The sequence below is a fragment of the Lissotriton vulgaris genome, chromosome 3_2 (genome assembly GCF_964263255.1).
Source record: "Lissotriton vulgaris chromosome 3_2, aLisVul1.2, whole genome shotgun sequence".
Classification (NCBI taxonomy): Eukaryota; Metazoa; Chordata; class Amphibia; order Caudata; family Salamandridae; genus Lissotriton; species Lissotriton vulgaris.
The window spans coordinates 319054916-319127004 of NC_141690.1; positions in this window are offsets into that span (position 1 = coordinate 319054916).

The window sequence follows — 72089 nt, forward strand, 5'->3', positions numbered from 1 at the left end:
AATTCCACGTAGAAAGTGTTTTGGCAGCACATATCCCTCTCTGACCTCAGGGAGGATGAATTCATAAACTTCTAGACACAGGAGAGAGTCTAACATTTAATTGCTGTGTAAGATTTGACCAAATCTCCAGCAACCAATTACATGGACCAATAACATTTACCCACATGTGAAACCTATGCCTGTGCTCCACATGCTGCATTCGGTTTGTTACAGAACACAACAGCCAGATTGACAGGAGTCTCACAGGGAGAATTTTCTGCCTTCCTCCCTTCTGTTCTGGATGCTATAATCAATCTCAACCTTCAGTATCTCCTCTTTCTCAAAACTGAACAACAACAACTGGAAGCCAAGCAAGGATTTCCTACCATTGCTGGATCCCACATGTACTTGGTGCAATTGGTTGCACACATGTTCAATTGGTGCCCCCTGTTGCACCCTTCCACCTCTTCAGAAACACACATAATCAATGTACAGGCCATAGTGGATCCTCAGGGGATGTTTCTCAATGTGTTGGCCAAATATCTAGGGAGTGCAAATAATGACTTAATCTTCCACCACAGTAAATCAATCAATCATACATTTATGTTGTGCAGCAAATCAACCCTAGGAGTCTCAAGGCATTGGATCTGTTACCGTTGCATGGAGGTTAGGTCATCAAACATCCAGCTCTATAGTTATCTTCTGAATTGCTGGAGTGATGGTGAAGTCCTGAGGTTCAGGGAGAGGTTGCTCAGGGTGTTGGCAGCCAGGCTTGAGAAGGAGTGTCCTCCACTGTTGGCTTAGTGAATTTGCGGTGTGTCTACTAGAGAGGTGAATGCTGAGTGAAGGTGTCTGGTCGGTTGGTGGAAGTTCAGGCATTTGTTAATGTATTTCCTTTGTTGTACCGGGCCTTTTGCATGGGTCAGCATCATGAATTAGTATCCCTTCTGAATTGGGAGCTAGTGTCGTTTCTTGAGATGGGGTGTGATGTGAGTCCTTCTGGGGAGGTCAGTATAATTCTTATTGCTGAGTTCTGTATTGTCTTAACTCTTTCAAGAGGCATGCGGTGATTCCTACGTAGAGAGTGTTTCCATAGCTCAATCTGCTGGTGATGAGGGCTAGTGTGATGGTCCGTCTGGTGTTTACTGGGAGCCCCCTGAAGATCTTGCATAGCATGCAAAGGATGAGGAGACATGTGGCTGAGTTTGCATTGACTCTTCATTGATAGGTTGCATTCCAGGGCCAAGTCTGCAGGTGTGGTCTGTTGGGGCTCTGAGCAGGCCAATATCTGTAGGCCACCATTTGTCATTCCATAGGAAGGGGTTGTTTCCAAAGATGAGGACCTCCATCTTGTCCGTATTGAGTTTAAGACAGATGTCTTTTATGGAGTCCACGTTGTTCATCATGCATCTGTGAAAGTTGGCTTTGTTTGTGGAGGGGTCTTCAGATATAGAGAGGGTGAGCTGGATGTTGTCATTGTAGGAGATAATGTTAAGTCTGTACGATCTGAAGGTGTCGGCTAGGAGGGTCGTGTAAGTGTTAAAGATGGTGGGGCTGAGGGACAATCCTTGGTGGATTTGCAGATGATCTTCTTGTGCTCCGAGTTGAACAGCGAGAGGCAGAACTCTGCCAGTGGAGTACAAGGCGATTGATTTGAAGACGTTTCATTGGATCCCGATGTGGTGGAGTCTGTTAATCAGTATGTGATTGGAGATTGGGTCAAATGCAGATGACTTCTGACATTTCTCCATGGTCTAGGAGAACTCTGCTGTCGTCAGTGGCTGCAATTAGGGTTGTCTCGTGGAGTGGTTGGTTCGAAATTCGAATTGGGAGGGGTCCAGGAGGTTGTGGTCTTCTCGGATTTGGGTAAGTTGCTGTGTTGATTGCTTTCTCAAACACTTAAGCTGGATAGGGGAGCAGCAAGATGGGTTGGTAGTTCTTCAGATTGGCTGGGTTGGCAGATATTGTTTCCAGGTGTGGTTTCAGTTTAGCTTGTTTCTATCCTCTGTGAAAGAAAACTTGGTGATGGTGTGTTCAGGACCTTCCTGAGCTCGTCACTGATTGTCTTGAATCCATGGTTGAAGACCTGGTGGGGGCAGGGGTCCATTGGTGCTCCAGAGTGCAGAGAGTTCATGATAGCGATGGTGTCTTGCATGGTGAGGGGATTCCAGTGAGTACGCATGTCTTCAATATTTGTGTTCGTGGGTGTAAGACAGTTGATGCTTTTGATGGCGGAGGGTTGGAGTTCAAAGTTCTAGTAGATAGCCTAGATCTTGTTGTCGAAAAAGTCAGCTAGTTTGTTGTACAGTTCCTGTGAGGGCATAATGCCTTTCTCTGTGGCTGTGAGGCTGGGAAATTCCCTCACAATGGGGAAGATTTCCTTGCTGCGGTTAATGCAAGCCTCAATGAGGTCTGCAATGGTGTTCTTCTTGGTGTCTTTCAGTAGGAGGTAGTACTGGTTCAGAGCGGTTATAATGGCGGTGTGGTCTTCCATCTGTTTACTGACAAGTTATCGGCAGATGCATTTGTTGAGTGCATTACTTTGTGGTACCAGCTTGCTTTTTAGAATGATCTTTTGGCCTTGCTATGTTTGTCTATTAGGCTTGTGTCAAGTGCACATAGTGGGAATAACTTACGCCATCATGTAGAGAATGATGTTCCATTGTGCCATTCCTTCACTAATCCTGCATATATTAGAAGCGAAATAACAACTGTGAGAAGTATTGTGTTATCTCAGACTGTGTAAATGGACAGAATGACATAATCTGCACTGATTAATCAATACACAATAATCAATACACAAATCACATGGTACACAACTAAAGTTAATATGAGTACAAAGGGTGAAACTTAGCTAAGGGTGAAATGAGCATATGCTAAATGGTGTACATAGACTTGATATTAGTTTAAGTACAAATAAAATAATGGGTTTTTAACAGATCGTGTGTTCTTAAGTAAATGTGTCACACATTGCAGTTAACTTGTATGTTGACCAATGTATCTGGAGCAATACTGGAAGAAGCAGTTATAAAGACCTATTTGTGTCATGCAGCGTAGGTGTATGTCGAATTCATGAGTAATTATAATTTCCTGGTATATATGTGATACCAACAGTACAAATTCACATATGTCTAAGCCATTCCTAAAGTGTAGGTCCAAACATACACATAGTTATCAACCAACATTGACATACTTTATCAAAGTGAGAGATGACCAGCATCTGAGACAATCAATATAAAACTCACAAGTCTATCAATATGATGTCAAACATGTCATACAACAGTAGCAACCATGCAATAAAATGCAACAAGGGTAAAGTATCACAGTGTACTCAGAATCCCAATTTCTATACTCTCGTGCCACTCCAATGATGGCATTTTCAAGGCATATGAGTACTGAATCACCTACAAGTCAAAATCACATACATACATGTTAAATGTTGTGTGGAGGACTATAGAGGAAAGTTACTTGTATCAACACCAGTTTATCCCCTATAAAAATGGCCTGCAGTGCCATGCCTGTGTGTCAATCTAAGATCACTGTGAGACGTAGCCCTACAAAAACCATTAGCGGTTGGTTGATCACAAAATATATAATTATCCATGTCACATTTTGGAAATTTACTACATGTACGAAGCAAATAGCCATGCTAAATTAAGTAAATAGTGCAAAGGCTGTGCTAATGCCATGTAGGGTATCAACAACATCAGAGATGTCAAAAGGTCAAATTTATGTGTGAGTGTCAAACACATTGGCACTGTCACAACCTACCTAGAGCTGAATTTATGCCAGAGTTTCTGATCAGTAGGTTGTCTCTTTGGAGATATAGTGAATGCAAGTAACATAGAGAGGTCAAGAACATTTCAATATACTTATCATAGTAATCCTCTGCCTAAACATGAAATGTTGAAGCATTCAAAGTATCAGGATATGGTCAATATTTGGAATGACACATAGAACTTGTAGACACATGTGTAACCCAGTAGTTAACAGTATTCAACACATATTGTTTTAAACTGTAAGAAATTTGTATGATTTTACCACCATACTTAACACACATGGACAGTTATGTAACTATGTGCATAATCATTTAATGTTGTACTTTTGTACTTTCAGATGATCAAGGATATGGGTTGATGCCATGGGTCATTCCTTATTCACTCATGCCCAGGTGGAGGATGGAAAAAGGTATAATATTACACAACAACAAATCAAGGAATGTAGTAGAGAGGACTTTTGGAGTCCTAAAGTCCAGGTTCCGATGCTTAGGTCTGTCAGGGAAGAAAGTTGTAGTCCACCTCTATGGTTCGCAAAACTATTCTTGCCTGTGCTATATTGCACATCTGTGTAAAAACAAATATGGCTGTGTTAGGCAGCAGCATAGTGTGTTTCATATGGTACTCAGTGATCGATGGAACACAAACCTCCAAATGTATCAGTACATGAGGTGAACCCTTCATTGTAGTGTGTCCCACCACTGGACTAGCATGCAGAATGGCAGCTCTTTGCAGGAGCAAATATTGTTGCCGATACCGTCACAGATCATGAGAGACAGTTGTCATAGACAAAGGCCTAGTCCCAGGTAAAGATGTGAAAATGTCATATGTAAGGGAAGTTTACATGTATAGTTTGAGATCAACTGATCACTAGTCACGCCAGCCCTGGATGCCGACATACTCTGGGACAACTCAGCTGCCTCTAGATCAACACCAGATCGCTCTTTGAAACATGCTACTGAAATCTGGGACAACATCTCCAACCTCACCCCAATTTGACATTCATCATGGAGACCTGGCTCACCCTCACAATTGGCCCCAAACATCACCACAGCAACATCCAGTGGCTACTAGATGAAATACCACAACCGCATCAACAGACACAGAGGTGGCATTGCCATCGTACACAAGGAAGCAATCACAGGCACCAGCACAGATGACAAGATCATCCCAATCATGGAATACATAAAGTTCCAGCTCCACACAGAAAACATAAGCACCATCAAAATCCCCCTCCCTTATAAACTACCAGTTTAGGGTCAACCCTTGCTGGGAGGTGCAGCGTTGTGCTCCCACCCCTGTTCCTGTTTAATAGTACTCCCGTGAGTCATTGAGCTGACGAGCTCGTGGATGAAGCACCTGCATGCCTCTGAGAGGTACCTGACCTGAGAAAGATGTTGGCAGCCTACTCAGCAAACCCCACAGTTTGAAAGAATGTAATCTCTACTGATGACGGTTAAAGAACCAGAAACACATGTCTAGAGATCAGCACTATCTGTGCCAACTGTGGCGAAACACTCGAACACTTTTGAAGCAAATAAGTAACTGAAACTGCATTTACCATAATGCCAGGGGCAACCCTTGCTGGGAGGTGAAGCGGTGTGCTCCCACCCCCATTCCTGTTTAATTGTACTCCCGTGAGTCATTGAGCTGACGAGCTCGTGGATGAAGCACCTACATGCCTGTGAGAGGTACCTGACCTGAGAAAGATGTTGGCAGCGTACTCAGCAAACCCCACAATTTGAAAAACTGTAATCTCTACTGATGATGGTTAAAGAACCAGAACACATGTCTAGAGATCAGCACTATCTGCGCCAACTGTGGCGAAACACTCGAACACTTTTGAAGCAAACAAGAAACTGATATTGCATTTACCATAATGCCAGGGGCGACCCTTGCTGGGAAGTGAAGCAGTGTGCTCCCACCCCTGTTCCTGTTTAATAGTACTCTTGTGAGTCTTTGAGCTGACGAGCTTGTGGATGAAGCACCTGCATGCCTCTGAGAGGTCCCCTCACGAGAAAGATGTTAGCAGCCTACTCAGCAAACCCCACAATTTGAAAGACTGTAATCTCTACTGATGACGGTTAAAGAACCAGAAACACATGTCTAGAGATCAGCGCTATCTGCGCCAACTGTGGTGAAACACTCAAACACTCTTGAAGCAAACAAGTAACTGAAACTGCATTTGCCATAATGCCAGGGGCAACCCTTGCTGGGAGGTGAAGCAGTGTGCTCCCACCCCTGTTCCTGTTTAATAGTACTCTCGTGAGTCTTTGAGCTGACGACCTTGTGGATGAAGCACCTACATGCCTGTGAGAGGTACCTGACCTGAGAAAGATGTTGGCAGCCTACTCAGCAAACCCCACAATTTGAAATACTGTAATCTCTACTGATGATGGTTAAAGAACCAGAAACACGTGTCTAGAGATCAGCACTATCTGTTCCAACTGTGGCGAAGCACTCGAACACTCTTGAAGCAAACAAGAAACTGAAATAGCATTTACCATAATGACAGGGGCGACCCTTGCTGGGAAGTGAAGCAGTGTGCTCCCACCCCTGTTCCTTATAAACTACCAGGACCATGAACCAGCCTCAGCGATGCAATCAGATAAAGCCACATCTTGTCTCTCACCTGTCTGGACCACTCTTTCATACATTTCACCCTTGCCGGACCTCTCAGCACCGTCCCCAACCACAAAAGCACTCCCTACCACTGCTGGACCAAGGTCACTCAGTAACCAACAATGGACTGATAACCTCAGCACCACACAGTCCAACAACGCCACCAACCTGTCCCAGACAGCAGAGAATGCCTGGATCACCAGCACCGCCAACTGAGTCGCTCCCACCAAACCAGCCTAAACACACAGACACATCAATTGAGCCAGCTGGTATACCCCGGAACTCAGCACATCGAAGTGCAAGGGTAAACAACTGGGAAAAAGATGGTGCACCAGCAGGAACCAGATCAACTGAGACACCTACAAATCAGCCCTCCATGACTATCACCGCTGCAAAAAAAAGGCTCTGACCCACCAGATTGAGACCAACACCAACCGAACCAAGGAATTCTTTGCCACCGTCAGGGATTTCTCAGTGATGCCCTAGTCAACCGCTTCCACAACAATATAGAGACCATCCACACAAAGTTCAATCCCCAGCCCTCCGACCTCTTCAACAGCCTATCAACCTCCACTGCCGACCACCCACTAACCACTCAGGAACAACAACCACTCTTATATATTCAATCCACTCTGGAGCACCCACCTACCCATGCCCCTTCCAGCTTCTCAATCTTGAAAGAGAAGAGTTCAGCAACCAACTCACCACCATCCTCAATACCGCCATAACCACAGCGACCTTTCCCAAAGCATGGAAACACGTGGAGGTCAGACCCCCTTCTCAATAATCATTTGTCAGACCCCATCAAGCTCCAGTACTACTGACTCATCTCCCTGCTCCAGTTCTCTGCCATCAACCTCCCACTCACTGAACACCTGGAGAGAAACAGCCTACTGGAGCCTTCCCAATTTAGGCTTCAGAACCAACCACAGCACTGAGACAGCCCTGATCACCGCAACAGATTACATCTGCACCATACTTAACAGAGGAGAATCAACCACACTTATGGTTCTGGTACACTTCCCAGCTGTTGACATCATCTCCCACCACGCTCGGTCGATGCCAGATAGGAATCACAGGCGCTCAGATGGATGGCATACTTTCTCATGGGATGCACCCAGAAAGTTAAACCCCTCCTCACCTCCCAACCCAAGCACACCATCTGAGGCTTACCCAAGGATTATCTCTCAGTCTAACCCTCTTCAATATCTGCATGAATCAACTCACAGACATCCCCAGATAGCATGATATCAACATGATTGCCTATGCCAAAGATACCCAGCTCATCCTTTTGCTCTTTTGTTAAAGACTAACTTCCACAACTGTATGAATAACATCACTGCCTGAATGAAGAACACCTGCTTGAATGTTAACACGGACAAAACTAAAGTTCTGATGTTCGGCAGACACACTGATCTCTAGATTTGCCTCTGGTGGCCTGCGAAGCTAGGACCCACCCCATGCTAAAAGACCACACCTGCAACCATGGCATCGTCCTGGACAGTGAACTCTCCATGAAACGCAAGTACAACGCTGTTTCCTCAGCCTTCTTCCACATCCTCTGCAAAGTCTTCACGTGGGTTCCCATCAGCACCAGGAAAACAATGATGCAGGCCATCATCACCAGCGGAGTAGACAACAGGAATACACTCTCTGCAGGCACTTTCGTCAAACTCACGCATAGACTCCAGGTGATCCAGAACACAGCTGCCAAACTGATCCCTAACCTGCCCAAGAGGAAACACATCACCCATCACCTGAAGGACCGCCACTGACTTTGAGTCCAGAAGAGATGCCAGTTCAAGCTTCTGACCCACACCAACAATGCCCTACACAACCAAGGACCTCCACACATGGACCAGCACCTGTATTTCCAAGGCTCACCAGGAATATTTGCTCTGCAATCTTTACCTGTCCTTGCTGCTCTGGGTAACACTCTTATTCCCAACTCACTGCCGACGCCTGGAACACACTTCCCTTTCACCTTGGCATCACACCCTCACTGACCCTCTTCAGGAAGGGACTCAAAACTAGTCTCTTTGACTGATACCTGCACACAGCACCTGGATACCCTCTAGGGTGATAAACCTCTCAATAGAAGTACTACTTGATTGGCCAACATATGACCCCTTTCAGCAGCAGATTGATGTGAATACCACTTATGGTCATAGTTGACAAATTCATATTTATCAAGCTTTGTACAGCAATGCAAGGAGGCTGTTGCAGAATACAACACCAGATGAAGTAGCAATATGTTGCATTAATCAGAGAGCTTAGACAAGGAAGCTACACAAATGTATGTGTACATACATAATCTCACTGGATATGCAGGGTATGAAATTACCTCTGCATATTAAGAGTACTACACCCCTGCCCTGATGGTAGAATTGCCTCATTGTGTGCCTCACCAACGATAGTATTTACCCGAAGGGGAATGGGGAATATACATGTGTGCCATGACATTTGAGATGTCATCAGTGATGTCAAGAGTGATGTCACTGACCATGTCATGAGTGAAGTAATATGTGATGCCATAAGCAGTGCATTGCAGACGCGCAAGTTATAGTTAGCTAAACTAACTATAACGGGGGAATTTCAAAAGTTTTGTATGAGTATAACGACCAGCTAACTATAACCAGTGTGAAACCTATGTTTTTTTCAGTGAATTTCAAAGGCTTTTAAAATGCTAATTCCTAACTATAACGCGTGTGAAACCTATGGTTTTTTCATTAGTAATGGAACCCCAGATCTAAGCTCTGTACAGGGCTCCGCTTTGGGCTGTTGCACAATAGATTTCCAATGCTGGGGATAGGGGTTGGGTGTAAGAATTTTTGTGAAATCTTAGTATAGATTTAGATCTTTAACATAGGGTTAGGTAGCTCTTGTTTAACTGATATTCCCAATTGAGTGACTCATTCAGACCTATGCCAAGGTAATCAAAGTTTTTTACCCATTCAAGGGGTTTGTGTATAATCTTGATCACCCTTAGACCTCCCCGTACTTTCCCAAACACCATGTATTTTGTGTTAGAGGTCTTAAGTTCCAATCTCCTGTCCCTACAAAATTCAAAAAATCTATCCAATAAAATTTGCAGACCCATCGGTGTTTTAGATATTAATAGGGAGTCATCAGCAAAAAGCAGGATAGGGACTTTCTCACCGTTCAAGGAGGGTGCATTATTCCTACAACCCATTAAACAAATCACCACATCATTAATGAACAGAGAAAACAACGTGGGGGCAGGACCACACCCCTGTCTCACTCCTTGAACTATTGGTATCTTCTCTGTTAGTTCGCCATTTTTCCCCCCTCTAACCTGGGCGTAATTGTCCATGTGGAGTTTGGCTATCACTAATACCAAGTCAGCTGGGGCACCTAGGTCGAGCATAGTCTTCCATAACAAGTCACACAGTACTAGATCAAATGCAGCTCGCAGATCCACAAATGCTACGTAGAGCTTCTCTTTCCTGAGTAGCACATATTTCCATGTTAATAAGGTGAATCTGAAAGCTTGGTCACACATGCTTATTTTGGAACAAAAACCTGCCTTGTAAGTTGACAATATCCTGTGATCGTCCATCCAGCCTTGAAGTTTATCTAAAATTTGCCTACTAAAAATCTTTTGTAGATTGTCTATCAGGCTGATGCATCTATAATTGGAGGGGATAGCAGCATTGCCCTTTTCGTAGATGGTAATTATCTCCACTCCCCTCCAAGATTTTGGTATATCCCCGCCAGCCACTATGCAATTAGGCAAGAGAATTATGCACAGGGCCCATATCATGGGTTCTGATTAGTACAAATCACCCGGTATCAAATCAGGGCCAGGAGCTTTACCTGCCTTTAATCTACTTATTGCTGACAGTATCTTCTAGGATGAAAGCCAATGCTGTGTTGTTCGCATTCGCCAAAGGGCCAATAATTACTGAGTTTTGTTCGGCCATTGGTTGTAACTTGTGATAGGGCGGTCGGAACCACCGGCTAGACCGCCATCGCCTCACCACCAGAGCAGTTCATGGACTTCCAAACTTGTAATATGGCCCTAAGTAGGGGGGACAGGCATCAATCTTTTTCTGTACCCGGGCCTCCTATGCAAAGTATGGCATTCCTGAGTAAGGAAAAAACACAGTGTCCCTCATGGGCTTTTGAAATACCTTTTTTTTTAAGTAACTCTTGCTATCTGAATTTTGCACAGAAACCAAGTAATGGGCAGATTTTTTAAGGTAAAAATGTAGGTATTGTTCATTGGTTTCAGGAATTTGAGGCAGTAGATTTCATAAACTGACATGAGCACCGTACATTGACAACAACATCCATGTTATATCCCCTGGACATGTTAAAAAGTAATTTCACTGCACACTCAGCTTTATTCATTTTGAACTAACTGAACATGCAGCAATGCCCCTGAGAACTAAAAAGGGATGGCCCACTGTAAAAATAAATCATTTTATTCACCAAACTCTGTAAAGTACACTTAATGTGGATATCTTTCACTAATAGTTTTTTATTTTTTTTCGTTTCCAAACCATAATTATGATTCAATTCTTAGATCCAACAATTAGTAGTAATTTGCTACTTCCATTTAATTAATAAAACATAGTGCAAAAATTTCATTTTAGCACATTTAAGGTCTTGTTTAAACCTTCCATATGAGAATATGTGCCAATATCATCTGAAAAAGTCAATTGAAATTTAATATGAGCCAAGCAACATAAGAGAAAATATGTCTCCGCATAAGTAAATATAGTTCTCTATAATTATTCTCCATTTAAATGGTAGCATTTGTCTTCAAAACTACTAACTTCTGTGTTCAATCACGCCTACTAACTCAAGCAGGATGTTATGTCACTCACATTCAATTGCAATTTCACAGTTAGACTGAACACATTCAGCAAGCTTGCTAATTACCCTTACCCAATGGATGAACTCATACAGCCTTTGTTAACACCTTGGCTGCTGTGCATTTTCCCCTCCTGTGCTGACCTTCATTGAATACTATTGTTTCATGACGAGCTCAGCTCGTCATCAGCACAGCTCAATTGTGCCTCATGACGAGCTGAGCTCGTCATGAGCATCGAAGGCGTTAAACACTCTTCCAAGAATCTTGATTTTTATCAATCCGACCTGATGTATTTCACCCAAATTGTAACTGCTCTGATGCCTCTCACACAAAGTACTCTGCAAACCTGTTAAAGCCTGTTATCCTGTATAAACAAAAACATCTTACCTTTCAATGAGAATCAACATAGTGCCATAAGAAACATCGGTAATCCAGTTCAACCCAAGGGGTATTATAAATCTAGAAGGCTTATATATCAGCATTTGTGTTGGCAAAGATGGGTAACTATTGCTCCTGGCATTAGTGATTTATCAACTATTTCACAAATCCTGAATCTTAGTTCACAAACGCTTTTGTGATTCTCCACAAAATGATTTACCAGATTGTACTTTGGTTGCTTTGTAAGTTCCCCATCTTCGCAGGAGGATCCAACATCCACTTCAGCCACACCACCTAGCTGGCACCTCTCTGCCGCACCGCCAATCAACGCATGCTGAGGGCCGCCTGGTTCACCACCGAACTCCAAGAAGCCAGACGGTCATGCAGACACTTGGAGAAAACCTGGAGAAACCAGAAAACCACAAAAGCATGGAACAACCGCAAGAGCGCCGTCAAATGCTACCACCAGCGTATAAGGGACACCAAAAGGACCTTCATCAGCGACAAAGTCAAGACCAATGCATCCAACGTCAAGGAACTGTTCAACGCCATTCAGCAGTTCACAAAACCTACCTGCGAATCTTCCGGCATCACACCCTCCCAAGAACTCTGCGACAAACTCAGCTTCTACTTCCACCTGAAGATCAAGGCCCTCTATGACAACTTCAGTGAGCCAGCAGGAATCAGCACCACACCTCCTACCATCACTGAAGAGCCGACCATCACCTCCAGGACCCCCGCCTCCATCGAGCTCATCTCCTCAACCATGAAGAAGACGCACTAAGGAGCCCCAACCGACACCTGCCCCCTCACATCTTCTACAGGGCCGTCACTGTCATCGCACCCAAACTAGAATGAACAATAAACTCCTCCCTTAAATTCGACATCTGCCCAGATGACTGGAAGCGTGCAGAGGTGAAACCCCTCCTCAAGAAATCAACGGCCGACCAACCGACTTGTAGAATTACCGGCCCATCTCTCTCCTCCCTTTTGCAGTCAAAGTCTCCGAAAGACGTGTGAACACCCAGTGAACGCCTTCATCGAAGAAAACTGCATCCTAGACCCTTCCCAGTCTGGCTTCCGCAGCAACCACAGCACAGAGACCACCCTCCTCGCAGCACCGACGACATCAGCATAGATGCTGTACCAGGGACACACTGCGGCCCTCATCCTCAAAGACCTCTCCGCAGCCTTCAACACCATCTCACATTGCACGCTTGCCGCCAGACTCCACAACGCAGGAATACAGAGATTCATCCTCGACTGGATCCAATCCTTCCTCTCCAGCAGAACCCGGAGGATCAGACTCCCCCTGTAACTTTCCGACCCCACTGCCATCATCTGCGCAGTACCCCAAGGATCTTCAATAAGCCCAACGCTCTTCAACATCTACATGGCCCCCAAAGCCGCCATTGTATGACAGCACGGGCTCAGCATCGTATCCTATGCCGACGGCACCCAACTCATCCGCTCCCTCACCAAGAACCCAGAAAGCCCAATACTCAGATTCCACGAAGGAATGGGAAACGTTGCAGCCTGGATGAAGGACATCTGCCTGAAGCTCCACTCAGAAAAGACTGATGTCCTCATCCTCGGGCCCTGCGTCTCCACCTTGGACAACACCTGGTGGCCTTCCGCCCTCTGGAGCCCACCCACCCGACTGACCACGCTCAGAATCTCAGCATCAATGCAGTTGCCACCACCAGTTTCAACTGCCTCCGCATCCCCCATAAGACCTTCAAATGGATCCCCCCGACTGCAGAAAGACTGTCACCCATGCACTCAATACCAGTAGACTGGCAACACCCTCTACGCCGGAATCAACAAGACTCTTCTACGCAAGCTCCAAACCATCCAGAATGCCGCAGACAGGCTCGTCCTTGGGACACCGTGCCACGAACATATGACCCAACACCTACGAAGCCTCCACTGGCTCCCCGACGAGAAGAGGGTCACCTTCAAACTCCTCATCCACACTTACAAATCCCTCAACAACATCAGACCCAAATACCTCAATGAGCAAGTATGTCTCCACGTACCCAAGAGAAACCTCTTCTCCCCTAACCTCACCCTGGCAGAGGTCCCCCGCATCTGCAGAAGCAGAGCCGGTGGGAGAGCTTTCTCCTACATTGCAGCGAAAGCCTGGAACGAGCTCCCAGTCAACATCAGAAGCTACCCTGCTCCACACACGTTCAGGAAGGACCTCAAGACCTGGCTCTGACCCAGGAGCTGCCCCCCCCCCAGCACCTTGATACCCTCACAGGTGAGTAGCACGCTTTATAAGGCACTGATTGATTGATTGAGTATTGTCAATTTGTGTTGACTTACTTGATGTTCTGGTTTGTGGAAGTTTGTCTACCATAACAATTGCCATATGAACATTTTCTTAAGTTTATCACATTGTATGTATCACAATTAAAGGTCGTTTTTTAAGTGCTTGTAATTGCTTCATCCTACAGTGTTTACCCATGTAGACCAGTTACATTTTTAGATGACATCATTGCACCATATTTTCCAATAAATACATAGAATTGCAGCTCTTGATTATAATATGATACAGTGTTCCATAGTCTATCAAACGGTGGATTTCAAAGTTCTGACCCAGGTCATATTCTTGAGTCTCTTGGGTGCACACCATCAAACTTTAAAATATCACAAGGATGTTTCAGGTTAATGGAGTTTCTGTTGAAGGGTAAAATAGTATCTGCACAAAAAATAAATCATACAGATTTAGTAGTATATTTTGGTTGAACTACATGGTCTATGTCTAGCTCATCATTTAAATCACTAAAGTACAAATTCATTAATGAACCGTCTCAAAACCATCCCGCAACAACAAGTCAAAAGTGTGTAGTTATTCAGTTTGTTTAGCCCCCAGTTTGCGAAGAATAACTTACGTAGCCGTTGAGCACCCATGTGTGTACATTTTCTCCAGAGCACTCCACTATATGTGAATGGGGTAGTGCAAAGCTTCCCAAACCGGGATTTCAGGTACTTTGTTCAGCAGGCCTACTCTGGCCTTGTCCATGTTTCTGGACCATACTCAATCACGGTTATTCTGAAATTGTGACTTTGTCCAGACCCAGCATGACCGGATAGCTGCAGTTGGCGCTTTGTGTTTTTTAGCACTATTTTTACTTAAAACGTTATTGTTTTCGGAAAGTATTCCATACAGTGCAAGCTTGGCTGGGAAACAGCCTTTACCCTGCAGACTTTACCCTGTATGGCATTACCCCGCAGGTGGAACCACGCAGGTGACATTACCATGTAAGTCTTTACCATGCAGTATTTTATTATGAATATGCCTTTACCACACATTTGTCTTGGTAAGTATATAGGAAACTATTTTGGTGAGTTTAGAATGTAATTTTACATTTTTATTGCAAATATATATTCATAAACTATTTGTTAAGGATTTAGATGGGTGGATAACATTTTTCAAACTAAGGTATATTAGTGTATTAATACTCAGGTATTATTGTAATTAATGATAACAAAAATAACAATGATTACAATTATAAGGAAATGTATCTAGGGACAGGACGCAAGGGACATAGGGATTCTGGGAAGGGAACTATATTAATACCCAGGTATTTCTTTCAATATTTGAGTATTCAATTTATTAAGAGGACAATTAAAGGAGTATTTAAAATGTAAAGCTTGAAAAAAAAATTATGAACAAGATGAAAGGGATATAGGATTTTTTGGTGGGGAAGTGTATTCATGCCCAGGTATTGACTTTAATACTTGAATATTCATTTAGTTATTTAAAATAAATTTAACTTTAAAAATGTGTTTTTTGTACCTAAGCAAATTATTTTTAGGAACAGGATGCAAGGGATATAGGGGTATTGGGTGGGGAAGTGTCTAAATACCCTGGTATTATATGGAAGGAGTTTCAAAAAGTTAAAATAAAAAATATATATATAATACGTTAGTAAAAATTAATCTAATTATTTAATGTTAAAACAACCCAATTACATATATATTTGAAATGTCAAAAAGAAAAATAAACACAACACTTGTTTCATTACATTTTTTAATTCAAAATAGCTTTACAATTAATTAAAAATACAGTCAATTTTAAAAAATATGACAAAATTAAATGACATCTCACAAAACAGTATAAAACATTTTAAAAGTTACATTCCCACGGGTGACAGTTTCAAGTCAAGTCAGTCAAGGAAAGCTTTATTCGACTGCTATGTTAACAATCATAAAAGCACATACATTTACAGTCATATCACATAATTACAATCATCAGAATAAAATATATCAAGAATCCAGTTAAAGCTTTACACACCATTAATAAAAAACACCCATCTATAAAGCAACATATGCCTTAACATTTATAGTTCATCCATTCTAATAGACTTCTTTTGATAAAGTACATTCTTTAAGAAAATATAAATTACAGAGCACAACCAATGATATGTCTTATTATCTGACTTAGTTGTCAGCACGGTTTTAATAAACCCAAACGCAAATACAGTACAGATAGGTAAAAAACAACAAATGGCAGTAGCAATTTATTAGACAAATGGAAGATCCATTGGAGTCCTGATGTAGATGACGCAAAGTGCAAGATGGAGCAGCAGACAGCCCACACGTGTTTTGGCGCGTTAATAAAACTTTTTGAAGGCTCGTATTTGTTTTACAACAGTAACTCAAAATATTCTTCTGAGAGACCCAGTGGAGTTTTACTCAGGTTCTCAAATGATCTAGAAACAATCTGTGTGACCCCAGCGATCCTTTTTACATATAATGCATCCAAAGTTATAATATTCAAATTAGACAGCGGCCCATGTTCTGGAGTTCAAATAGTAGCCAGAATGTCAAACGTGGTTTTATCAAACTTTAAGACGTCTGCTGCAGTTCAGGGCAAACAACTGGTTGAATGAATGAATAAGTGGCAGGCCGTATGAATCGAGGATGCCACTTTTGGAGAACGTGACGCACAAAGTAGGATAAAGATGTTCGGGTCTCCCACTTTCATATGATGAGACCTTTGGAATTTCAACTATGAGTCTTCAAGTTTATACTTTTAAATTCAAAACAAGTAAATGTATTTCTTCAGTACATCATATGTTTGCCCTGAACTGCAGCGGATGTCTTAACGTTGGATAACACCACGTCTAGTGTTCAACACATGACACTCTGTCTACTATTTGAACTCCTACTTGTAGTGCACCAGAGCACGGGCCGCTGTCTAATTTGAATTTTATCACTTTGGATGCATTATATCATATGTAAAGAGGATCGCTGGTGTCGCTCAGATTGTTTCTAGTTCATTTGAGATCCCGAGAAAAACTCCATGCGGTCTCTCAGAAGAATATTTCAAGTTACTGTTGTAAAACAAATACAAGCATTGAAAAAGTCGTATTAACATGAGGAAACATGTGTCGGCTGCCTGCTGTTCCATCTTGTACTTTGAGTCATCTACATCAAGACTCCAATGGATCTTCCATTTGTATACTAAATTGCTACTGACATTTGTTTTTTTTTACCTACCTGTAAATTTAGAAAATTTTAAATTTAAATAAGTTTATTAAAACATGCTGACTACTAATTCAGATAATAAGACCTAATCTTGGCTGTGCTCTGTAATTCATATTTGCTTGCAATATATATGGGAAAGAGAATTCATTTCTGTACATAGGACAGACACCGATAAATGGCACAGTGTCATACATAGAGCATACCTATAAACTTTGTATTGCTAGAATATTGGGGTAAGACAGAGACGGAGGTGCTGACTTTTCTGTAACCACTGCCATTCCTGTTTACGTAAATTACTTTCTTTAAGAACATAGCCACACACCAGGCAGAATGTTCCTCCTCTAAATACTGTAATTTAGGCAGTGCAGGGCGGCATTGCGGCAACCCATAACGATTTAAAAGTGATAAAATCCACGCTTTCCTTAAGAGTTTATAAAATTTGCAAAAAAAGACTAAATGGATAGTAGATTGGGCAGATTGATTGTCAAACGGACATGATTGTAGTTTACGTGACTAATCGTTCACACTTGGAAAAGTCACAAATCTGTGGACAATATCAAATCTGAACCTGGTTAGTAATTGCCTATCATAGCCACCTGGAAAAAATGTGTGAAAAGGTTCCATATGTGAAGTATTGACAGTTAGCTGATGATGGCTTACACTTGGCTTTAAGATATCTCCTGCCATTCTTATTCTGGCCAACAGGTGAAGACCTTCCTTCCTTAGGGTCTTCCTGCTTCTTGTCCGCATGAACCCGGCATCTGTACAATATTCTAGGTGTCCTAGGTCGCTCAAAAAATTATGCACAAAACTCACCCATGGGATCTTTAAGGCCCCCTCCAGTTTAAGGCAGTCTTGTAAAATCTCCCTCTTTAGCGTAGTCTGCTCATTTTTCCAGATCCTATGCCACAGGATAACAGGTTCCAATTTTAAAAGGTCAAAGATATACGATAGGCCCAACTCGTCGTGGCAGGCATATGAAGATGTACTGGCTGGGACTGATAAAATGTATCTTAAGAAAGAGTTTTCTACAGTTTGCAATGTGTGGGTGTTGGTATAGCCCAAAACACCATACCCATACTTTGCGGTGGTTATGCATTTAGCTTTATATAGTTGAATAAGTTCACCTGACGGTTTCCTGCCTAACTTCTTCGAAAAAGAAGCCAGCGCCACTGTTGTCCTTATAAATGCCAGTTTTTCACAGTTACCGCTGGGGCCCATTAATCACTTTGGTCGAATAGGATCCCAAGGTAGGTAAAACTCTTAGTCTGCACCAACTTCTGCCTATCCACAAACATGCCTTTAATCTCCTACTCCTACGACCACAGGACATAGTAAATGTCTTGGAGATATTAATAGCAAGGCCAAGGTCCTTCATAAAATTAATAAAAGTATCTAAAAACCTCTGGAGAGCATTTTGAGTTCTTGACATTAAAACTGCGTCATCCGTGTAAAGGACAGCAGGTATGGGTCGTCCATTCACTGAACGAAAGTCTTGATTATTCTTAAGCAATGCCGTGCCCAGATCATTAATTTACAAATTAAAAAGAAAGAGGCCATCACCCAACCCTGTCTGACCCCCCCTCCTGATGGGAAAAGATGTGGTGCGCTCACCACACAATCCGAAGTGCACGCTGGCCGTTGCATCACTATACAGGGGTCTAATGTAAAGGTCCAACCCCGCAGCCTCGAGAACCTCCCACAGCCTATCATGCATTACAGAATCGAAGGCCGCGGTGAGGTCCACGAACACCAGGAACAAACTTCCCTTCTTTGCTCTTGTGTATTTCCCCACAAGAATGGCCAGGTTCAAGCTCTGTTTGGTTGTCCGCAACCCCTTTATAAAGTCGTACTGATAAAACAGCACTTTCTTCACCCCAAGCTTCAATGCATTCTAATAAAACGCATCCAATTACCTTGATAATGGAGTCCAATAATGAGATGGGTCTATAACACCTAGGCTCGTTTCAGACCCCTTTTTAAAGATTGGGAAAATGATGGATTCCCTCCAGGTCCTGGGCATTGGAGCCGTACAGCTCGCATTTATGACTTGTGTTACAATGGGCCCCAATAGGGCAATATTAGACTTAAACAGATCCACTGGGACTCCATCCGGGCCAGAGGCTTTGCCGCCCTGGCTCACAGACAGAGCACATTCTACTTCCTCCAAAGTGAACTTGAAATCTTCAAAAACATTGTCAACCGCTGGCGTATTACTTTCTGTTAATATGGAATTGTCCTGCCCATTGTAAACTCCAGAGAAGTGATCAATCCACAATTCCTCCGGAATAGCTATTTCTATAAAAAGGTCCGCCCAGAGGTTGTAAAAATGGCGTTTTCACTGCCCTCCAAAAAGCGGCACTGTCTTTCCTCTGAGCCGCACTATGGGGGGCTCCCAAGCTTCAGTTCTCAAAGGCGATTTTCTTTCCTTAAGGGCCAGCCTATAATCAGTTCTTGCCTGCTTAACCTTATTTGAACTTCTAGGCTCCCTATGTAACTCATTCTTTAGGTTGGTATATGCTTTTGTGCAAACTGTATCAAACCACCCCTGTTTTTTAACTTTATTACGAAGTTGTACATGTAATAACTCCCTCACCCCAGCAGCTATATCCTGGAAGGACAATAGGATCTGATCATGGAAGGCTGACTCACTCAAGCATGTGTCAACTGCACTGTGTCAATTTTCTATTTCTAAAGCGAATGCACGAGTACGCATTCGAAAATCACATAGAGGTGAACATCAATAAAACAAAACCCTGGCAATCAATGTCAAACGATGGTCCCACTCCTGGTTCTTGGAAAAAAACAATTGCGAACACCCCTGCTTATAAATATCTAGGGGTGATCATTGACAGGGGTGGCCAATTCACCAACCAACTGGAGGCTATCAAGAGGAAGGGATGGCAACAGCGACAACGTTAAGGCAACTAAAAACAATGCTTACAGGCCCTAATATTTCCCCTCAGCTCTGGTAGTGCAAGCCAAAATTCCACCTTCTATTACCTACGGCAGCAAAACTCTGAGGGGCAGAGACGCCAAACTGCTGAATACTACCATGGCCAAAGCGTATAGAGTTATGTTAAACCTTCCGACATATGTCCCCCTGCACAGATTTGACTTGAGTTTGGCCTAACTAAACAACTTTTTGCAAGGCAAGGTTCCTGTATAAAGTGTTGGCACAACATTAAGATCTCTTCCACGAATACACTGAACCATCAGCTCTGGCAAGCACTGTGTAGCACATCCATCTCATTGGTTAAAAATACTTAGAGGATTCATTCGCCACTACTAGATTAGTCGACCTATGGGAAACACAAATTACCCATTCGCTCTTCCAACATGTAGTAAATAAGGTAATCAAGAAGATCTCTCTTGCTGACGACAAAGCTGCCTTTGCCCGCAGGAGCCACGCTTGGATGACACTGAGTGGCTATAAACTACTTGGGCCACAGGCATACTTCAAATTGGGGTACTCAAGGAAGACCAAAGAACAATTTTTAAAATATTGTCTAGAAATCCCGACAGCGACACTGAACCGTGCTCCCTGGCAGAGAGAGAAGTATGGAAACTCATGTATGCCATCCTGGAATGGGACTGAGGACATGGAACATCTAATATGCCCCTGCACCAAATTAAAAGAGGAAAGGGTAGGACTACTCAAAGCACATTTTAATGAAGGAGGGATTCGAACTCAGAGACAGGATGTGATTGCATGCTTCGACCCCAACGACCCGCAGCTAAATGGGAAGCTTTTAAAATTCCTATTACTAGTAGAATCTAAGCAAGGATTCGCTGCACCCCTTGCAAACGCATAAAGTACATAAGTATTTTAGCCTACGCAATTGTAATCCGTGAGCATAAATATTGGAACTTTTTCAGAATAAACCGAACAAGGGAGCTTTTTTACACCGGAGACTTTTTTTTAGCTTTTTAGTAAGGCATTCAACTTGTTCTAACATACATGACTTTTAATAATGTGTATTTTTGTAATGGTTTAAATTTATCAAAAATGATAAAAAAATGACTTACTTACATACCTATTTCTAAAGCGGCCTACAATGTACGTGGTTGAGCATCTCTTTCGACAATTGGTTGAACGTCGCAGCACTAATCAGACTGAGGGAGAGCTGCGGTCAGGTAAGATAAACAAATTATTTTTATAGGTAGAGAGGCAGCTATGTTTACTGTAAGGATAGGGATAGAGGAGGGGGTTAATAAGTGTATAATGTAATATTAGGTATAGTTTGTAACAGTTTAACACAAAATTTAAATCTCATACTGGTTGTTCTATTATGCTCGCATCGCAATAGTTCGTTTTAATGTTAAAAAACAAATAAAAAGCAAAACAAATAAAATTGAGCTTTTTAATGATTTTTTAATTTTGAAAACAACATTTTCAGGTTTATTTTTTCGTGTTGCGTTTTTTTCTAAAACTTGGATTACAGACGAGGAACTAGCTGGACCACGTGTAGTGAGAATACTTGGACTACATCAGCAGTTTATTTTGGGAGCTGACTTTTTTGAAAGAAGGGAAGACTGTATCCAGAGTCTTGAAGAAAACATGGAGGACATTTAGAACTACGTGGAATCCATTTTGAAAAGGCATATTTTTAAAATGTGCTGGAACAACAGAGCAAAGGGGTTGTTTGAGGAAAAGGTATGAATTTTGAAAGAAAAATGGATTTTTGCTCATTTTGAAAAATAAATATATCTTTTTCCAGGGAAAAAACCTGTGTTTTGGATTTGGCAGTCAGAATTGTATAATTGGAGTACATGTGATTGTTGGGAACTGGGGAACTTAATAAGTTCCCAAGAGTTGAAGAAAGAAGACACCTTCAGGTAGGAAAAATATATATATTTTTTCAAAACGTGCATATTTTAGAAATGAAAGAGTTAGGCAAAAATGAACAAGTAATGAGAAGGAGTATAAGAAAAATTTTAAATTGTAAAATAAAGGCAACGTTTACAGTCTGTGTGGTTTGTACACTCAGACTTTCTGGCATTCTTGGTAGCTGATTAGACACCCCAGCTGGTTGATCGGGCCTGGCACTCTGTTTTCCACTCGTCCAGTCTGTTCCTAGCTTGAGACATGGCTCTGCAGAAAGCTAGCGCACAATAGAGTGGGAGCGCTGCCTACATCTTGACAACAGTGGGGAGAATGTCTACCGGACCAGCGCTGCGAAAAATGCCACCTCTCATATGGGGAAACCCATCTTAAAACTCCTGCAATCTGGCAAAGCAACGAATATTCTGTTTGCTGCCTCTGAGGTGGCGTTTGCTGACACCTTGCTTAATGCAGTCCAACCTGGCTGCAAAGTAAAGAGAGAAAACAGCAAAGAGGGTTTAATGGCCCAGGACACTCTCAGGGTAAATAAATGGTAGAGACAGCAAACAGACAGATTGATAGCTGCTTGTCGAGACGTTACAACAAGTTAGCATCAATATAGAGGTTACTCACAGTGCTACCACTTGCAAACTGGATGTCTGTGTTACAATTTCGGAAAGTTTTAAATATATCAAATGCACAGTGTGGTAACCTAAGCTGCATTTAACTTAGGGGTCTTGTCCCAAGCAGCTGGATAAGATACATCTGGCCCTGATGGGGTAGAGCCTCCACTGAATGAGGACGCAATAATCACGAACAATAGTCACATTTACATTTATAAAGCGCAATGGTAACACTATGTCCAGTGTGTCCCTGCGCTGCAGTAACGTTGCCCATGATTCTGCTACCCTCCTCTGCCGTCCTACTTATCGCCAGGGAACAAGATGAACAGATACGGAATCAGACTACAGACATATTCAATGATACAGACAGCATACCTTCCTTCATCAGCTTTACTACAGAATATAGTTTCTACAGCTCCAGATCCTGTAAATGCTCCAGAGGATGTATGCACTGAAATGAGTCTTTCCCCAGGCAGGAAGAAACATAGCGCTAAACATTCTAAAACTGTCAAATGCCTTAAAAGAATTTTGAATGTCAGAGCAGATTACAATATCATTTTGCCTCTGTTACAATCTCAAATGGGGGAGATGATGGAAGCCCCCTACGTAAAGGGATCACTTCCAAGGGAGAAGTTCAGGCAATGATATCCTCACTTTCGAATTCCAGGCCAAGGGATGGGCCCAGTTCATATTTGAACCTTACTGCATGCTTCGATGTGTACAACGTTTCAGAGAGTTTAACAAGCGGTTCCCTGCCACTACTTATCTTTACCCCCGCAATGGGTAAAAAATTACTACCCCAAGCGGCATTGTTAGTATGCAAGAACCTTTGTTTTTCTCAATTCTCCCATGGTCCTGCAGGATCAAAGAGCTGAGGCACAGAAACAAGCACAGGTTAGAGCTGATAATATTTTAATTCAGCAGACTCGGTCAGAGGTGACTAGCAAAGTGGCATCACTTACCAATGATATGGCAGAATTACAACAGCATCTCGCAGATAATGAGGAGACTACGATATCTACATCTAGAATAGTTAAAATTTATGGTAGCCAGTTAATGATCTTACAGAGGAAAGTTGAAGATTTGGTAAATCAACAGTGCCCAAATAATATAAGGCTGTTTGGGGTGTCAGAAGGGAAGGAGGGGTCTGATCCTCAAGAATTTGTTGTGCAGTTATTTCAGAAATTGTTCCCAGATCTGGCAGACTGGGACTGGGACTCTCAAGTACAGAGGGCTCATCGACTGCCAATCTTCTTAAACCACGCTGAGCGGATTAACTCAAGACATCCTCGCCCACTACTCATCTTCATTGATAACTTTCTTCTATGACAGGCTATAGCTATCAAAGCTCCTCCTGCTACACCAGTTGTGGTAGAATCCAATTCCATCTTTGTAAGATCGGATTTATGAAAAAGCACTATGGACAGGGGGTGAAAGATGCAACAGCTCATTGATCCTCTGAAGGCGGTCCGGGTGCAGGTGTTTCTGCAGGAGCCGGTCTGCCTCAAGGTCATCAAGGACGGCCACTCTCAGATTTTTCATTATGGCCTAGAGGCAAAGCTAGCTTTAAATCAATGGCAGCATAGCACTATGAAATGAAATAGCTTAGGATGTGGGAAGCTACTGTAGTGTGTAGCGTGGATCTCTTTTCTCAATCATATGGGAACTAGGCTTATCCATTATAAATCAATTATTTTTCCTATTTTGTTCTTACTATCTATCCTCTCCTTATCTTTTTTATGTTCTTTCTTTTTTCTCTTTTCTTGTTGCAATACTCACTTTGGCTATTTACTTGATGGAATATGAGCGCTATGGAGGGGGAATTCCATGTGGCGTGCACCTTGAAGGCTGTCAACCATCAACAGCTGAAGGAAGGGATGATTCTTTTTTCAGGACACTGGGAAGGGGGTTGGGATAGGGGAGGTTGGTAGTCTGAGAAAAGGGTGAAGGGGAAAGGAGGGTTTCATGATGGTGCCAAGTTAGTGAGGGGAGGGGGAGAAAATGACATAGGGACTAAAAATCAATGATGAGAATAATGCAATTGTTGGGAGTACAATCTTATATTGCAATCTGGTCTTCTTTTCCTAAAGGATTTAGGACAAGGGGTTAGGGTTTTGGTACTGTATTTTTATTTGAATCGGTAATAACAGCACTCTGCAAGGAGGGTAATTAGGTGTGTGGTTTGGAATACAGCTGGAGTGAATAGCACTTGCAAACAGCCACTACGAGAGGAACTTAAATTATATAGACCCCACATTGCACTTCTCACCGATACTCACCTGCCCTATACGGATAGGCACTTGCTTCAACAGTTAGGCTATGAAACTAATGTTTGTACACCCAGAATATCTCGATAAGAGTTGTAGCCATCTTGATGGATAAAATAACAAAGTATAATACTCTTAAGGTCTCTGCTGATCATCGAGATAAATGGACTATTGCACAGTTAGAAATTAATGGCACAAAATATGTATTTTGTGCTGTATATGGGCCTAATGTTGATGCCCCGGCTGTTATTAATGCTTTGATGTTAGAACTATTGGATTGGCAGGGTGACTTGTTAGTTATGGGGAATTCTAATTGTACTATGAATTATGGTATTTATTCCATGAACTGGAGAGCTACTCCAAGAAGGGTGAAAGTCAGAGATTCAGTCTTAGAATTGGCTCAACTGCATTGCCATAGGGATGCAAAGCAGACTCTTTATCCTGCATTGCCAGGATTTACATACTACTCTGCTCCACACAAACAGTATTCCAGTATTGAAATGGCTCTGGTCAATAACAATATATTACTCTCTGCTGACATGGAGGTTTGTCCACAGTTAACCTCGGACCGTAACCCTATCTTGCTTGTTTTCCAACTACAGGCAGGAGATGGAACCAGATGGCCATTTTCATTCCCTCAGTGCTTGCTGACAGATGGAGACTTTGTCTCATTTACTCAAATATCTATTTCTACAATGCAATGTTGCCTCTGCCTCCCTATTTTATAGTACGGGATACAACGAAGGTTCATGTGCCAGGTATTACTCAACAGTATCTTTTACAACAAAATAAACCTGGGGAAACCAATACAAAAGCTGCTTGTCATGCATTAATGCAGTTAGGAATTCTCCATGCAGAGGCAATTAGGCTAGGGGGCTCAAGTCAAAAACAACGATATATTTTATTGATGCTCACTTATGGGGAGGATGTTAAAAGAGAGGACGGTTGCTAGTTTTAACGAACACTGCTCTCTTCAATATGAATATGGGGAACAGGTTAGGAATGCTGGCATGTCAACTTACTGATAACAAATCGAAAAGACAAATAAAGGCCATAAAAGGGCTGGACAGATTGTTATATGTACATCCTTATTTAATAGTAGAGCAATTCTCGCAGTTTTATCAAAAACGGTATGCCCGACCAATCCACTTAACAAAGAAGAGCTGTCTAAATATTTGAAAGGGTGTGATTTGCCAAGCTTGGATGAAGAAGAAACTGCAGCTCTTAATCAAGATATTCCGCATGATGAATTTTGGCTGGCCTGGCCACATTACCTTCTGGCAAGTCCACAGGGATGATACATTACCAATCCAGTTTTATAAAACTTTCAAGAATCTTATTGTGCCGTTACTAACTGTGGTCATACATCAAGTAGGGATTCGTGTGGAGGTACCTAGCTCTTGAGATATGACCAATATTGTCTTTTTCTTAAAAAAGGATAAAACACCTGAGGATTGTGGATCTTATCATCCTATATCCCTTATAAATATGGATGCCAATATATTTGCCAAAGTCTAGTCCCCCTGGTGACAGGATTAGCCTCGAGCAAACAACATGGGTTCATAGCAGGTAGAGATACTATGGTGGCCCAAGTTAGCACTGCTATTGTGTCCTTTGATATAGTGAAGAAGACTGCATTTCATATGGGACTGGTACTGTTGGACACCGAGAAAGCATTCACCCGAGTTGTATGGGATTGCTTATGGCCAACACTTTTGACTAATGGTCTGGGGAGTCGGTATAGTAAATGGGTACATGCCTTATATAATAACCCACAGGCAAAATTATTCTATGTCAGCTTGTACTCTACTCCTTTTCGGATATATCGTGGTACTCTTCGGGGTTGTCCTCTCCTATTGCTATTCGCACTATATATTGAGCAATTTATATGGTCACTCTCCTCTACCACACATATTTGCCATCAAGATCCGGGCAATGCGAGCTAAAGGTCACTGCATATGCAAATGATATAGCTGGTTTCTCCTTGGATCCAGTGATGGCACTTGGCTCAATATGATGTTAAGCAGAAACATTTGGCAGCCTTTCCGGTTACAAGTTGAATGTCAATAAGACACAAGTACTTCTTACCTTCCATCCTGATAGACTGATATTGGGTGCTTGTTTGACTACTATCTACCTCGGTCTATGGATTTCTCCACATGTTGAACAATTATGGAGACAATATTTTGAATCACTGTCGCAATCTGTTATCCAGAGTTTAAAGAGCTGGCATAAACTACCAATTTGCATAATTGGAAGATGATCCAATATCAAAATGACAATGCTATCAAAATCTTTATATCTGTTTTGTGCCATTACTTTGCATGTTCTTTAAGAAATTAGAAGGGGCAATAAGCAGTTTTATATGGGGGTACAAGCAGGCATGTCGTGCTATACGATCTATTAAACTTCTCTAAGAGAGAGGACAGCAACTTCACGATTTTAAATTATATTATTGGGCGGCGGTCTTGGGTCGCCTTTGCAGTATTTTATGTAGTATACTTGTAAAGTAGTATACTTGTAATGTAGTATACTTGTAAAGCGCACAGCTGCCCCAGCAACGGGGCGTCCCGGCGCTGTATAACGCTGTGGAAACCTTCCTGGCTCTCCCTGTGAGATGCCCCTCCTGGGCACCCCCAAGGTGAAGCCAGGCATTCCAGTGTTGTTGGGGCCGTTTTGGAGATTAAGCAAGCTATTGCCCAGAGTTGCAGCGTGGGACCCATGATTAGAGTAGGTGCTGAGGCAAGAATTATCAAGTCCGCGGACATTAAGCGAAAGACCCTGCTGCATCGGGACTTGAACCCTGGTCCCGGGCCTGATCTCTGCTTCAGAGTCTTCCGCTCTAACCAGTGAGCCACACTTCTCCACTTATCCACTAAGAATCAAGATTTCTGCTTCAACTTTGCACTCGGATCTGATAGCAGAATGTTTTTCTATAAAAATGAATGACCCCAATTACTTTAAAAGAGTTTGTTTTAAGACGATCAGGGATGTAGCACATATATGGCAGGAAATGTCAGCTTACTGCTTTCTGTCCCCTATGCATTCTAATTTTCCTTTTTTGGGTAATCCGATGCTCCCGGAAATATTTCAAGATTCAGTCAGCAGGCGTTGGGCAAGCTATGGGGTGGAGCTGCTTGGGCAATTGTATGATTTAAATGGCTTTTGAACATTTGAAAACTTGCAAATTTCATTTGAACTCCCACATCAACTATACTTTAAATATTTACATATTAGAGACCATTTCCTGAGACAGCAAAGGATAACAATACTTGAGGGATCCGACTTACTGACAGATCTACATGATGTATTGAAGAAATCACTAATTAGGGGTCCATTCCGGTTTCGGCCGGAAGGGCTCCAAATGATGGTTGGAGCCCTTCCGACGGAAGCGGAATGTGCAAGCCGGATTACTGTCCAGCCAAGCCATTCTGATTGGCTCGGTCAGAAAGGAATCTGACTCGGATTTCCAGATGGCTTCCGGCGGGCTCTGAGAGCCTGTCCGCCGTCGAGAAATTAGTCAGTATTCCCCCGGCCGCCTCTTCACGACCGAGGGAGTATGATGGCAGTTTTTCACTGCCTTTCCATGCCGGTGTTTCCACCATGAAAAGGCAGTCAGGAACTGTCTTTGGGGGCCACCAGTAGTGCCCTCATGTGTGCGAGGCCGCTGAATGGCGGCCTTGGCGCACCTATGGTGCCCCTCTGTTGATCCCTGCACCCGGTGGCAGGCACCTTGGAATGCTGGCCACAGGGTGCAAGGATGAACTACACCCCTGCTTTTCACAATGCAGGCATGCATTCCGCTTGGAATGCATGCTCCCATTGTGAAGTATACGAGTGCATCCGAACAGGGTTCGTTCGCATCATACTTGAAGGGCCATTACCGACGGCGGCAGGTCGGTCGGTTACATATCCTGACCGATGTCGGACGTACCTGAGTCCGTCCGACATGGGAATCGGCCCCTAAGTGTAATTTATTCTCAGCTCTGTCAATATAGGGCATATGATAGTCAGCGGTTTGCCACTAAATGGAGCAATGCCCTAGTTGTAGATATTACTCCTATAGAGTTAACTACTGCATTAGATACTCTGGATGGGTCAGTACACTCCACTAGTTTAAAATTACAACAATTTCACACAATCTGTGTGCTATATTACACAGGATAGCAAAATGGGTTCAGACAGAGTGTGGATGTGGGGGAGACCGCTGAATCTGCCTAAAATGTGGAGTGATGGCAGCAAACATTGTACATATGATTGAGACTTGTCCCGAGCTTGAGAAACTTTGGTATGAAATCAGACAATTCATTGGGAGCCGTGTAGGGTTTGACTTCTCTTTTACAGAGAAAGAGATCATGCTAGGTCACAATGTGGAAGCAAACTCTGGCTTGAGGTCTTATTTATAAATACCCCAGTGCCTGCTCAACTTAGTATAGCAAGGGCATTGATTTTGTCAAAACCCCCTAGAGCAGCAGGATGGTGGGTAATAATGAAATAAATTAATGAGAGGGAAATGGCTTTGGCCAGAGTTAGGGGCATGCACTCCTTACAGAAATATGTTTGTATATGGAATAGATTTGCTTAACATTGTAAAATAGATCATGAATATGGTCATTCTCCTATTTTTCTCTTTTTTGCTTATTCTTTTTCTTTTATGTATTGATCTCTGCTATGTACTATATAGCACTTGATTTGGAATTTTTATGCATTGTGAAAATAAACATGAATACAAGGATTTCTTCCCTTTGACGAAATAAAATAATAATTTAAAAAAAAAGAGATCTGATCTGTTTTCTCAATCTAGTTCACACTGCTTTTAAAGGTGATTTCTGTTTGGATGAAAAAAGGTTTACAGTTCATGTACATATAACACATAATTTCAAAGCACACTCTCGCACCAAAATCTGTCCCCAAAAACAAAGGTAAGAATAGTTTGCAGTCACTATCCAGTACCTGTATAGAGGTAAGTTGAAAATGGTGTTATGTTATGTTGAAGTGTTTATAAAGCACATGGCTGCCACAGCAACGGGGCGTCCCAGCGCTAAAAGGCAGCAGGCTAAAATAGGTAGGGAGACGCAACTAATATTCAGAGAATAGTCAGGTCTTCACGACCCTTGTAAATACCCATTGGTCAGAAGTGCACCAGGTGGGAAGAAGCAGGGACTTCCAAAGGGTGGGTGTGATTGCCTTAAAAGAGCGCCTTCCAGCTCTGGCCCTGCTTACCCGGCAACCTGGGCCAGATGGAGTTCCGCTGAGCACAAAGCACAGGCAGGTACATAAGGAAGACATAGATCACTCAGAATCACAGGTATTAGGCCTGATTGAATTTACTGAGTGATACAAAGAACTTTAAAGTTGATTATTTGCTCTATTTACAGCCGGTGTAGCTGGTGGAGGAGGCTAGAGACAAGTCAGTGCTTAGGAAACGAGATCTGAGTCTGGGCTGTGGCATTCTGGGCATGGTTGAACCTTTTGATCACTGACTTGTTAAAGCAAAGTAGCAGTGCATTGCAGTAGTCCAGCCTAGCCAGGACAGTGGATTGGGCAATCATCTGACGAGTGTGAGAATCAAAAAGGTGTCTGCTACTGATTTAGCGTGGGAGCCAAAGGAGAGGGTGCTATTCACCATGACACCCAGGTCCTTAAAATCAGGTTGTAGGAAGGGGCCTGAGGCAAGCAGGAAGGCCACCAATGGTTACGCCAAAGCTGAGTGTCCCTACCCAAGAGAAGGATTTCTGATTTAGTGGAGTTCAATTGAAGACAGTTGCTCACCATCCAAGCAGAGATTACGGTCAGATCCTACTGGAATTTCATGGAGTCCTGACTAGGATCATTGGAGAAGGAGAGCACCAGCTATGTGCCATCTGCATATGACAACAAGGAGATGATACAAGCTGTTGCTACCAGAGCCAATGGACAGATGTAAATATGAAACAGGATAGGGCTCAATGCTGCGCCCTGGGGGATGCAACAGCGCAGAGCGTAGATCTGGGAATGGAAAGGTGACTTGAAAAGTCCTATGGGGCAAGAAAGATTAAAACCAGGGGAGGGCTTTGCCACTGATGCCAATCTCCCGCAACTGGTGCAGCAGGATCTTCTCGGAGACCATGTTGAATGCTGCGCTCAGATCAAGCCGAATCATACTTTGTTTTTACTTTGAACAATGTCTAGCGTAGAATAGTACATTTGACACCTGTCACTAACCAGCACCTACCCAGGGGCTGCCCCTACCGGCATTAGAATAGTAATTTTGACCCCTGCCACTGTCCAGCACCTGACCTATGGGATGCCACTAATGGAGTTAGAATAGCAATTTTGACCCCTATCATTGTCCAGCACCTGACTTGAAGGATGACCCCACCCGAGTTAGAATTGTAATTTTGATCCCTGACGGTGACCAGCACCAGCCCAGAGAGATGCCGCAATGGGAGATAGAGTAGTAATTTTAACCCCTTTCACTGTCCAGCTCCTGCCCTGAGGGTCACCCCCACTGGAGGTATAAAAGTAATTTTGAACCCTGTCACTGTTCAGCATCTTCCCTGAGGGATGCTGTCTTCCGAGTTTATTTCAGGCATGTCCACAGTGGATTTTGAATATTATTTTAGACATATGTTATTGGCATTCACCCAGTCTGAGGGAAAACCTCATTTTCAGTTACATATTTTTAACTCTTGGAATTTGTCATAGGAAATCACTTACATTGGAAATATTAAGTGTGAGACAGTGTGAGACAGAATGACCATTACACTTTGACAAAATCTGTGAAGAAAAAAATTAAGCTAGTAGTCTGGTAATTTCTTTTATTGTTAGCAAGTGTTTCACTGTAACGGTACTACTTACTTTGACTGATAGATGGCAGTGTGAGGAGAAGAAAGTGTCTCAGGACGCGCAGGGCAGAAGAGAGGTGTGGACACCACTGGTAACAAAATGGTGAATGGCTTTTTCTATAGGTGTATTTCAATGGTCACCATGTTTCGAACAAAAATATGTTTTTGAATGTAACGTGCATTGTTTTGAAACCACATATACAAACATTTTTTTTTGTCTCTTCCAATGACACTGATTTTAGGTAAGCAAAGGTATCTTAGAATGAATATATGACATTAAACCGTATACCATTGCAACGCATACTTTTCCATTGCAGTTATTACACTGCAAATACCAGCACAAAGCATATTTTTACACCACAAGCCATTACAACGCAAATTCAGAGGGTTGTATTAAAAGTTCCATTTTACTTGCAAACCATTATCGTGCATACTAACACAACTCATACCATTACAACGCATAATAAGTCTGCAATATAGAATGAAAAAAATACTGTTAAATATATATCTTTTTTTCATCCATTCTCTGGGACTGGATGCAAGGGAAACAGGGGTTTTGGGTGGGGAAGTACATTAATACGCAGGTATTAATGTTAATACTCGAGTATTAATTCAAATACCGAAATATTCAAATACATATGAATTAATCATTTTCGTAATTTTCCAAAAATGAGTTTGACAATTTTTTTAATAAAAAAAATGTAAAGCCTATATACAAACAACATTTTCAAAGATACAATCTACATTTTGTGTCAAAAACAGAATGTACATACCAAGCACAGAAAGCATAGAAAATGGGTGTCTTTCAACTATTCCCATTACAGAACCTGACCCATCATCTACTCAAAATGGCTGTCATTCTGAAACGGAACAAATAAACTGTCATTTCGCACTACACATGATGAATATACATTCTGGTATGTTCTGAATCACGAGAAAAAATTGTTTCCAAAACATAATTTCTTTCAAATTCTTGGGCACCCCTAAATAATGTATAAAAGAAGCTGTCCGCCATTTTGTGCTCACTAGTGCACTGACTTCCATGGTGATCACAGGCAGCAGAAGTAGGAGGAGTCTTGACAAGACTTTCAAGTCGTACACTGCCATCTACTGACAGAAGTAAGTGTATGTTTAAAACAAAACACCTTCAAAATGAAAACAAATATATCAAGTACTTAAATATTTTTTTAAAATTATTTACAGCACTTCAAAATTCAGCCTCAAGTCGACTAAACACATTACGGAATATATATTTACATTTAAAAATAAGTGAATATCAAACTACGTTTTTTAATTACAAAAAAAGCCCAACAATGATAATGAAAATATGATACATTAATAATGGTTTCAATTACTAGAAGAAAAACCATCAATAATTAAAAATCAAAGATATCAATCAATTGGCAAATCAGCTGTAAGTAAACATTGTAATTTTTTTCAACAAAAAAAGTTGTAAATTTCAAAATACAATTTTAAAGTAAAATCCACCAGGTGTTTGCATCAGGGAATGTGCTGGACAGTGGTGGGGGCAAAATTAGTATTCTAACTCCACCAGGTTTTTGCTGCAGAGAAAGTGCTTGTCAGTGGTAGAGGGGCAAAAAAAGTATTGTAACTCCTCCAGGTGATTGACTCAGGGAAGGTGCTGGACAGTGATAGGGGCCTAAATTAGTATTCTAACTCCTCGAAGTTATTGTCTCAGGGAAGGTGCTGAACAGTGGTGGGGGCAAAACTACTATTCTAACTCTGCCACGAGAATGCCTCTGGGTAGGTGTTGGACAATTGTGGGTGTCTAAATTACTATTCTAACTCCACCAGATGATTGACTCAGGGAAGGTGCTGGACAGTGATGGGGGCAAAACTACTATTCTTACTCTGCCAAGTGAATGCCTCGGGGTATGTGTTGGACAGTTGTGGGTGTCTAAATTACTATTCTAACTCCGCCAGGTGATTGTCTCAGGGATGGTGCTGGACAGCGGTGGAGGCACAATTACAATTTTAACTCCACCAAGTGATTGCCTCAGGGAAGGTGCTGGGCAGTGGTGGGGGCTACATTAACATTCAAACTTCAACAAGTGATTGCATCAGGGAAGATGCTGGACAGTGGTGGGGGCAAAATTGCTATTCTAACTCCACCAAGGATTGACTCAGGGAAGGTGGTGCACAGTCGTGTGGGGCCAAATTACTATTCTAGCTTCACCAGATGGTTGACTCAGGAAAGGTGCTGGACAGGGGTGGGGGCAAAAATACTATTCTAATTCCGCCAGGTGATTGCCTCAGAGAAGGTGCTGGACAGTGGTGGGGGCAAAATTACTATTCAAACTCTGCCAACTGTTTGCCCCCGGAGAATGGTGATGGACAGTGGTGGGGATCTAAATGTCTATTCTAACTCCACCAAGTGATTGCCTGAGGGAAGGTGCTGGACAGTGGTGGGGGCAAAATTACTATTCAAACGCCGCCAAGTGATTGCCTCAGGGAAGGTGCTGGACAGAGGTGGGGGGCTAAATTGCTATTCAAACTCTACCAAGTGATTGCCTCAGGGAAGGTGATTAACAGTGCTGTTCTCCCTACATGCCCCTGCTGCTGGGGTAGCTGCTTGACAGCTTTGGGAGAGGGGAGTTCTATGTAGCCCACCAGTGAACCCCCTCATATGGGCGATCCCCCATACCTCTTGTCTTCATATTGGTCATGTTTGACCTGGATTGTATTGTTGGAGTTTTTTCGGGCTCTGGGTTGGCCATGTACTTCCAGCACAATCGGGGTGCTGATGTGGGTGGGGGTGGTCTGGACATTGCTAATATTTCCTAATGTCAATTTCATTGTTCAGTGACAGGTAGGCATCCCAAAGCACATCGGAATAATACCGCATAGGACACTTCACGTCAGCAGGTTCCTCCCTAAATATGTCCCCACTTGCTGAGGCACTGCACATATAATTTCTCAAGTGGAACTTTACTGGCCTTGGGGATCCGCGGAAACACAGGCAACTTCTTACATATCTTGACAGGCACCAGATACATATCGCTATGCTTCCGGAGACACACATGAACCCCCGTCCCTCTGCTAACTTTGGTTGCAAGTGGGTTGCAGACCGAGTGTACTCCTCCTTCTCCACCTATTCACAGGGGACATTGATTTTAGTCAAAAAGAACACACCCTTCCTCTTAGGTGGGACTTGTAGCAACTCCTCTGGTAGGAGCTATATGTTATGGGGCACACTGGGTACCCAATAAGTCACGCTCGTCTGCTGCTACATACAAAACCTTGATGATACCGACTTCTTCACTACGCTCTGGGGCCAAATTCTCGAAATAGGCTGCACACATGTCATTTGGGGGGTGATTTTAATACTGTCTTATGTCTTGACGCTGATAGGTCCAACCGACTTCTTCTTCATTATACCAAGACTCAAGACACACTCACACATCTGCTCTCTGATCATGGATTTCTAGACGCTTGGCGCCATCTGCATCCCAATGGGAGGGAAGGCAACTTTTACTCTTCCTGGTCCCGTTTGGATTATTGGGTAGTCACCAGAGTAGTAGCCTCCTGGGTACTTACAGCGGAACATTTAGTCAGGACCTATACGACCACCCCGTGTCCGCTTTGGGAATTCCCCTCCTAATTCTAAAAAAGCCCTCCGAGGTCTACATCGATCCATAAAAAAAGCGAAAAATCATTTTATGCGACCTCTATTCAACAAGCTGAACAATCTAGTAAGGAAGTATTTAAGATTGTTCAATCCTTCTTCAAACCGAGGGCCATCGAGACTGAGATTACCCCATCAGAGAGACTCTGTGAGGACATCTCAGATTTTTTTGATAAAAAAATTGCTCAGGTTTATGAGTCCTTCTCTACCCTGGTGCACACAGCAATGGCAGACACAGAAATAAAAGTCTCACCCCCCCTCCCCCTAACCCAATTCCATCTTATCTTTCACGATGAGGCGCTAAACGAATTAAATAAATGCAAATCAGGAGCCCCTGACGATCCCTGCCCACCAGAACTCTGGAAAATTATGTCGGACGTGATTGTAGATCCACTCCTTCATATATGGAACACATCCATTGTAACTGGCACGTTCCCAGATTGCTGGAAACATGCCACACTTCTCCCGCTAAAAAAAAAGCCTAGTGGTGCCTCCGACGACTTGAGCAACCTCCGTCCCATCTCCCTGCTGGCTGCCCCGGGAAAAATGCTTGAAAAACTGATTCAGCGTCAACTGAACAGTTTTATTGAGAAAAACGGAATCTTACACGAAAGACAATCAGGCTTCAGGACTGGGTTTAGCACCAAACGGCCCTCATTGAGGTTGCCGAGTCGATTAGATGGTCTTTAGACTCAGGGGCATCAGCTATGCTAGTGCTCCTGGATCTATCGGCCGCATTCGATACGGTGGACCACGTAAGACTAATGGCAAGGATGCAGGACACGGGCCTGGAGGACAAGGCACTATTTTGGCTTCAATCCTATCTAACAGATCGCTCTCAGAAAGTCGAATTGGGTGCCTTCTCCTCCAAACCACAACGCCTGTGGTGTGGCGTCCCCCAGGGGTCGGCACTCAGCCCACTCCTTTTTAATGTCTATCTAGCCCCTCTTTTCACCCTGATCGCCAAATGGGGGGTCAAGGCAATCTCATATGCCGACGATACACAACTAGTTTTCCCCTATGTTGAGGTATCAGAGGCAGCTTTTAGCCAAATAAGGGGCTGCCTTCAAGACGTGGCCAAGTGGATGAACACCAACAAACTTAAGTAGAATGCATCCAAAACAGAGGTTTTATTTTTTGGGAAAAATACGCATCCTCCATCAGACCTATGGTGGCCCTCTGAAATGGGTCCTGCCCCAGCCCCTGGAACCAATGCGAAGAATCTGGGGGTAGGATGGGACGTGAATCTCTCTTTCTCCTCGCACGTTCAGCAGGTTACTACTGGATGTTTTCACAAACTCAGGAACCTCCTGAAATTTCTGTCTCTTCTACCTGCTGAATGCCGCAAAATGGTGGTATATGCGACAATCACGTCCAGACTGGACTATACAAATGGCCTTTACCTTGGCCTGCCCAAATATTTGGTGCAGCGCTTACAGATCGTGCAGAATGCGGCTGCGAGATTAATAAAATCAATCCCTTTCAGACATCATATCTCTCCGCATCTGCGCGAACTGCACTGGCTTCCAGTAGCAAACAGAGTTAAATTCAAAGTTCTTACCTTAGCATTTAGAGCTTTGAAAGGTACCTGCCCTACTTACTTAAAACTCAGACTCCCCCGCTACCATCAGGAGAGACATCTACGCTCTAATTCTCGGCTTCAGCTAACTATTCCACGAGTTAGGAAAGCCAGACTTGGGGGCAGATCTTTCTTCGCTGGCACGGCGAAACTTTGGAACGCCCTACCTCTGGCTATTCAATCTGCCTCAACAGAAGCAAGCTTCAAGAAGCTCCTAAAGACCTGGCTTTTTGTGCAATAAACTTATACCATCTCACCTAGCTTCCTCCCAGCTGAAAGCACTCTCTTAGCGCCGGCACACCTCCTTGAGAGGTAGCTGTTCACGCTCTACAAGCATCTGTATTATTATTATTATTATTAATTCTATTGCTACTCCAGGTTGTTGGTGGCTCATACCTGAGGCGTTGTTGCATACCAACTTTAAGGCGGAACTGGGGAACAAAATAGCTGACTTTTAAGGCACAATAAAGGATCAGTCAAGCACGTGGGTACGGTCTGGGAGGCCTTTAAAATTACAATGCGAGGTAAGTGCATCTCAAGAAGCTTTGGTGTCCTCCAGAACATCCATCGCAATCTGCGCAAACTGGAAGGCGAACTGAAACAATTGGAGATGGGCATGTGGTGGCAAACGATGGGGAATCATGAAGTCACACTGAGAGACAAACTTTCTGACTTCAAGGACACTGGGGACTGGGAGGCCCGATTTCACAGCAAATATTTTACCGCTTGGAAATATGGGGAGAGAGAAAGACCTGGCAAAGCACTCGCGATGGAAATCTGCCTGCCTCATTATTCAAACTATATCACCGACATAGTCGATAATGCTGGTGTACACCACAGAGATAGCCTCGATATACTGCATACATTCACTGACTTTTACACTGACCTCTACAGCACCAGCACAATAACTGAGCCTCCTGACTTTTCTCATTACCTTGGGGATATCGCATTGGGATGGCTTGGGGATCATCACAGAGAATTCCTGGGTGCACCGTTCGAATATGACGAACTGAGAGCTGACATCATGCAGATGCAATTGGGGAAGGCTCCGGGCTCTGACGGGCTCCCCATTGATTGCTACGAAACTTAGCGATACAAAAGGGGATGATGGACGGAGCGTTTGAGCAAATCAAACACTCACCCCCAGTCAAGTGATCTGGGTTTAATCCATCACCATTCTTTAGCTCACTCATCCATCTCAGTGCAAAACTTACCTTGATCAACTACTGCCTGTCGTGCCAGAGGTTTATCTAGAGGCACAGGAATTGCAGATCTTGCCTGATTTTATGAGGGAGGCCCTTAGTACCTCACTATCAAACCTGGAAAAGCAACAGATCGTTGCAATTCGTATCGGCCCCATCCCTTATTAATACCAACAGTAAGATTCTCACCAAGATGATTGCTAATTGGCTTAGTCTCCTCATGGACAAACTGGTTTTCCCAGGCCAGGCTTGCTTCATCCCCTGTAGGGCAACTTCCCACAACCGCTGCATTCTTTTTTCTGTCCTACAAAATGTTGACCCCCAACTTGAACTAGTGGTGGTCTTTTTAGACGCTGTGAAAGCTTTTGATTCTGTGGAGTGGGATTACCTTTTTTCCATTCTCCAATTATGGGCCTTCTCAAAGGGTTCCTAATGTGGATATGTCTCATGTACACCTCTCCATTTGCCAGAGTCCTAATTAATGGTCCCATCTCCCCCCTTTTGCCACTACCCAGGGCTCATGGCAGGGCTGTCTGCTTTCTCTGCTACTGTTTGCCTTGGCTGTGGAGTCTCTGGCTGCCAGGCTCAGACAACATCATAATGACAAGGCTAACCAATACTTCCTCCATCCCATCCTAATCTCACTCTACGCGGATGACATTACTTTATACATCCGAGATCCGTCATAAAATCTCAATCCATAACTTCGTGAATTTGTCCATTTTGGTAGTCTCTCTGGTATCCATATCAACTGGGCCAATTCCCAACTTCTCCCACTCACTAATTCTGTGTCACCATTCCATTTGATACTCATTATCCGATCGAATGGTGTAATTTGGACTTAAAATATTTCGGGATCTATGTTACCGCTGATCGTGATGAGCTGATGAGGCTCAACTATGGAAAGATGATGGAGCATATCACTAGTTGTATAACAAGGGGGATTGCCCCCCACTCACCATGGCCGGTCGCATTTCTCTCATTAAAAAGGTCATCCTCTTTACGTGGATTATGTGGTTGCAACGCTCGAGTCCCCTTGCGTCTCTGTCCCGGCATTCCTGGCCGAAATGGAGGAATTCGCAGCGGCCTCCGATTTTAAAGTCAATGTAGCCCAGTCTCAGGTGCTGAGCTTCTCACTGAAGCAGACCACTACCGCAGCACTGGATAACGCATGCTCTATTCAATGGGACTAAAAGGTGATGCCCAACATGGGCATCCTGCTGTCTCCTTCCATAGCTGAAACGAAGTCCCTCAATTATTCTCGGTTTCTGCAGCAGATAAGGCAGGAACTCCAACGCTGCCGGCCATTTAATCTATCATGGTTGGGCAAAATAGCGGCCATTAAAATGAGCATCCTCCCCAAAATTCTCTACCTTTTCCAAACCTCTCGGTAGAACCCCCACTGGGTGTCTTAAAACAACTACAATCTGAATTTGTCTCATTTGCTTGGGCAGATAAAAGACCACGAATGAACAGAGATTTGAGCTACAGGCCTCACGAGAAAGGGGGGTTGGGGATCCCTGACCTTGCCTGCTATTAGAAAGCCACATAATTGGGAACTCTCCTAAAGTGGGCTGGGCCGGAATCTGAGAAACACTGGCTCTTCATGGAGCAAGCCCTGCTGAAGAAGACTCTTTGTGAGACCCCCTTTCTCTGCAAAGCTAGTAGACCCCCGGGACTATATGGCTCCCCAGTGGCCTGCAGCACATTGTCAGCATGGGGCTCAACAGCCACTCACAATGGTCTGACATCCTTCCCCTCACCCCTCACTCCCATCACAGAAAACCAGGATTTCTCCCCGGGTCTTGACTGGGATGCATTAGCCCCTGGGATGCTGCAGGACACAGGTCTATAGGGCATTTTTTCGATGTTGAGGGCCTCCTCTCCTTTGAGGATTTTAGAACTGACTTCTGTGTGCCCAAAAAAGAGCATTATCCTTACCTGCAGATACAACACTGGGTCCTGCAACCCCAAATCCGACCGGGAGCGGAGAGGCCCCTCACCAAGTACGAGCGCTGGCTACTTTCCAAACAATCCACAAAGTGACCTAACATATCCTACTGCCCCCTGAACAGCTGATCAAATAAGTAGGCCAAAGACGTTGGGAGGCAGAACTAGGCCGGACTCTGACCCCTTAAGAATGAATGGATATTCACTATTGTGCCTAACACTCAGCCCGTAACATCAACAACATCAAAACGGCCACTAAGATCATAACATATTGGTATCTTACACCTACCCGCCTTTACAAGAGCGACCCCCACCGCTCTCCCACTTGCTGGCGGGGGTGCGACTCCGAAGGCACACTTTTACACCAGCTATGGGAATGCCCTACACTCACTACCTACTGGACACAGGTGCTGGACAATATTGACAGCCACTTTGACACTACGCTTCTGCGCTTCCCTGAGTATGTGGTCCTGGGGGTGTCTGACAGACTTACTTATTCCTTAAAGTCTCAAAAAGGTAGGCAAATAGGTATAACCTTAGGGGTGGCATTACAAAATATAGTTTCACAATGGGGCACAGATAACATACCGAACAAGCATTGCTGCACCAACTGTGGTATGCACTGGGCGTTACCTCCTCGCTTCAAGGGGAATGGGACCTAATTTGCCGAAGTGTGGCATCCCTTTGTTTCCCTGTTGCGCACTGAATTCCCTGAGCTGTCCTGCCCTAGATACCTACGGCTGCTTCGCCTTCCCGAGCTCAGTCAAAGCACAAATTAGGCTTCACCCCAATGTGTTATGGAGCACTGGGTTGCTCAAACTGCTTGAATGGGGGAGGAAACGGGAGGAAGAGGGAGGGGGGACAGGTAGGAGGATGGGGTAGTTCTTATTTTATGTTATGTTGATGCTATGTGAAGCAAAGCGGCAGCTATCGGCCTACGACCCAGGCCCCATGTCTCACTGCATCTTGTTTGTTTATAACTCAATAAAAATATTATACACTAAAATGGTCATTCTTCCCAAACTCATGTACCTGTTTTTAAATATTCCTTACAATCCCGGTAGGCATTTCTTCTCCTCACTGTGCTAGGAACTAACTAGATTGGTCTGGGGCGGTAAACACCTGAGACTGTAGTGGGACATATTTGCCCACCTCTATTCTCAAGGGGGATTCGATGTTCCCAATTTCAAACTGTACTATCTTTGTGCCCAATCAAATTACACCCATTATTGGTTTCACTCCCCCATATGGACGCCTGGTGTGGTACCCTAGCACTGGCTGGTGGACCCTGTCCTACTTGAGGGGGTCATACTGAAGGCGCACCCACTGTGTGCTCGCAATCCGACCTCTGTGGATTGTACAGTAAGGGCCTGGCAGCGCATTTCTGCTCATCTGCAAGCCCCTATGCTTTACTCTCCTCTGCTTCCCCTTAATGCAAAAATGCCAGTTCTACAAGAGACAAAAAAGCCAAAAGCCAAATACAACATCTCTAGCTGGGGTGATCTTTATTTGCAAGGGAAATTCCGCACATCGGTGCAGCTTTTTGCTAAGTCACCGCCCTCCACCATGGACATCTTCATGTATGTCCGACTATGACAGGGCCTCAAAGAACACACCCCACATACCCACAGGAGCCCCCGATGGTTGCATCCCTTTTTCCCACATCGGAATGCGCTGTTCAGATTTCTTTCTGACCAAGCTATTCGGATGGGATCTGTTGGAAAGGAATGCGACTAGGATTTATGGATGGCTTACGACGGGCTCGGAGAGCCCGTCCGCTATCCGGAAACCCTTCATTACTCCCCTGATCGCCTCTTTCAGACCGAGGGAGTACTATGGCAGTTTCCCACTGCCTTTTTGTGCTGGGCTTTCCGCCATGAAAAGGCAGTCGGAAACTGTATTTGGAAGCCCCCAGTAGGGCCCCCATGGGTGTGTGGCTGCCGAATGGTGGCCTGGAGGGACATATGGTGCCCCCCTGTTGATCCCTACACCCGGTGGAAGGCACCTTGTTGTGCCTGCCAAAGGGTGCTGGGATGAACTGTACCCCTGCATTTCACTATGCGACCATGCATTCTGTTCAGAATGCATGCTGCCATTGTGAAGTATATGACTGCATCCGAGCAGGGTTCGGTTGCATCGTACTTGCAGGTCCATAACCGACGACAGTAGGTTGGTCGGTTACGGTTCTTGACGATGTCGGACGGACTCCGGTCCGTCCGACATCTGAATTGGCCCCTAAGTGTCTGGACTTCCATACACGAGTGTAGAGAATGCTAACGTAAGTTTTTTCGCCTGGATGATTTTGCACATTTTAATTTTGAGCATATTTCTCTCATTTATTTACTTTAATTTACTTTCACGTACACAGCATATGGCGTATTAAAAGAATATATATCTAAACGTTGGCAGAATCATGTCATAGCCCACGTACCTATAGCACATGCACAGCATTGGTAAGAACTAAATGTTAACATGTTTACACCTCCACCACAGACCCTGGCCCTTGGACCATCCACTTCTATGACACCGGCACCCTCCATCCGCTTAACACTGGATGCCACCCTGACTGCCTCAGGTGTCACCGAAAGACATCCAGGGACATATTTTCCTGCAGAAACTGTAGCTGCACCTTCCCTCCCACAACATGCCAGCGCTACCCACCGCATGACCGACAAATAGCAGACTGACCACCTCAGATGTATCATACTCAACAAAAACATGCTGTGGAGACCTGGGACCTACTCAACTCCATCTACCCTGACATTGTCTTCCTCAGGGAAACCTGTATGAACTCCACCTCTGATTTGGACATTGCCACCACCATCCCTGACGGCTACAAGATTATTCAAAAGGGATGGAGGCATTACCATCACACACACAAGCACCCTCCTCCTCACCACCCACTCAGACAAGCTCTCAATCAACATGGAGCACCTCCACTTCCAGGTCCAGACCAACCCGAACACCACCCTCTGCGGCACCCTCATCTACAGACCCCCCGACCCTATCCACCCTTCAGCGACTACATCATCGACTCTACCCACGCTCTCGGCTCCAGTTACTTCACCCTCCTCGGCAATGTCAACTTTCACATGGACAACTCCATTGACAAGAACACAAGTCCCTGCTAAAGACCCTCAACACTGCCAGACTCAAACAATGGGTGTCCTCCCCAACACACTCAGCAGGACGCATGCTCAGCCCCATATTCTCCACCAGCATCAACATCACCATCAGCCACATCTCAGAGCTCTTCTGGACCTACCACTGCTGGTTCCACTTCTACTCCAAATCCACCATACACCATCACACCCACCGTCACCCTTACAGAAGTTGGAACAAAGTCACCGAAGAACTGCTCACCACCATCCTCAGCAGAACCCCATAACTGACATCTGCGGATGTTAATACCTCAGCACACAACCTCCATCGATGGATCTCCAAGTAAGCCGAAACACAGGCTCCCCTCAAGAAAGCCCCAGGCAAGCAACACTCCAAAAAAGCCAGCTGCTTCTCTCCGGCCTTTCAGGAGTCCAGACACACCTGTCGACAGCATGAGTAGGGATAGAGGAGCAGCAAGACCCCCGGAACACAACTCAGCCTTTAAAACTGCTGTCACCGTACACCACCAACACATTGGAACTACAAAGAAAGCGGCCCTACAAGAAAGGATCAACGCCCATGCACTCAATAGCAAAGAACTTCCGCCGTTGTCAAAGAATTCAGCCAAACCAGCATGAAGAGAGCAGACATCCCACCCTCCAAAGACCTCTGCAAAAACCTTTGCGCCTTCTTCCAGCGCAAGATTAAGGACATCGACAACAGCTTCAAAAGCCTTGATTCCTAAGACCCTCTCACCCCACCCGCAACCACCACACTCAACGACATCGGACCTCAGCAAAGCCTGCTCAGTTGGACTCCCCTCACAACTGATTACACCCTCCAGATCATGAAGAGCATTCACTCCAGAGTACCCCCAGAGCCCTTCTCGCACCACATATTCAATTACTTCATCAACTCTGGCACCTTCCTGCCAAGACCTGAAACGACCTAGCCCTCTACCTCCGAACAGCGCCCTTCCTGGCGGACTTCAGAAAGAAGCTCCAGGCATGGCTCTTTAATGGAGACACAGCACCCTCAATGACCAGATACCCCTTGGGGTGACAGCTCTGTGCTTTAAAAATGATGATTGATTGATTGATTGATTGATTGATTGATTGATTGACTGATTGATTGAGTGTTGGCTACATTCAAGAGAAGGCATGAATTAAACATTAGGCTTGGTCAAAGAAGGACATGATGAGTGGGAGGGTCAAAGTCCAGAACAGATGTGGTCAGTGAAGGTAGGTCATCTATCAATGAAGAATTACACTGGGGCATGAAACCAAGCATTTATTGTGATGAAAACTGCACATTATCATATTACTGCCATTGTATAATTAAATACTATAATATCCATTGCTAAAAATGGCCCTCTGTGAAGGGTCACCCCAAACGTTTCTGCCTTCCTCCTCCTCTTTTCCTGGCCTTCTTTTTGTTGGATTTGAGACTCCGGGCACTTTACCACTGCTGACCAGTTCTAAAGTGCATACGCTCTAAACATGGTATGATTGGTTTACACCTATTTGGCATATTTGATTTACTTGTAAATCCCTTGTAAAGTGGTATACCATATCCCCAGGGCCTGTAAATTAAATGCTACTAGTGGGCCTGCAGTACTCATTGTGTCACCCACAGACGTAGTCTTTAAAACCTGTCTCAGGCCTAAACCACAGGGCCTGTGTGCGGTTTTACTGCCAGCTTCACCCTGGAATTTAAAACTACTTGCCAAGGTTGAAACTCTGCTTCTATTACATGTAAGTCACCCCTAAGAGTAGTGCTGTGCAAATGGAAGGTAGGACATGTACTGGTATGTTTTGCATGTCCTGGTAGTGACAAAAAGACTATTTCGTTTTTCACTATTGTGAGACCTTCTCCTCTCATAGGATAGCACTCGGAATTCCTTAATACAATTTTAAGCTGTAATTCTTGATCATAGAAGAGTAGCTTTTTCATGTTTCATATGTTTGGAATTGTAATGACAAATCCTCCTTACTGGTAAAGTTGAATTTAGCATTGCTATTTTAGAAATGCCACTTTTAGAAAGTGGACATTTCTCTGTGCTAATAACTCTGTGTGCTTTGCAGTTGGTCTCCAATACATGTCTGGGATGTATGCCAGCTGCACTTTCTGCATTCCCTATTGGCAGCTACAATACAGCAAGGATAGGCGTGCCTGATCACCCATCTACATACATCTGCATTCTTATGGCTGTGCCTGGGCAGGATGGAAGCCAGGGGCTAGCACTTCACTTGACAAGCCCTTGCCCTGTCGCCACATAAAGGACTGAGTTGAAAGGGATATGTGTGCACTTCAGAGAGCTGCTTTTAAGTTGTCCCCACATCAAAGGCACATTTTTGTGTAAGTAATGGGTCTCTGACCCCCTAATATCAGGTACTAATGGACTAGTAACTGAAGCTATGTAAGAAGAACTGCTGTGCTGCTTAACAGACTCAACTGGACTGATGAACTGGAAGGCCGGCTTTTTTTTATTTGTTGCCCTGCTGCCTGTTACCTATGACTTTGCTTAAGAACAGCTGGACTCTCCCTTTACACCGGGGATCTCCAAGGGCTTTTTGGCTTGCCTCAGGGATATCAAAGTCTCTAATCCTGCACCTGTGTTTGGCTCACTGGAGGTGGCTCAGATTCTTGCAATATCTAGTCTGATGAATCTCCTGCTTGCATTAGCAGAACCGGCACATTGACTTGGTTGTTGGAGCGAAATCAGTACCTAGCATCGGACCAGCGGTTTGCCTCCAGTCAACATATTGCCACCCCTGCAGCTTGGTGAGACTGACGCATCCTCTCGACTTCAGGGCAGAATCCAGTGCATCAATGTACGACTCTTGACTCCGACATACGTCTTTGCAACTGATGCATCGCCTTCACTATGTGGAGAAGATTGACGAATCCTGCACCTGCCTGGGTCTTGTATCAAGCTTGCGCTCCATTGTGGTCAGCTTAAACATTGATTTTGCCACAGTTCAGGACGGCCTAAAGTAATCTTTTTAGTGCGACTTGCTTCTAAGCACTTTATGGCATTTATCCCTTTAAAATTCAAGATCTTAACTTCTATTCATTGGATGTTTGCCATTTTGGTCTTTTGTTCAGACTATATAAATTTAGTCTGCGAAACCTGTGTGGAGTCTTTTTGTGGTGTATTCATTGTGCTACTGTGTGTGTATTGCACAAATACTTTACACATTGTCACATTAGGTACTGACTGCTCCGTGCAAGCTACCAGAGGGTGAGCACAAGATACCTTTTAGTATGTATCTAGCTTACCATGACTAGACATGTGGTTTCTGCCTGGGTTGGGTGCATACCTGAGCCAACCAGGAATCCCAATTCTAACAGCCATCTAAACAAACGCTCATGAACTGAAAACAATTGGTTGTCAAGGCCAAGATAAACTTACCCACTGTATCTGATGGGCTGTAATCAACTTTGCATTAGCAAATAATACAATGCAAATGATTGTCAATGCCTGGAAACATCTGCCCACTGTATCTGCGGGGCACTAATCAACTTTCCAATAGCAAATAATACAGTGTATATGATCATTAATGCCTGGAAACATCTGCCCACTGCATCTGCTGGGCGCTAACTAACTTTGCAATAACAAATAATGCAGTGCAGTATGTGATTTTTATTTCACATTATGGGCTTTGAGTTCATTCAAGGTTTTATTCGGATGTGCGACATGACGTCAGATTTTTCATTTACATTGGTCCATAAATGTGCACTAAACTACTAATGGTATCAATTGTGTAATTTCATTATGTACTGCAGAAGTCTGAGAAGTGTTTTATAAAGCAGTGAAACAAAACCGAAACTTAATTGTCCGCCTCTTGTTGGGTCTATCAGTAAACACAAAATGTACAATAGCTGATTATGCTATTAAGTGAAAATAATTGAATAGGAGTATGTTCTAAAAACAACAATATATTTCTTGAATTCTGTTTATTTTATTCCATTTCCAAACGTAAACTCAAGAAATAATTGAATTGATAAAAATGTGTACTTGGTAATAGTTTCTGAAATCATGCAGGGGTATTGCTGTAAAAATATAATACTTTAGTACAAGGCAATGACCTTGGGATAGGCAATCATACATCAAGCTAATATCATTAGAGCAGCACTTTTCATAAGCCAACTTCATTAACTGCAGAAACTATGAATCTTTACTAATGAAATGGGTAAACAAAAGTGTTGCAGTGATTGCAGTATTAGCTATCAACGCGAATATTAAAGGGGTTACACGTGCTCACTGTACTCTACTGTATTGCAGCTCATCCCTTACTTAATTGGGTGCAGATTTTTTTTATTGCAAGTACATGCAAGATTTTGGCACCTTTTTATTGATAGCAATAACTAGATAGCAGTTCACACATCAATACTACACTTTTTAATGTTTTTAAAGCGGGGCTTAAGGAGTGCTCTTGAGTGGAATCAATGGATGCCACTTCCATTAATGGATGTTTAGCCCTCTTTAGTAGGCAGTATTGATACCATGGTGCAAAGCTATGATCTGCCAGAGAACCATATGCCTAATTTAGGACACCATTTTCACCATGTGCCTGTGCCATCAATATTAGGTACCGATTTACCAACATTTTCACAAACTGTGCACAAATCTTTTTTTGGTATTTACTTTCTAGCTCAAAACTTGTTTTATGCTGGAAATTGCCTAAATGTAATTACCTACAAGTAAAGCAAAGTAGCGTCAAGCACTGCTTTATGTTACTTAGCATCAAGCTGGGGTTAAATGGGCACTCACTTACACCCCCCATGCTTTATGAAGCAAACCCCTACCTACCATACATTTGAGACAGGATTTGCATAAAAATAAAGGCATTTGATAGCAGGTGTTAAAAGCAGAAATGGTTACATGTCTCCTGTCCTTTCTCATTTTGCATGGGTGACTTTTACAACTTTGTATGTGTGCACTGCACAGAAGAGCACACATACAAAGTTGTAAAAGTTTTCAAAGTTATCTAGGCGTAGTATTTTAAGGTTACTCTTCTAGTATAGGAACCTATGCTAGGTTCACTCACAGACCCTTGCATTATGGCACAAAGTTGTGTGCATGGCGCTCAGCAACCAAATTCCTCGGTGGTGCTAGGAAGCGGGGAGGAGAGGACGATATCTCTGTAGATATGTCACTCTCATGCTCTCTTCTCACTCAGCTCAGCATTTTTGGCTGCTGCACCATGTTGCATGACGATTTAGTAAATCTAGCCCTTAGTTTGGTAAAAACCAACAGGGCCAGCCACCAACCCTTCCCTCATGTCTGGGGAGGGGATCAACACTCCATGTCACCTATGACTTCAGAGAGAAATAAATTCCTAAGAAATGTGTTATCTGTCCCACAGTCAACATCTTCTTTTATAATCTTATATCAGATCTAATCGGCATGGCACCTTTATTAAAGTGGACAGGTATTTGGAAAAACCCGGATCTAGTGATGAATCGTGAAATTATTTGCGATTGCCTAGCACTTGATCATGTTAGTAGTATCCCCTGGGTGAGCTATGTGAAAAGGCTCACCACTTATTTAGGAAGGCCAGAGCAGTTTAACCCTCCAGAGAAGCTGCTTAAGGCGAATTTGATTTGGGCTAAAAACATGTATCTGCAGGTGTCACAGCCAGATAGAGAGGTCAGGGAATTGAAAAAGCCGTTGGTGCAGACTCATCAATTGTTGTCTACTTCATGTACTATGGAACCCTATCTAAATAAAGTAACTAATCAACACCATTGTTTCCTTTTAGTGAGGTTTAGATTTAATCAATTACATCTACTTCTTGCAGAACCAAAGGGATGGAAAAGGATTGAGGACCTGTGTGTTTGTATGTGTGATAATTTATGAACGCAGGACTCATTGCACTTTGTTTTATTCTGGGAGCACTTTATGATATGTTACACTCTTTATTAATTGGTTAAAAGAAAACCATTTACAATTTAAAACATGACTGGCTTGAACAATATAAAGTGACAATAATAAATGTTAAAAACGATGGGTTTTAAATTACAAAAAAGTTAAGGGGATCATTATGGCTAATAATGTTCTTCTGGAAGACCTCGCTCTGGTTTTCTGATAGTGTAGTCTCTAGTTCGATTGTTGGGCCTTTTAACTTGGCTGCCATGCTAAGATGAGGAGGGTTTGGTTGTGGGTGTGGCTTCCAGTAGTTTTGACATTTTGTGGACGAATTTCGTAAGCCCAATGTTAGGGCAGTCATTATTGCTTGGCGGCAAGATCGAACTCCCAACCTGATCCATTGGCCTCACAGCAATGACCGTCTGGCCATGAGCAATGCAAGGCATACACAAACGATGTGTTCCATTATTTCGGAATGATAGCCACAGAACCTGCATTCAATACTGCTACCTGGCCGGTGCCATTCGGGAAGGTTCTTCAGACAGGGCAAGTCACCCACCCTCAAGGCTAAAAACTTTTGTTTCCAATAAAGTGCGTATGTGCTTGATTGATAGTGCCGCTGAACACCCAGTTTAACATTGGAGATTACTGCTGAAGCGTGTTTCCTATTAGACAGTATTGCCCTGTCTGAGTGAAAGGACCACAGTCTTACCGTTTTTTTAATTGCGATCTTTTACACCGCGTGGGTGGGGTTTGTTTTTCCCCGGAGGTCTTTTACTCCTAATAACTGTACACTGCGATCCAGGAGTTGCAGATACTTTTGGCTGGACTGTTTTTTCTGTATTTCCTGCCATAGTCGAGCCTCCAGGGAATGCTCACAAGCACGGTGCAGTCTATGACACAGTTTTATTAATGCACCTGCTTCTACTCCATGGTGATCTTGTAGTCCCAGTTCGAGTCTCACTTGGGCCGTCGAGGCACATCTTGACAACCGGAAGGCTCTTTTAGAGATTTTAGTTGTTAGTTTGTTTTTTAATGTTCTGGTTGTGCCCTTAGTGATCTCGTGCCCATAGGTCAAGGAACTAATTACTTTAGCCTTCATCCCTTTCAGCATGGGGGTTAGGCTCAGGCCAAGTAGCTTTTTTGATAGTTTTACGGCAGCAGCTACTAACAGTAAGACTTTGATTTTTAATGGTTCTTTATGCTTAATAAATGCACGTCTGGTATCGAGAAAGATGCCCAAATATTTATAGTTGGAAGTTGGTTCTAATTTTGTGTCTTTGAAATAACACCTTTCTTTTGACCTCTTTTGCTTCCCAAAAGATATTGTTCTGGTTTTTGACAGGTTCAATTATAGGTGATTTCTTGTCATGTAGGGTAGCAATTCATCCATTAACCTCCGGAGACCCACTGTTGTGTGACTTAACAACACCAAGTCATCAGCATACAGCAAATTGCTGATGCGGGTTCCATCTAATTGAGGAGGATGGCAATTTACACTGTTGAGTACTGGAGATAGGACAGATACAAACAAATTAAAAAGGAGTGGGGCCAACACACAACCTTGTTTGACGCCAGTTTCAGTATGAATCTTCATGGAGACATGGGAGCCTTCACCCAGCTTAAATCCTATCCACGTTTCCGTGTGGAGTTAGACTCTTGCGTAGAGAAGAGGCAGAGGTATGGCCCATGATTTTAGTTTCTGCCATAGCAGGCCCCCGAGCAAGCGGTCGAAAGCTGCTTTAAAGTCTACAAACCAACAAGGCAGCTGGGTTTGTTGGAGTGTCATTTTCTATGGATCACTGAAATAATATAGACTGCCAAAATATCGACCTGCAAAAATATCGTTGCCAAAATATCGACAGACAAAATATCGACTTTCTATCTACAAACAGGTAAGTACAAAAATATCGAGTACAAAATATCGTTAACAATAATATAGATGTCAAAAATATCGACTTTATTAAAAACAGTGTTAAATTAAATTAATATTAAATTTTAATGACTAAAATATACTTAAAAATACTTAAATTACATTATAATAATTAAATAATAAATGAAAATAATTAAAAAAAAAATTACAATCTTATTTGTTGACCCTGAACCCTAAAATATACCCCTTTACCCAAAAACCCCAAACTGACCCTGAACCCTAAAAATACCCCTTTACCCAAAAACTAAAAACTGACCCTGAACCCTAAAAATGCCCCTTTACCCAAAAACTGAAAACTGACCCTGAACCCTAAAAATGCCCCTTTACCCAAAAACTGAAAACTGACCCTGAACCCTAAAAATGCCCCTTTACCCAAAAACTGAAAACTGACCTTGAACCCTAAAAATGCCCCTTTACCCAAAAAACTGAAAACTGACCCTGAACCCTAAAAATGCCCCTTTACCCAAAAACTGAAAACTGACCCTGAACCCTAAAAATGCCCCTTTACCCAAAAACTGAAAACTGACCCTGAACCCTAAAAATGCCCCTTTACCCAAAAACTGAAAACTGACCCTGAACCCTAAAAATGCCCCTTTACCCAAAAACTGAAAACTGACCCTGAACCCTAAAAATGCCCCTTTACCCAAAAACTGAAAACTGACCCTGAACCCTAAAAATGCCCCTTTACCCAAAAACTAAAAACTGACCCTGAACCCTAAAAATACTCCTTTACCCAAAATGTATCAATATTATTTAATTACCAATTAATTATTAATTAACAATAACAATAAAGTAAATATATTAGCACATTAGCTGTAATTATTTTAATAATTAATATTATTTTTTCCCAATTAATTACTTAACAATAACACAAAATTATATATATTAAAATGTACTCTAATTAATGTAATTAACTAATTACAATTAATCAATTACCAATTAATTACTAATTCAAAATATGTACAAAATTATATTAATTAATTAACTAATTATTATTAATTATCAATTAATTATTAATTATAAATATTTACAAACATATATTAATTAATTAATTATTATTAAATTACTTCCCACCCTATTCCCCTATGAACCCACATTCCGCTACAGAATTACATAACGCAATTATTAAAAAAACAAATTCCATTTAATAAAATATTTTATAACATTAATACACACTTTTCACACATATTATTACATAAAAATACACTATAAAATATTATATATTATTAAAAATTCGATATTTTTGCTATCTATATTTTAAACAGTCGATATTACTTCACTTACCTGAAAAACGATATTTTTGTAGTCGATATTATGTCCAGTCGATATTTTGTCCAGTCTATATTTAAAACTCGATATTATGTCCAGTCGATATTTTGGAGTCGATATTTTGTCTGTTCACCATTTTCTTAATCAGGACTGTTAATGTTAACAGATTGGTTGTGTTGCCGGAGTTAGCCAGAAAGCCCTTCTGATTAAAAAGGAAGCGCACTGTCATTTTGGCCCAGGCCTGCAGCTCTTCCAATGGAATATTTGCATAATACTTAGATTCCACATTGAGAAGTGCAATCATTCGGTAATTTTCAGGCTTGTTTCTCGTCAGACTTTTGGGTGAATGAGTGCTCCTTGCCAAGACTCTGGCACTGTGTTGTTTATTCTGCAGTGGAGAAACAAGGGGGACCATTCGAGCCTGGGGCTCCTTCAGCTCTGGCTTTCATTATAAAGCGCAAGATCTTGTTTTGTAAATCATCAGGTGTCACTGTAGGCTCTAGCGTTATATCGTTCTTTTTTGCTGAGTCCTTATACGTTGGTTCTTCAGATGGGATTTTAACAGGGCGTGCTCGTTTCGGACTCTCCAGTCCCGGGAATGGGATCATAGAGTTAACTGGACTGGGGGATTTGGTGCAAGCATCTTTTGTGTATGTGTCCCTAAAATGGGTAGATAAAAACTTGCTCCATACGCCCTCACTGATATGTGCACTGCCATGCCCACTTGTGCTTTGTGTGCTACCAGGGACCAAAATTGCTTTGAGTTAGGGTTTTTACTTTCATAGATTAGTTTCAGAGTAAATTGGTCCAAGGCTGCTTGTTTTCTCTTTGTATTGAGTTTCTAAAATCTGCTTGAGCTTGCTCATAGATGTTGAAGTTGATTGCATTGCTCGGTTCTTTCTTGATAATAGAAGTGCTCGGTTTCTGTCAGTTCTTAACTTCCTTGTGGCTTTCGAGATGTAAAATTGAGGAATTTTTTTTCTCGATCCCCTCTTAAGTGGCAGTTCTTTGAGTAGATGGTTTGCAAGGGAACTCCAGCCACTGACAACATGGATATTTGACTCTTTATTTGACTCTAGGGATTGATTTAACAAGGCTCTGCTTTTTTCCATCAGAAAAGGGGTCGTGGTGTCGGACCACTTTATTCGCTTTAGATCCTCTGTGTAGCTGCCTGAGTGAGTATGGGCAAGTTCTTGATGGCATGGGGTGGTGAAGGATAGTGTTATTATTTGTGCCCGATGATCACTCTCTCCTTGTGGTGCAATTTGATAGCTCTTGATCAGAGGCAATTTTTCTCTACTCTCTAGAGTAAAGTGCAGAAACAAGAAGGTTCTGCCATCTGACCGAGTCCATGCAGGCGGGATGTCAGTGGGGAGGCGCCCATTCAATAAGGTAAATCCTAAGCTACTGAACAGCATTACCTCATATTCTCCCAGTGTCGAAAGTTTGTTTCCAACAGGAATTAACTGAGATGCAAAGTGTGGGGTAACTCTTGGGGAGTCCAGTCCTGTGACTTCGGCAAGAATGCAATTGAGGTTGGTGTTAAAATCTCCTGAAATGATGCAGGGTTTGCTGCCGTACTTGCCAAATAAGTTACCGATGGTATTGATCAAAATATCCATTTCGGGTTTTTTCTTGGTGGTGCAGGGAGGGATATAGACATTGAGGATGAGCAGCTGAGGATCCGTAAGAGAACTTCCCAGAATGGTTCTAGAGCACCAATCCTCCTCAAATGTTATCTGTTCAATACATTGGGATAGTTTTGTTGATACATAGATCGAGAAACAGCCACTTGGTCTACCAAACTTGGACTATTTTATGTGGACTGTTTTATGTGGTATGCTGTTATCGTTTTAATTAACCAAATAAAGTGAATTTGACTGACTGACTGACCTCAGAGTTGCTGTTTTTCTACCCGTGACTGTTTGAAGATCTGTCCTAGTTTTCCCAGTACTGTGCTTAGATGTGCAGGAGCAATCCTCCAGACCTCACCTCTTCTCTTTTTGGGTCCTATAAAAGTTATAAAGGCAAACAACACCCTAAGAGGCTAAGTAGATTGCATTTATGAGACTGCTTAATCCGCTTTAAGATTTAAAACTGTGTTTCGGAAAGTATATTTAAGCCTCGTGTTTTTGGCTATATCTGTGCTGTCATTGGTTGCTGTATCTAATGTTTTTATTGGACTTAAGGCTCAAGGTTTGGTTTCTGAGTGGCTGCTAGGATCAGGGATGTGATTGGTTGCCAGCGTTTGGTCTCCTATTCATCTTGGGGCTAGTGTTGTGATTTGTTAGAGTTAGGGCTAGGGTTCCCATTGGCTGAAGGTGTCACCAGACCAGTAGGGCTATTTAAACTTAGGGCTCAGGGTGCCCCTGACTGGGTTTGGAAGCTAAGGGAGGAGAGGCAAGGGCAGATGCCTGTTTAGGCCTATTCAGGACTGCTTGGGCCAGGGACCAGAAATGCTGCTCTTTTATTGATTTACCGGCAAGCAACTTAACCCATCCACAAACCTATTAACACACTCACAACAAATACACTCTGCTCATTTACTACAAAAATACACTAACAACACCTCACCATCTCAACAACCACCAAAAAGAACACCAAACCTCTCTTATACACCCTTCTACCCAAACACACAGTGGCACCTTCAAATAACACACATAGTAATACTCTATCCTATACTAGAAACAAGTTCTCATAACGCCAACACAACCCAAATGCACACTGTTCATACATAGATCCCACCCTGACACACTCCCAGCTCATACAAAGTACCAGCTCCACCCTCTACTTACTACTAACAGACCCCTTTCTGTCAAAACCCAACCTATACTCAGCCTTACATCATTTCATCCACCAACACCCTCCTCCTCTTTTTACCAAAAAACACAATCACACAATCCTTTTATTCCCCTCTACCACACATATAACCTATTCCAGCGATCGAATCTAACACAAACACTCTTAACTTGTGTCCATTCCCTTTCACACACCACATACACTCTTTTCCAAAAAACATCACCAACCCTTTACCTTTCAGCTTCCACTCACCAACAATAATTTACATAACATACTTGCATCATCTTTTCTGCTCACTACTCATCAACACCCACACTACCTCATAACCGTTTCCGTCACAAACTACAAACATACAACCACTCCCATCCTCCTGACTACACACATGATAAATACCCTAAACTAACTCGACTGACAAGTTTTCTTGCTTCCCCCACACCTAAAACACATACAGCAACTCTCTTTCAACCGCCTCTCATTCATTGGTCAATTTAGTACCTTAAAACATGATCACATGCTGCCCTCCTTCCACCCTAAATAGACACAAAGAAAATAAATGAAATAAACAACATGCCACTCTTCACAACTTTGCATCTCCATGTCTACTCCACAACACGGTTACTCTACGAAAATAGCACAGCCCACAACCCACTTTCAACCACCATTCCCATCACCTACACATGCAGACCCATCAAAATGCCTTCTTAGCCTGATAGAGGAGGAATACGATACAGGAAAGCTACACTATTGCTTTTCTCATACACATAATATCAGTACTACTACAAATCCACAAAATCCAGCTCACTCTTCCATAAAACAAAGTCACACCATCACCAAAACAAATTCTCTAAACTGCCTACTAATAAATGCCCGATCACCCTCTAAAAACAAGGCATTACATTTATGATAGTCTCACAGACACACAACCTGACTTAGTTTTCATAACTGAATCATGGTTGGGCCATGTAAATATCACTAAAGATGATAACATCTCCATACAAGGTTGTAAGGCCTCCCTCACCAGATGTAACCCAATATCATCCTCCCCCTGCAACTTCTAGCTCATTTACAGGCCTCCACTTAGCAATGCAACATTCCCAGACATACTTCTAGATACAGTTTCAAACCTGATAACACTACACTCCAACTTATGCATTCTTGTTGATTTAAACATTTGGTTTGACAAACCCAGTATGCCCAACCTGAAAAGAATCCTCACTGACTTAGACACCCAGAATGAATATCAGACCAGTCTCAAACCCAGTGTACCAAAAGAGAGTACACAGTTCCCCAGAATTAAAAAAACTCTGAAGACAGTTGAAACCAAAGTGAGTGAAGGCACAAGGGAGGGGAATCCTCCTTGTTGCAACTAGAGTCCTCACACACCCAGCAAGCTAGGTGTCATGCTTCATTATATGGACTCCCTCGTCATTGGGGAGACTGTGGGGGGTTAAAATGAAAAGTGCAGTGAATGAGGATCATATCATCCCGTCACCGCTGTGAGCACCTACAGTATGCGTCTCTCCACCTCCCCGATCGGAGAGGTGGAGAGACTCATACTGTAGGTGCTCAGATGGAAACTGTTCCTCTAATTGCATAGTGTGACTACGGGGATTTTCCGAAAACTCCCCCCTCCCATGGGGCAAGTCGTCCTTCTTGAAGGGATCATGGACCCAGCCAGTGGAGAGTGATTAGTGATCACGCCCACACAGTGGTACTGCCAATAACGTTTGGTAAGATCGAAGCCCTCCTTTAATCTGGTCCTGACGAAAACCACGTACCCACTGGGACAACTGGCAGAAACATATTGACCTTTTTTAAAATAAATTCACAGCGGTAACGGGATGATATGATCCTCATTCACCGCACTTTTCATTTTAACCCCACACAGTCTCCCTTTTGAATAAAGGATTTATGGGTGTACTGTGATGGCCTTTTAATATTCACTTTTCTTTCTGGGCCCCCACTCACTTAGAAGTGCATCCCTGTCTCCAGGTGCATGCCCACCCTCCACCAAACGCGGTTTCTGGAGGGCGAGGGCTGGCAGATGATGAAGCATGACACCTGGTGGTGTGTGATGCCAGTCTATCACTTTTTGTGAGATGCCTTACTACCATTAGGCACCTCACTCTAATTTAATTTGGTCTCTAGCTGGGAGCGGTCTCTATTGTGCTTACTATATTTGATTGGAGGCTGACCGTTTACCAGTACCCAACTCCCTCTTGTTCCCTCCTCTGGCTACTGCCTGGGAAATTCTGTGTTCTCTGCCTTCTATTTGTGCCTTTGAATTTCAATCAAGTCAGACCAGCCTTACTGTACCTGCAGGTATTAGACTCGCCTAAAGTCTGCTGCTTTTCATCTTGGTTTCTGGCAGGGGTGTAATTTTTCTAATTTGTGAGAATGTCATTATTTTGTGTTATAGCATTATTATATGCATTATCAGAATAATGTGCATTTTAAGATTTTACGCAAATTGTATGAAGATATTTAGGATGATTATGATTAGAATAATGGTTTTAGGGGGACGATTATTTCCTTCTAACATAGTGGACCATTACATTGAGGTTATTGTTTATTAGGTTTTATTAAGATGAGCCCCTACACGATTCATTCACAACCATTTCTGCATTCTTCTTACATGTCTCCACTTTTTTGCCTTACATTTTCAGTAAGCTAGACAAGCATTATTGTATTTGCAACTTTTAGAACATTTTTATTTATTTTGCTATTTATGTAGATTTCTCTAGATTTCTATCGAGGGTGTTTTATGGTTATATATGAAAGCATAGCTTCTGGCTAGCTCATGTATTTACTGAAAAGTTTTAACTGTTTCTACTGTGCTTTTATGATTGCTACTGCAAATCTAATAAAGAATATTTGAATGATAGATTGATTGGTTGACTCAGAGGGACACAATGGCCTGGAGGGTGATGGGAGTGCAATGGAGGCCACAGGTGCCTCTACATCTTCTTATGAGGCCTCCTCTATCAAGCACTCCCTAGTGATGGTGCCCCCTACTGCACCAGTTGCACCTGCATCCATATATGCCACTCAGAGTAACAGCACCATCCGCCGGGCCAGATGTTTGACCATTCATTTTTCTGAGTCGTAAATTGCATCTAATTGCGACTCGCAATTTGCGACGAGCAAAAGTGAATGTCTTATACACTAATTGCGATTCCAATGGGGTGCAAATCGCATGTCTCATTAATACACATGAAGCAAGCACAATTTGTGACCCCATTGGGAATGGCTAGCACTCCCAGGCATGGTGGCCTGTTAGGGTCAGCAGACCACCATGACTTTGACTGCCTTTTAAATAAAGAAGTATTTTTTATAAAATGTAGACCGTTTCCTTAACCCCTTCAACGTGGGGCTAATTCCCCTGCAGTGCGGGGGAGGGAAGGGGGGCAGCGGCGCTGTGGTACTCATGACGAGTCCAGCTCATCATGCTGCACAATACAGCTGTGCTCATGACGAGCTGGACTCGTCATGACTCCGCCCACTCCTTCAGAATGCCTGCATAGGAGGGGAATTCCCCACGCGTGGGAGGGCCACGGCAGTTATGACAAGCTCACCTCGTCATGAGCAAAGCTCCACTGTGCCTCATGACGAGTTGAGCTCGTCATAAGCACCGAAGGGGTTAAAGGAAAACAAGATGCATTTAAAAAAGAAAAATTCAACTTTTCAGTTTCATTTTTTAAGGGCAGCAGTGATCCATAGGACCACTGGCTGCTCTTATAAAGGTATTTTCGCAAACACTCCCAAGTGGGACGCATTTGCTAGTGGTTTACCACCTACTTGAAGTAGGTGGTAAACTGCGAGTGTATTGAGGCTGCAAATACGGTCACAAAACAATAGTACGTTGCATTGACACTCACTATTAAGAAGGGATTCCCCTTCCTAATAGCGAGAGTCACAAACGCTATTTTGTGAGTCACTGACTTTCAACTGGCACTTGTACATGCCAGGACCCTTTTTTGTGGTCGCGAACAAGCCAATCTCCTGTTTGTGACTGCAAAAATGGTTGTACATCTGGCCCTCAATCTTGCCCCACCTAGTTGTACCACTCGGGTAAGTATAAGGACTGGGACACCGGTCTCACCGGCTGCGCTGAATAAGGAGGCTATTGACCTCCTCCGGAACATTGTTGTAGCCCAGACTGCCTTGACAAATGCAACAAGTGGTAGCTTGCCTAGAAGGCATTCACAGTGGTATGTCTATCATACATTGGTCAATTCATGCTCTGGCCTCCTCATGCACCGAAGCCTCCCAGCCATCCCAACCTTCTGCACCGCCTACCACACTATCCCATCACAATTACCTATTTCCAGCTATTTCCAAAGCGCATTCACTCCTTTTCATGCAACCCAATCAAATAGAAAAAAGCAGCACATACACAAACAGACACACCACAAAAAATCTGAACGAATCATCCTAACATACAGACAGCACACCCACCACCATACACATATTTAGCATACCCACAGACGGCACATGACAGACAGCACACCTACCACCTCACACACATGCACCACACCCACATGCAAAACACTCAGCACCACGCACACGTACAGCATAGCCACAGACTGCACACCAACAGAAAGAACACCCATCACCACACACATATGCACCACACCCACCACCAGCTCACCTAAAGACAGCACCCCACCACACACATGCACCACACCCACCAACAGCACACTGACAGAAAGCACACCTTCCACACACACACATGCACCACACCCACCACATGTACCATAGCCACACCCAGCACCTTCACAACACAGGCATGCAAACACACAACTAGCTTAAAATACGTACCCAAAAAACACAAATGTTCACAATCAAAAACACAACAGACACCTTTAACACAAGACACACTAATCTGAGCACAACATAACCTAGACCCACAGGCTCCTACACCATCAACACACACATGCATATCACACACTGCCACCCATCTACCTCCCACTCCCACCCCAATAGCCTAACACATATGTTATTGAGGATCTGAATTTGCGCCTTGCCCTAATCCCTCCCACATCCCTCCCACCCCTTCCACATCCCAGTTCACCCAAAATGGTCATCCACCTTCAAAATCCCAATCCACCCCTAAAAAAACCCAGGAGGACCCCTCCCAAAACCACAGCACCCCCCCCTAAACCCAAAGATACCCCTACCTAACCCAAGGGTGCCCCTCCCTACCAAACCCAAGGGCACCCCTTTCAAACCTAAGGGCACCCTCCAAACCCAATGACATCCCTCCTAACCCAAGGACACTCCTCCCAAACCCAACACACCCTCCATGTAAGTTCTTGAAAGTGCCTGCACCGGTCATATTTTTAACTTTGCTTAATACATATGTGCTGTCATTGGGGGAATTATTTGGAGGGTCATTAAACTGTTTATTCTGACACTTGGAATTGCTGCTATTTTTAACGTTCCGAGTGTGTTATACTCCGTCTTCCTTGCACTGTGCACTTTCCTGAGGCCCGTCTAGTTTTAGCGACCATTTTGCTGTGCTTCCCACCATTCGTGGTCAGTGCTCTAGTCACTGCACGCTGCACGTCTTCCTCATTTAACCCTATTTAATGGCCTCGACTCGGACCCACAGAGTACAAGAGCAGCTGGCGCGCAGATGGTGCGCAGATGGTGCGCAGATGGTGCGCAGATGGTGCGCAAAGGCGCCTGTTTGCACCCGTCAGCACCAAGTCAGCGGCCAGGGCCAGTTATGCTGCCCAAGTTGGGCCTGCTGCTAGTAATGTTCTTCAGTTATCGGGTGAGTTTCTAAAAATACTTTGGCCACCCTTATACCCATCACATAGCTGTCTCTCAATACTTTATAATTCGGACTCTGTTTGCTCAGATTGTGGTTTTACTCCGATGCCAGTGCTCTCCTCAAGTAACCTGCCTAATGAATCCTCCAGGGCCTCATGTATTAGAGCTGCCCTTATTAATGCTAGATCATTGAGGTAGCACTATATGAACGTGTTCGACCTGGTCTCCGACAATTCTTTGGACTTGTTGATTGTTACTGAGACTTGGCTGGACTCTGCATCCAACCCCATTGTTGCGCTGGCGACACCTGCTGGCTATAAGCTTCATCGTGTGGACTGCCCAGTTGGTAGAGGGGGTGGCCTGGCCATTTTGCACAGGGATAGCTGGGTTATCCATAGCGACACCTCCAGCATTTGGGGCGAGTGTGAGGCTTTGGATTTCAGCATAGAGTTTTCGGCCCGTTTCACACTAGGTGGCGCCCTTATTTACCGTCCCCCTGGTCCTGCTGACTCCTTTCTTAAATCTTGTGGGGACATGGTGGCTGAGCAAGTACTGAGTTTTTCCTGCTACTTGGTTCTGTGAGATGTGAATCTTCACCTCGTCCAATTTGAGGTTGGAGACTCAGCTGACTTCCTTGGCTCCCTTCAACTGGCTCATCTTTCTCAATGGGTTACCCATCAAGAGGGCCACATCTTAGACCCCATTTCTTCTAACTTCCCTATTTCGATGGTCAAGCCCTCTCCTGGTTCGTAGTCAGATCACTTCCTTATATGTTTTTCCTGGGAAGTCACCCAGCCTGCCAGGCTGGTCGGCTACCATCGACCTCCAACCTTTAGAAAAATGTACCCTCTCTAGTTCATCAGTACTTTGGCGGCCTCTCAGCCTTCTCTTCAGCAAGACCTGGAGGGGAATGTGTCCAGGTTTACTGACTGGATCTCTGACTGCACCTTGCCGGCCTAAGCTGCCACCAACCAGGTTGGTGGGTGAGGTCTGCATGAACAACCAAAAGGGTTTGTACCCTGTCTTACAGTCTTGAGTCTATGTAAATTCACAAATAGGCTCGTCCTTTTTGATCTCACATATAAAACACCGGGGATACTGACTAGCTACCTAGTCCTCTCTCTCTCCTTTGATAGTGATATGGCATAACAGCAGCCAGTTCATTTGGAACTAGGAATGGACTGCTATTTGGATTGCTTTTATTTTTTAGAGACTCATCGGTATGAATACATACCTATTTTTATGTTCACCAAGTTTGTCTTGCCATTATTTTCCCTTAGCCATTGTTCTATTCCTGGCAATGTTTCTGAGTAAACTGTGAAGAACTAATTTGTCTTTCCCATGGTGGCAGGGGATACAACTGCTTTGTTTAATTTCTACACTCTTAAGCACAAGCACTGCTTACTATTATATGTGATAGTCATTTGAATTTAGATGCAGTCATTCATCATAGAAATGGCCACTTGGAACAACTATTTGATGTAACAAATTGTTTTGGGATGTGTTACTTTATGTGTGTTCGTTTCATCTTGATTACTGGTCAGTTTGAGCACATATGCATTACACCTTTGAAATGCTATTGTGCTAATTGAAATTAGATACAGTATAGGAGGTGCACTAGACAAGGGGAAATGGTTAATGTTAATTTCTAAGGTAAAGGTAACATACTGTCTAGTGCAATTTAGATATCATGTAATATTGCACTTACTCCTATGATGTGTGCTACATATGTTTTTAATGTTGTTATGTTCAATATTTGTTTAGACACACCTGTATAAGGATTTTTAAAATTTCATTTTTCAATCCTGGTTTATGTGCAAGTGTGCATTTTTTGGAAGCCAGCTTGCACCTAATTCATATTTACAATGTGTTGATAAAGGTGTGTTCCTTTAAATTTCTGAAACATCAACATTACAGACATATATATTGCACATTGGGATGCTTTTGCTTGTATGAGTGTTTCTATATGCATAAGGCATGTGCAAATGTTAACAGACAAGTCAATGAGTAACAGGTAACAGTGTCACTTACCATCGATTGCGTCCACAAAAGTGTTGGTTTTGCTCAGCATCAATCAGCAGCAGCAAAATTTTCAGATAGGATCCATGGCGAAAGAGGAAGTGTGAAGGTGAGAAAAAGATGAGTTTCAACCTTAAAGCCATTCCATTCTGCCAGCTCAGGTGTGGAGGTTTGACCACCACTGTCACATCAGTGGTAAGGCACATCGTGATTGGCCCAGTAGGGAATCTGGTGGTTCCGGACAGCTCATTTTGCTTATCCCGCAATTAACGCGGTCAAGATTCCCTAGCGGTGACGGCGGAACCATGTCGGTCTTTCGTCTATGCAACAGCCAAGATCTAAATAGGGCGTGCGGACTACCAAGTCAGTGGGCGGGAATACAACTGATAAAGCCACGACGAGGCCGATTCCTCCAAGATCTAAATCAGGCCCTATATTTTGAAATAGAACATGCAAAGATTATAAAATAAATCCAACTTATCAAGTGTAGAAATCTTGTTTCTTTTTAATTATATTGCTCATTGTCCTGCTTCTAAAACAAGCACATTGCTAATATGTTGCATTAATGATATATTCTTAATTAACAAGAAAAGCATTTGTTGGTGATTCCATGAGCATACCCATTGGAAATGTACTTAAGTGTTTTCTAGCCAATTGAGGTTTCCAATTCCATATTAGAGTGTAATGCGTTGTAATGGTTTTCGTTGTAATACATGCGTTGTAACAGCACTGGGTGGTAAAAGTTGCATTGTAAAGGTTGCATACCCATATTAGATCACTTATTTTGCCAGATCAAATTCTTTTTCACACCACCTATATAAATTACATTTTACTATTATAACATATAGAAAACTCTTCAGTAATTATATGAATCCTATTTGTGTTTCAATTGTAATTTATGTGTTCTTAAGTTTATGGTTAAGTATCTTATGTACTGGGGGTAGGTACCAATGGTGAAGCAGGTGCACTGGCTTTGGGACACAGGGAAATGAGAGGTACAATGTAGTATTGGGGGTCACTAACCTTGCTTGAACCTGGGCCCATGGCACTCTTGCTACACCATTGCTTGCATTTTCCTGTTTAGAGTAGACATTTATTTGTATTTGTCTTTATTTTTTTTTTGTTTCATTGGTCAGTTGCCAATTGGTATCAATTAAACCTCTTGTGTTTTGTTGTTTAATCCAACTGCAATTTTCAAAATAGCTACAGCTCAACTCTGGAGTCTCCTTAAATGTTGCAAGATACTAACATCTATATTTTGACACGAAGCAGCTGATTTGTTACTTTTGAATCCTGTTAGATCGAGATAAGGCTCTGGAATGGTAGTTCGGAGTGTATTTTCATACTTTGTTGGTCAGCAAAAACCCAGAGCCTCTTTCTGAAATCCCTTAAAATATCTTATATTGTTCAATTTTAAAATATACTTCATAAATGTAGTCCTTCTTATGTTCTGTTTTTCTATTTTGTATGAAAAAGTGTTCGGTGTTTATTTGAGTTCTTGCATCAGGCCATCCTATATAAATATACAGTACTTAGCAACATTTAACAATACTTTTATGTGATAATACCATGTAGATACTGCGTTGTAAAAGCCATTAGGACTGGTATGTTTTAGATGTGCATGTTCTTTGCTGTAATTGGCTTTTGTTGTTTTGCTGTATGTTTAAATCCACAAACAACCATACAGGGAATTATAAACTCACCGACCACACACAGATGCAAATAAAGACACAAAAAGCAGACAACCACGAAATCAGAAAACATATTGGCAGATACAGGTTGATACTGGTTAGGTGTATGGATTGATTGCTGTGTGATTGTAAACAATGAATAATATACGAATGAAAGGCGTTGAGTGCATATAATGATGTGTGGGTAGATACATGTGCGAATTTGCATAGCCAGTGGGATGCAGGTGTGGGTGGATGAACAAATGGTTTCAGCTGTTTGATTAACATGTAGTTGTGGGTAGAGTGTATGTGCTTGAATTGAGGATGATGGATCATTGGGGATTAGTTGATGGATACCTATTTGCAAGTAGATATGTGCGGGTCTGGGGATGAATATTTTGGAACAGAAAGATACATGGATTAGTGAATAGGTGGATGGACTGGTGCATAGATGTTCTTGCGTGAAATAAGAGTAAAAAAACAACATTTTAATGAGAAAAAATTCAAATGCTCTCTAACACTATTTGCCAAACACAACCTTGTCTTGGAGTCCTGCCTTGACAGCGTTCCACGTGTTATTGCCTGGGGACTAATTGCTTGGAACCTGGAACTGTGCATAATGCCAGCTTCCACTGTCCGTTAGCTGTATTGCACTAAACATCTAATTGCTCTCTAACCCTGTGTTTAACAAACACAACCTTGTCTCGGAGTCCTGTCTTGATAGCATTCCACATTGTATTGCCTAGGGACTAGCTGCTTGGTAATCAGCCACGAACGGTGCGCATTTTCAGCTTCCACTGTACTTATATGTAATGAACTAAAAAGCTAAATGCTCCCTAACACTGTGTTTAACAAACACAACATTGTCCAGGAGTCCTGCCTTGAAAGCATTCTACATTTTATTGCCTCAGGACTAACTACTTGCAATGTCAGCCATGCAGTGTGCACATTTTCAGCTCCCACTGTCCTTAGTATGAAGTGATCTGTAGGAAAACGATGTAAATTGCACAGTGCGTTAATGAAACCATATGTTTTGAAAGAGAGAGAACTTGGATTGGTGTTGATTTACTTTTTACCGATTTATAACCATATATACTGTATACAATAAATTGTATCTGCACAATGCACGTGAAGCAAATCTACCAGCTATTTCGAAAATGCAGCACTTTAATTTGTCAAGACCAGATGATCTGAAAAATCTGCCCAATTCCACCAATGGAAGTTGTACCAGAGAAACTATGGTAGAAGCCCACTGACCACCTGTATAAATCAACTATTGAGCAAGATGAAACATCCACTCATAACCCCTTTGACGCTGTTGTGGTGGGCACTTGCAGAGGGAGTTCCATGCAGCACAGCACAGCTGCTTGCATTTGTAGGGAGCCCTCTCTATGCATACTCACTAGTGCCACCTGGAGGGACTTTGCTGATGTGTCCCTTGTGGATGTGCAGAGCCCATGTCTTACCTTTTCTGCGGTCTTCTGATATATATGAGGCCATTATCTGCTTCCACCCACACTCCACCACAGAGCCACCACAGCCTTTTTTTCTTCTATTGATTTTCCTCGCATTAACACACGCATGATGCAGCACAGTGACCTCTGGTCAGGTATCTCTTTATGGCATCATATTCGCATGGAATTCATCACGGTTTTTATGATTTGTTTGCAAACCCATTTTTATGTTTACAAGGTCCTTATTATTTTTTAGGCTTATTTACCACTGGTACATATGATCTGAATCTACTCATATAAATATTTTGCCACCAAAAGATTTATTTAAATATCTGATCTCCCTTGCTCACGCATGTTTGGTTCTCATTTTATTTGCACCATTTATATACTCCCATCTTCCTCTACAATGTTGTTTTCCTCCATATGCGGAAGACGAAGAAGCTTCATTTGTTATTGAAGTCTTTGTTAGCTCTGTCAGCTCTTTATCACACTGAGTTATTTCATTGGAAGCTTCTTTCTCCGCCTTCACCAGACATGATGCCTTCCTCTATTCCTAAACTCACTCTAGAAGTGAAAGTCCAGCATGTTGGTTCTTCTAAAAGACTAAACCAGATCCTACCTCAACTGACAAATCATCCTCTTCCATAATTATTGAACTTCTTGTAGATTATTTTTACTCTCTGACTTTTCGTGAAGGAAACAACTGTTAGAATACAGACTCTCTATGCCAGATGTTTTACATGGGATCTCGTACTGCTGATGCTGAACAACGAGAGCAATGTTCGAGGCCTCAACACACTGGCATAATGCTTGGTGTTACTTTCTATTTTGAGTGAACCCAGGAGTGACACATGTCTACTCCAAGAGACACACCTACTTGAAAAAGATTAGAGATGTTTGCAATCCAGATGGTTTGATCTCCAATAGTTCTATTCATGCACGGGGAAAAGGGCAGGTGTGGCAGTCCTCTTGGCCTCCCACTTCCCTGGCAGAGTTGTTAAAATGCAAGCCTCTGGTCGCTTCTAGCCCTCTGCATTACCATACAGACATAAACGTTCCTAATAGCCAACATATGTGCCCCAAATGAAAATCAGGAGGCCTTTATCCTTTATGCACTGGGTCAGGTGAAGACTACTGCTGATACTAATTTCCTCATTGGGGGGATCTCAACTTAACTCTCAACACTAATCTAGACCCGTCCATTCAATGAGAGGGACATACAGGTACATGTTCTCCCTTAATCATAAACTAGTAACATTGCAGGCCCACATTACAAAGATAAAGGGAAATAATTCCCAATTTCCCAGTCCCTAATGATAATCCAAACACACCTACAGCACTCCTCTGGGATACATTGATGGCAGTGCTATGCAGCCGATTGAATGTGTTGGCGAGCCATAGAAATCAGGACAGAAATGGTAATAGAACTATGCTAGGGGGCAGGTGAAGGAATTGGAAGAGGCACATTAACAATTGTGCACACATAGAGTTTAACGCCAATTCACAGTTACACCCTAATAGCTTTAGACATGGACAGCGCAGAACACGCCATTCTACCCACTAGACAGAAGTATTTTGTAGGGGGTAATAAAGCAAGGGGCATCTTGGCACACCGCCAACTGGCCCAGGTGGTTAAAAAGCGGGTAACCAACCTTGAGAGGCAACAGGACAAATGCTTACTTTAAGAAGAGCCAATTGCCTAGTCCTTTGAACATTTTTATGCCTCTCGTCATTCCATCACCACCTTGGCGAAAGATGATGCCTCCGTATATGCAACACAAGTCACTACGGAGCATTGGCCCTACCTTTTCCCTGTACTCCAGAAGGTGGGACTTGGAGAGTGGTTTAGATGCCGGGATGTAGCTACACAGGTCCTCGGACAGTAGTTTGAGTAAATGGCTCGACTTCTTCCTCCTTTGTCATCACCCGAGGCCCCTGGCAGGGTTGCCCAGATCACAGTTACATTTTGCCCTGTATATGGAGCCCCTTGCAGACTGTATCCATAGCAAAACAACCATAACATTAATCACCCTGGGAGGAAGGGATTATAAACTTGCTCACATCCACTCCAGCCATTGCACCCTTTGGATGAACTAGAGACCTCTGGAAAGGCCTCTGGATTCAAAGTACATTTTCAGAAATTCCTGATTCTCAATGGAATCGTCCCAAAGGCTGACCAGTCCATCCTCAAGAGCCTCTTCCCCTTCCATTGGTCTAATCAGAGAGTAACATATCTATGCCTTTACATTTAGTCTACACAGATTAAAATTACAGAGAACAATGATGGCATCCTACTGTCTTAAGTGTGTTCTGATATACAGGTCTTGAGGTGCTATACACTCTCTTGGCTTGGACACCTGGCAGTTGGTAAAATTACCCTGTTGCCTAAGATCTTATTTGTTATGGAGATGTTGCCTCTGCAACCCCCTCCACAACCCTGAGCAAACTACAACACCAAACATAACAGACCACCAGGATTTGCTTTTCGCTGGTTCTTAGAGTGACCATTGGGACCCGGGAGAGGATAGAGATTCTAAAAAGAGTGTCCACTCACATAGTCCCTCAAATGGCATTCATTGGCCATCCAAATGTTCCACCAGTGTGTCAGAAATCCAGCTCCATACAATGGCAACAGGCCAACTGCAGCGAATAGGCAATTTCTTAGATCACAAAAGGCCACTTGATTTTCCTCAACTACAGCGTCACTATGGTATTCCATCTGCTGCTCAATGGATGTTCCTGGCCATCCGCCACTGGGTTACTCAACCTGACATTCACCCACACGCGAGCCGACCTTTATTGAACATGGAGACCATGCCCACAATACTTGTCGCCGGAGGTCCTAGAGCTGACTTGTCTGGCCTATTTACGCATCCTGCACCTCACACCAATTACTCAAAAAGTTGATTGACTTCCCCAGGCATTGACATTACATTCTTTTTCATTCTATGGGCCCAATTGGGATGGTGGATGGACTGACTCTGACTGACTGTCGGTGGCGGTCTGTCTGACATCTGGTGCTGCAGTCTGACTGCCGCATTATGAGGTGAGGTGGTCGGACGCAGCGGGCGGAAGGACTGACTGACAATTTCTATAAGCTCAGAGAGCCCGTTTGACTGGGGGTCGGAATGTAATGCCCTGCAATAGGGACGGTGCCCGCCCATTCTGACTGCCTTTTCATGGCAATTTGACCTAGCGTGGACCACATCCCCTGTGGGCCTACAGGTGCCCTGTGTGCCAGACACCAGAAATGGTTGTTTAAAAACTTCAGTTTTTCCATTATGGCCTGCTCTGTGAAAGTTTTTGGGGCGCAGCACAAGCTAATAAGGAATATTTATGATGCCTACAGGGCAATCACATTATAATTTGGCGGGTGGGTCTTCTGACTACTTGTTGGTCGGTCCCAATTCCACTACGATGTTGGTTGGAAGCTCATTTCCCCGACAATGTAATGATAACCAAGGTGTAGGTGACACATTGAAGGTCATCATTGCAACTAGATAGATTATCTAATCTCCTTTCCTGTAACACCTCTTTCCTCCTTACCTATATTTATCTAACTCCTTCTCCTTTTAAATACAGTTCCTCACAGGCCGGTGGATGTAGGTGAGAGAGTTTTGTATTGTTTATATCAATAGTAAAATTGATAACAAATTATTCAAACCTAAAATAAGTGGGTGGAATTAGAGTTCAACCTCCATCGGCCCTTACTTTGTCGAACAGTTGGAGGGGTTTAATCATTACGGACAAGGTGTAGTCCATGCCATGATGAAACTAGGAGTGGCCCACAAGCTCCGCCTTGCCGGCCTAGTTCGCAGAGTTTTGCCCACTCTGTGCTCCAGGCAAAATTCCGTCGACCACTGGCGGATTGGAGTTGACCAGTGCGTGCCCAACTGGAATGAGTTTATAGTTTCTACTCGTTCTCCTGTTGCTGACTAGGTTGTTGTGTTTGCGGTCAAAAGCGCCCTGAGACCTGCAGGTGATTTGGCGCTATATAAACTGACACTAAAAATAACAATAACAATAACAATAACAATAACAATTTGTCGGACATAAAAGGGTTGGCTGATGTGTGGTCACCATGGGGACGCTATTTATATAGTGAAATTGAAGTACTCAGTGGTACACGTTCACCACGTCGCTGGGAATGTACTTTTTGCAGTGCAACAGTACGTGATACTACATGTTCCCCCCAAACTGGAGCTGGGCAGGTCCTTGTTTTATACAGTGTCCCCTTGGTACCGTAACTGTACACAAACTGGAAGTAGTGCAAGTTCTCAAAACCGCACATCCACTTAATTACCAGAATATATTTGGTAGTAGACCAGGTGACACTCTGACACATGCAGAACTCTGCGGAATTCCACTGAGTTTAATTCCGCTGGAATTCTGCGCAATCTCTGCCCACCCCTACATTAAACCTAAGGTCTAAAGGACTACAGTATCCATACACCCAAGATACAAATCAGCTTTAAATTTAGCTCCAGGAGACTTATTTCAAAGAATTGGAAGCCCATACACTTAAACAGTCTTGGGCAGGCATTGTTCTCACCTCAACCACTGAAAATAAGAAAAACTGTGTAGTCATTCTATGTAATAAATACTAAAATAATGAAGGAATATGGATTGTAACTAACTTTACTGTCAACAAGATTATATCCCGATGGCTATATTTAATGTTTACGGTCCAACTCAAAATACCTGTTGAGAAAAAGTGTCTGCAATTAGATGATGAGTATTTTATTTTAGGTGGGGAATGCTACCAGCCCACAGTTCCCTCATTAGATAAGATCATATCCTGTTTAGTGTTTAGTAAAGAACTTTCTCAAAATCTCCAGTTGTAGCAGGTACTGATTTACTTTCTGTTCATAAATAATCTAACATATGGAAATGTTCCAATCCTTAATTATTTAATTTACAGTTTTGATCTTCATTTACTGCTTTCACTTCTGAATCCTTCACTATCCATAATGATCTAACTGCATCTACTCAATAATTATGGGATAATTTTAAAGCTACTGGATGTGGTTTTATTAAAGATTATCGGGCTGATTATGATGGCGGACGGACCTGAGTCCGTCTGCCACCATAGAGTAGGAGGGAACCTCCGCATGGCCTGCGGAGTTCCCTCCTGTGCAATTAGGATGTGACCGCCACCCTGGCGTTCACATCCTCTATTTTTACCATTGCGGCGGATGCGGCTTCAAGCTGCATCCGCTGCAATAGTAAAAATGCATACATTGCATTTGTATGCAGAAAGCGGCAGGCACCGTGCGGTGCCTGACAATTTCTGCATACAAATGCAGGGGGGTACCATATGTACCCCCCATGTGCACCCCCACCCCCCCTTCACCCAGGGGACCCGCAACGGTCCCCGCAGTGAAGTTACACATGCTTTTCTAATGTCGGAAAACCCGCAGCAGAAAAGCATGTGAAACAGCCCATCCTAATATGGCTGACAGTGTCTGAGAGACACCGTCACCATATTAGAGCTTTTCCGCCGCAGTTGTAAGCCAATTGCGGCGGAAAAGCTGCGGACGGAAACCAGGACCCACCAGCCATCCTAATGTGGTGGTGGGTCTTTGGTGGGTCAGCTGTGGTTTTTACGCATCCTCCGAGCCGGGGGTGGTTTCCGCCGGCCCGGAGGATGCGGAAAAAACGCAATCGTAATAGGCCCCTATGTTTCTAAGACAAGAATACCTAATACAAACAACATAATATTCTGCTATCTAATATTAATAAAAGGGAATACCAACACTATTCCTATAAATCAAATGATGTCCTTTAATATTTGTGTCCAAATTGCCAGATTTCCACAGATAATACCTCTACAACTTGCTGGAATGTAGTGCTCGCTATTACCGAGGATGTAATAAAGCGGTAAAATTTTAGCCAACTTTCGTAAACTACAAAAAGATCTTACCAAAATCGAATGTCTTCTGACCAACCTAGGTACTTCGATATTTACACATGTCAATAACCTTGATGACTCTGTGAGTTTTTATAAGACACTTTATACCCCGTAAGTCCTTCCTTTGGAGCCGCATGCTGATTCCTTTTTTTTTAAATTAGTTAACAAAAAAAACGAACTCTTATTTTGATATCTCTAGTTTGGAGCAACATATCTCTCTCCATGAAATGGTTTATACTGTTAAATTATTAAAAAGAGTTTACAAT